A 60,948-nucleotide genomic window follows, 5' to 3' on the forward strand; every position below is an offset into this window, starting at 1 on the left:
GGACCCATAGTCCAGGGGTGAACTACTCACTCATCACTCCGGAGGCGACCATGGCGGTGTAGAGTCCTCCGGGAGATGAATCCCCTCTCCGGCAGGGTGCCGGAGGAGATCTCCAGAATCCCCCGAGATGGGATCGGCGGCGGCGGCGTCTCTGGAAGGTTTTCCGTATCGTGGTTTTTCGCCTCGGGGGTTCGCGACGGAGGCTTTATGTAGGCGGAAGGGCGAGTCGGGGGACTAACGAGGGGCCCACACCACGGGCGTCGCGGGCCCCCCTTGGCCGCGCCGCCATGTGGTGTCGCCACCTCGTGGCCCCACTTCGTATGCTCTTCGGTCTTCCGGAAGGTTCGTGGCAAAATAGGCCCCTGGGTCTTCGTTTCGTCCAATTCCGAGAATATTTCGTTACTAGGATTTACGAAACCAAAAACAGCAGAAAACGGAAGCGGCACTTCGGCATCTTGTTAATAGGTTAGTTCCAGAAAATGCACGAATATGACATAAAGTGTGCATAAAACATGTAGGTATCATCAATAATATGGCATGGAACATAAGAAATTATCGATACGTCGGAGACGTATCAGAGACCCACACGGTGCACACACTGTCACCTTTACACACGTGGGACAAGGAGTCTCCGGAGATCACATAAGTAAAACCCACTTGACTAGCATAATGACATCTAGATTACAAGCATCATCATATGAATCTCAATCATGTAAGGCAGCTCATGAGATTATTGTATTGAAGTACATAGGAGAGAGATGAACCACATAGCTACCGGTACAGCCCCGAGCCTCGATGGAGAACTACTCCCTCCTCATGGGAGACAACAGCGTTGATGAAGATGGCGGTGGTGTCGATGGAGGAGCCTTCCGGGGGCACTTCCCCGTCCCGGCGGCGTGCCGGAACAGAGACTCCTGTCCCCCAGATCTTGGCTTCGCGATGGCGGCGGCTCTGGAAGGTTTTCCGTATCGTGGTTTTTCGTCTCGTGTTTTAGGTCTGGGACCTTTTTATAGGCGAAGAGGCGGCGTCAGAGGGTCGAAGAGGCGGCGGCACCATAGGGTGGCGCGGGCCACACCCAGGCCGCGCCGGCCTATGGTCCCGTGGGCTCGTGGCCCCCTCCGGTCCTTCCGGGTGTTCGGAAGCTTCGTGGAAAAATAGGATGCTCGGGTCTTGATTTCGTCCGATTCCGAGAATATTTCCTTACTAGGATTTCTGGAACTAAAAACAGCAGAAAACGAGAACGGCCCTTCGGCATCTCGTCAATAGGTTAGTTCCGGAAAACGCATAAATATGACATATAATGTGTACAAAACATGTAGATATCATCAATAATGTGGCATGGAACATAAGAAATTATCGATACGTCGGAGACGTATCAGCCGCCTGTACAAAGGTCTAAGGAGAAAGCTCGCATTTTGGATTTCTCGCTTTTGATTATTCTCAACTTAGACATCCATACCGGGACAACATGGACAACAGATAATGGACTCCTCTTTAATGCATAAGCATGTGGAACAATTATTATTCTCATATGAGATTGAGGATATATGTCCAAAACTGAAACTTCCACCATGAATCATGGCTTTAGTTAGCGGCCCAATGTTCTTCTCTAACAATATGTATGCTCCAACCATTAAGGTGGTAGATCTCTCTTACTTCGGACAAGACGGACATGCATAGCAACTCACATGATATTCAACAAAGAATAGTTGATGGCGTCCCCGAAGCATGGTTATCGCACAACAAGCAACTTAATAAGAGATAAAGTGCATAAGTACATATTCAATACCACAATAGTTTTTAAGCTATTTGTCCCATGAGCTATATATTGCAAAGGTGAATGATGGAATTTTAAAGGTAGCACTCAAGCAATTTACTTTGGAATGGCGGATAAATACCATGTAGTAGGTAGGTATGATGGACACAAATGGCATAGTGGTTGGCTCAAGTATTTTGGATGCATGAGAAGTATTCCCTCTCGATACAAGGTTTAGGCTAGCAAGGTTATTTGAAACAAACACAAGGATGAACGGTGCAGCAAAACTCACATAAAAGACATATTGTAAACATTATAAGACTCTACACCGTCTTCCTTGTTGTTCAAAACTCAATACTAGATATTATCTAGACTCTAGAGAAACCAAATATGCAAACCAAATTAGCAAGCTCTAAGTGTTTCTTCATTAATGGGTGCAAAGTATATGATGCAAGAGCTTAAGCATGAGCACAACAATTGCCAAGTATCAAATTATCCAAGACATTTTAGAATTATTACATGTAGCATTTTCCAATTCCAACCATATAACAATTTAACGAAGAAGAAACTTCGCCATGAATACTATGAGTAGAGCCTAAGGACATACATGTCCATATGCTACAGCGGAGCGTGTCTCTCTCCCACAAAGTGAATGCTAGGATCCATTTTATTCAAGCAAAACAAAAACAAAAACAAACCGACGCTCCAAGCAAAGTGCATAAGATGTGACACAATAAAAATATAGTTTCAGGGGAGGAACCTGATAATGTTGTCGATGAAGAAGGGGATGCCTTGGGCATCCCCAAGCTTAGACGCTTGAGTCTTCTTAGAATATGCAGGGGTGAACCACCGGGGCATCCCCAAGCTTAGAGCTTTCACTCTCCTTGATCATATTGTATCATACTCCTCTCTTGATCCTTGAAAACTTCCTCCACACCAAACTCGAAACAACTCATTAGAGGGTTAGTGCACAATAAAAATTAACATGTTCAGAGGTGACACAATCATTCTTAACACTTCTTAACATTGCATAAAGCTACTGGACATTAATGGATCAAAGAAATTCATCCAACATAGCAAAAGAGGCAATGCGAAATAAAAGGCAGAATCTGTCAAAACAGAACAGTCCGTAAAGATGGATTTTATTAGGGCACCAGACTTGCTGAAATGAAAATGCCCAAATTGAATGAAAGTTGCGTACATATCTGAGGATCACTCACGTAAATTGGCTTAATTTTCTGAGTTGCCTACAGAGAATTAGACCCAGATTCGTGACAGCAAAGAACTCTGTTTCACGCGCGGTAATCCCAATCTAGTATTTACTTTACTATCAAAGACTTTACTTGGCACAACAAAACATAAAACTAAGATAAGGAGAGGTTGCTACAGTAGTAAACAACTTCCAAGACTCAAATATAAAAAAAAAATACTGTAGTAAAAATATGGGTTGTCTCCCATAAGCGCTTTTCTTTAACGCCTTTCAGCTAGGCGTAGAAAGTGTAACTCAAGTAACATCAAGAGATGAAGCATCAACATCATAATTTGTTGTAATAACAGAATCATAAGGTAACTTCATTCTCTTTCTAGGGAAGTGTTCCATACCTTTTTTGAGAGGAAATTGATATTTAATATTACCTTCCTTCATATCAATAGTAGCACCAACGGTCCGAAGAAAAGGTCTTCCCAATATAATGGGGCAAGATGCATTGCATTCAATATCCAAGACAACAAAATCAACGGGGACAAGGTTATTGTTAACCATAGTATGAACATTATAAACTTTCCCCACAGGTTTCTTTTTAGCATTATCAGCGAGATTAACATCCAGATAACAGTTTTTCAATGGTGGCAAGTCAAGCATATCATAGACTTTTTTAGGCATAACAGAAATACTTGCACCAAGATCACATAAAGCATTACAATCAAAATCTTTGACCCTCATTTTAATGATGGGCTCCCAACCATCCTCTAGCTTTCTAGGAATAGAAGTTTCAAGTTTTAGTTTTTATCTCTAGCTTTTATGAGAGCATTTGTAATATGTTTTGTGAAAGCCAAGTTTACAGCGCTAGCATTCGGACTTTTAGCAAGTTTTTGTAAGAACTTTATAACTTCAGAGATGTGGCAATCATCAAAATCTAAATCATTACAATCTAAAGCAATGGGATTATCATCCCCAAGGTTGGAAAAAATTTCAGCAGTTTTATTACAGGCAGTTTCAGCAGTTTTAGCAGTTTCAGGTAGTTTTGCGCGCTTTGCACTAGGAGTAGAAACATTGCCAACACCAATTATTTTATTATTGATAGTAGGAGGTGCAGCAACATGTGAATCATTAGCATTGCTAGTGGTGGTAATAGTCCAAACTTTAGCTACATTTTTCTCTTTAGCTAGTTTTTCATTTTCTTCTCTATCCCACCTAGCACGCAGTTCAGCCATTAATCTTATATTCTCATTAATTCTAACTTGGATGGCATTTGCTGTAGTAACAATTTTATTTTCAATATCCCTATTAGGCATAACTTTCGATTTCAAAAGATCAACATCAGAGGCAAGACTATCAACCTTAGAAGCGAGAATATCAATTTTATTGAGCTTTTCCTCAACAGATTTGTTAAAGGCAGTTTGTGTACATAAATTCTTTAAGCATAGCTTCAAGTCCAGAGCTGGTGGATGGGACTGGAGTAGCATCTCTCCTTTGTGAGTCCCCAGAGCTGGTCCCGACGGAGAATACCGATGGCTCATGATTTCCTGGATCACGCGCAGAGCGACGCGCTCTAGAGTGTTCACCAGGCTCTCAGAGTGGCGGTGCAGCGAATGAGCCACCATGTAGTTGATCTCCTGACGCAGCGACCTGGTGCGTTCTTCTGACGGAGCGGACAGGTCTACTCCATCGAGTGCGCCTTCGGGTGAGAACCCCTTCCACCTGACGCCATGGGAGCGGGTTCTGTGGAAAGAGCCGATGAGTTCGGCTTCGAGGACTGCCTTGATCTCGTCATGCTTCTTCTTGAGCTCGTCAGTCAGATCCTCCTACTTGACCGGAGTGCTTTCCGCCATCTCGGATGTAGATGGCGATGGCGTGGATGTCGAAGATTTTTGAATTTTTTACAGCCGATTTATGTATCGGCCCCCATACTTGATACTCCTACTTCATATCCTCGTGTTTTATCCACCTAGGTGCCCCCCCGAGCCGATTCTGTCAAGAGAATTGATGGTATCGGCTCTTTAGGTATTCCCTGCTGGATCAAACGTTGAACCCAGGTAGAATGGATGGTGAGGATAATTTTGGCCGATTGCTGGAATCGGCCTCCATGTTGCTTGTTCGATGAAGGTTCTGTAATGTCCCTCCACAAATTTTTGGGGCCGATCACAAGGATCAGCCTCACCACGCTTGCTCGTTGATTTGCTCCAGCTACACGGTTAGGCCGGTGGATGAAACCGGCCCAATCTCTGACTTTATGATGTTGGTGCGCTTGCTGTCGTCCACCTCGAGTGCATCATGTAATCGTGGAGCACTAAGCTTCATCGGGAGGACGAGCACCATGTTTGTGGCAGCCGATGTTTCATCATCGGCTTTCCTTTGCTTGGGGCGCCACTCCATTTTCCGTGGACGACCGTCTTCATTCAGGGTTCGCTGAACTTTCGCAGCCAAATCAGGTCGTGCCTTCCTCAGTGTATGCAAGTATAGCCTTTCGGCTTCCTCCAGGCCGCGCAATCGCTGAACCCTGCGCTTTTGGGAACGGCTGAGCCCATCAGGGCACCACCTTGGCCGGTGGTACATGTCTTCTTCTTCCCCCTCGTCTTCTGAATCCTCGAGATCTTCTAACCGAGGGGACTCAGCACGTTTGCTCTGTGGCGGGAGAGGCCCTAGGCGCTTGAACACGGACACGTTGGCTGTCTCCTTCTTCTTCTGTTGCATTACGGGCAATTGCCGATTGTGGGCAATCGGCTCATTCCTGAATCCCAGCGAGTGTACCGAAGAAGGGACAGTCCCAGTGCCTGTCCTCGTCGTCTCGCTCCCCTGACTTCTCCTTGGCACAGCGCTCGTGCTCCTCCTCATCGCGATCGTGCCGGCGATGTCTTCTGGCTTCTCTAGCCAGACGATTTCTTTCCTCATCATCGCCGTATCGCCGGCGTTGGTCATACTGACTCACATACTTGTTGAGGAGGTGATCAGAGAGAGGTCGCTGATATCTTATGTTCTTTACTTCTCCCTCTGTGACGTAGCGCTTGCCGTCTTGGCGGAGCCGATCGCGTGGAGCGGCTTCCTCTCGTGTCTTTGCTATGAGAGCAGCTCGCCCTCATCTCCGTCCTTACCGTAGTGGTGCCCAAGCCCTACCATGTTGATATTGCACGAGAGATCTGGTTGGCACCCTCCATGGTACGTATACTCCACCATGTTTACGGCGGGGAAGGGGTGTGTGTCGACCTTCATGGCGTACTGGTTGAAAATTAACCGTCCATTTTCTATCGCCATTTGGATCTGCTGCCGCCACACCCTGCAGTCGTTGGTGGTGTGGGTGAACGTGTTGTGCCACTTGCAGTATGGCTTTCCGTTCAGCTCTTGCACCGTGGGGATTTTGTGTCCTTCGGGTACCTTTATATGCTTCTCCGTGAGTAAGAGATCGAAAATCTGCTCAGTTTTGGTCACGTCGAAGTCGAACCCTTTTGGAGGGCCTTGTGGCTTCACCCATTTGCAGGACACGGGGCCTGCCGCTCGAGTCCATTCAGCCACTGCTACCTCTCGATCTCCCGCAGCACCTTCATCCTTGTCTGCCTCAACCAGGGCCACCGCACGCTTGAATTTGTCCTGGTAAATATCTGGGTGGCGCTGTTCATATGCTGACAGCTTCTGCACCATGTGTGCCAATGAAGGGTAGTCTGCTTGGGAGGCCACGTCCTTAATCGATGATGAGAGACCCACCACCGCCAACTCTACTGCTTCTTTTTTGCTTACATGAACCGAAAAGCATCGGTTCCTAATGGTCCTGAAGCGCTGGATGTATTCCGACACCTGTCTCCCCGCGCTTCGTCGTACTTGTGCTAGATCGGCAATGCCGGCCTCGGAAGCCTCACGAGTGATACCGCTCATGGAACCGCTCTTCCAACTGCTTCCAAGTCCGGATGGAGTTCGGTGGCGGCGATGTGTACCACCCGAAAGCCGATCCCGTGAGGGACCGTGCGAAGAACCTCACACGCAACTCGTCCGATGCTTGAGATCGTGCCCAGCTGTGCCAAATATCGGCTCACATGCTCGATGGAGCTGGAACCATCCGATCCACTAAACTTTGTGAAGTCCGGGAGACGATATTTGGGTGGTAGCGGGATCAGTTCGTAGTCGTTGGGGTACGGCTTGGTATAGCCGAACGTCTTCCTTTTCGGCATCATGCCGAACTGATCTTTCAGAATTGTACAAATCTGATCCGCGGTGATGGCTGAAGGTGTCGAACCCTGAAGATTCGCCGGGGTGGCATACTTGACCAGCCATGCTTGCTTTTCCGGTTCTAAGCCAACTGCGGGAGCTGGGCTCTGGAGGTTTGTCGGAGTGGCGTACTTAGCTAACCACGTTTGCTTCTCGAGATCGGCTCCCGACGTTCCTCCTGCTGTTCCGAAGGCCCCTGCCGTCGCAGCCTCGGTTTGAGAGTGCCCGGGTGTTGCGGTCGGCACATATGCGCACGCGTATCCGTGCGGGATCTCCTTGGGCGCCTCGGGTAGGAATTGGTAGTCACTAGGATCACCACCAATTTTGTAGACGACGTATGCCGATGAGTTCGGCACTTCCGGTGCTGCCCATGCGAACGGCGGCGGTGGATGGGGCTGGAGTAGCATCTCTCCTTTGTGAGTCCCCGAGCTGGTCCCGACGGAGAATACCGATGGCTCATGATTTCTCGGATCACGCGCGAGCGACGCGCTCTAGAGTGTTCACCGGGCTCTCGGAGTGGCGGTGCGGCGAATGAGCCACCATGTAGTTGATCTCCCGACGCAGCGACCTGGTGCGTTCTTCTGACGGAGCGGACAGGTCTACTCCATCGAGTGCGCCTTCGGGTGAGAACCCCTTCCACCTGACGCCATGGGAGCGGGTTCTGTGGAAAGAGCCGATGAGTTCGGCTTCGAGGACTGCCTTGATCTCGTCATGCTTCTTCTTGAGCTCGTCAGTCAGATCCTCGTACTTGACCGGAGTGCTTTCCGCCATCTCGGATGTAGATGGCGATGGCGTGGATGTCGAAGATTGTCCCACCGGGCGTGCCGAGAATGTGTTGCGGTCGAGAAACCCACCGGCGGGCAGCGGCCGGCAACACCGTAGAGCCGGGAACAACTAGGGCTGCGGCTGGCCCCGATCCCTCGGAGCGACGGCCCGCAAAGCCTCCCGGTCGCACGTCCGATGCTATCGCAAGGCGTGCCACCTGACCTATACCTGGTCGGGGAAGGTGTTGGATGATGCCTCGCTTAGTTTCTCGCATGGCATACACGTAAACGTTAAATACGAGCCTCGATCGGCTCTTCAGGTTGTCCTGTGAATCGGCTCAAAGAGCCGATCCACCCATGATTCGTACAAGGTGTCCGAATATATGGTGGTCCTGCTTGATCAAGATAAAGCTAATATGATCTACGACGATTTAGGGTTTTCACCACATAATCGGATCATCCTACTCACGATTGGGCCTCGCGCTCGCGCACGGTGATTGTAAGCCGATCCTAGACAAGGCCTAAAAACCAACACGAGGTTGATCTCCGGAACATCCTGTCTAGGGCTAGCGAATTACACCCTACACGCCGCCGGATCCTCCAACCCTTTGTAAGGCCTAACTATTGCGGATGTTAAACTAATCCTTGTAGAGCAAGGAGCAACCGTAACGGATCAGATCTACTAAACGATGATCAAGCGGGGTGCCGCCTACACCTAAGATAGGTGTAAGGGCGGCTAGATGTATAAGGGTTGCACTACGACGACATATGATACGAAGAACAATGCTAACCCTAACACATCTAAGATAACTACGTTGCTCTCCATCAAAAAGGCTTCGGCACGAGCAACACATGAACAACGTGGGTAGGCTTGTCTTGCCTAGATCGCAAGATGCGATCTAGGCGACATGGTGCTTACGGGGAAACCCTCGAGACGAAGGAGTTGGCGATGCGCCGAGATTTGTTTGTGTTGAACGTTGGTTGTTGTTTATTTCATAAACCCTAGATACATATTTATAGTCCAAGGGACTTTCTAATTCAGGCGTGCACCTAACCGTGCACGGGTAAAACTCTAACTCCTAACCGACACGTAATCTAATATGTTACAGATACAAGGGCTAATTAGCCCAAACTTTGCATGTAAGGCCGATTCACGTATTCCTTCCGTATATAATCTTTAAGCCCATCTTGACCGCGGCCCACCTCTGACTTGGTCAAATTCTGGTGATAACACATGCCCCCCTGGTTTTGGAAATGTCATTTCCAAAATCATTACGCTTTTCTCTCGTCGGGTCATGTCGTGGCAGAGCAGAACTGCTACAGAATCTTCCATCATTTCGCCGCGCCCCCTTGGCTACTCTGCAAAATCTTGACAGCCTCAGCATCACTCCCTGGAAACTGCAATAGCATTAAATTTCCACTAGGCTCCTCCTTTATTTAACCTTGCCGACTGATTAGCCCTCTTCATCCTCTTCCTCTGTTCTAGCTATCGGCACCAAAAAACCCTCTTCCTTGCAGCAATGTCTTCCTCTTCCTCATCCCCCTCAGGCCTCCCCCTCCAATCGTCGCCGAAGAACAAGAACGATGACGACCTCCACTCCGGGCGAACCCCATCTCCTCCGACAAGGAGAAGAAAGAAGGAGAAGTGGAGAAGACCAAGGCCTCCCCCTCCGCCGAGGCTCCCACCGAAGAAGCGCTCCCGCATGTGGGCGGACAGCGAGGACGAAGATGATGACGAGGAAGGAGAAGAGGAGGAGGAGGAAGATGATTCTTCCTCTTCGGCTCGGGTACCCGCCGACGAAGCGCTTCCGCACTTGGGCGGACAGCGAGGATGATGATGATGACGAGGAAGAAGAGGCTCCGGCCGAAGGCTGGGGCAGCAGCGACGAGGAAGCCTCCGGAGGTAGCGCCGACGACATCGACGTTAGCGATGATGAGGACAGCGACGACTAGTAGAGTAGGACTAGTAGTAGCAGTGCACTAGGCACCAGATCCCTCTTTTGAGAGCCATCGGCTCTTCCTTGTAAAGTTGCTCCTTTGAACTAATGAAAATTGTTCTCCCGATTTATCTTTCAATTAGCTCAATTTCAATCCTCCGACTCGTCTCACCAAGGCCGATAGCAACGTATCGGTCCCCTCCTCTTTTTAGAGCCGGGCTCGGATATCGATTAGACCGTCAGTCAAGCACTTCTCAAATTCAGACTGTGATTTGATACTCCGCAAATTATAGCCGATGACTGCTCATCGGCCATTTTTGAGAATCCAGTCTTCCTCCCTTTCTTGTAGCAACAGGACGGTCCAAACCCTGTAAAAGACGACAGCCTCCCTCTCCAGCCTTAGCAGTCTTCCTCTGCAAGCAGCTCAGCGTTTTTCAGAGAAGGCCGCGATACAGGGTCAGCCGATGCAACTCCGATCGGCTCCCGAAGCATAGAGCATCCACCAAATTAGCTGCCCCCCGAGCCTTAATCAAGGCGAGCACGGTAATGGATCAGCCCAAATGTGCCGCCATTGGCCTCAGAGCCAGCCGATTTCAATAAAATCGGCTTCCCAGAGCAGAGAACCTTCAGGGTGGTCAGATCGGCTCCTTTCCTTCGGTGGATCTGATGCAACCCACCCTTAACCTGATCTGCACACCCATGCTGCTCTTGGCATTGTTCTTGAAGAGAGGATCTGAGCCACTAAACCACTCCCTTGAGGAGTTCTTCCATTAGAGTCTCTCTTCGTAGCCCACTTCCTGCTCCATCGAGTCACCCCTTGAGTTGATGGCCATGCATCGGCATTATATCCTTAAGGCGATGTTTGCTGCATCGGCTGTGCTTAAAAAAATTTGAATTTTTTACAGCCGATTTATGTATCGGCCCCCATACTTGATACTCCTACTTCATATCCTCGTGTTTTATCCACCTAGGTGCCCCCCCGAGCCGATTCTGTCAAGAGAATTGATGGTACCGGCTCTTTAGGTATTCCCTGTCTGGATCAAACGTTGAACCCGAGTAGAATGGATGGTGAGGATAATTTTGGCCGATTGCTGGAATCGGCCTCCACGTTGCTTGTTCGATGAAGGTTCTGTAATGTCCCTCCACAAATTTTTGGGGCCGATCACAAGGATCAGCCTCACCACGCTTGCTCGTTGATTTGCTCCAGCTACACGGTTAGGTCGGTGGATGAAACCAGCCCAATCTCTGACTTTATCATGTTGGTGCGCTTGCTGTCGTCCACCTCGAGTGCATCATGTAATCGTGGAGCACTAAGCTTCGTCGGGAGGACGAGCACCATGTTTGTGGCAGCCGATGTTTCATCATCGGCTTTCCTTTGCTTGGGGCGCCACTCCATTTTCCGTGGACGACCCTCTTCATTCAGGGTTCGCTGAACTTTCGCAGCCAAATCAGGTCGTGCCTTCCTCAGTGTATGCAAGTATAGCCTTTCGGCTCCTCCAGGCCGCGCAATCGCTGAACCCTGCGCTTTTGGGAACGGCTGAGCCCATCAGGGCACCACCTTGGCCGGTGGTACCTGTCTTCTTCTTCCCCCTCGTCTTCTGAATCCTCGAGATCTTCTAACCGAGGGGACTCAGCACGTTTGCTCTGTGGCGGGAGAGGCCCTAGGCGCTTGAACACGGACACGTTGGCTGTCTCCTTCTTCTTCTGGTTGCATTACGGGCAATTGCCGATTGTGGGCAATCGGCTCATTCCTGAATCCCAGCAGTGTCTGAAGAAGGGACAGTCCCAGTGCCTGTCCTCGTCGTCTCGCTCCCCTGACTTCTCCTTGGCACAGCGCTCGTGCTCCTCCTCATCGCGATCGTGCCGGCGATGTCTTCTGTCTTCTCTAGCCAGACGATTTCTTTCCTCATCATCGCCGTATCGCCGGCGTTGGTCATACTGACTCACATACTTGTTGAGGAGGTGATCAGAGAGAGGTCGCTGATATCTTATGTTCTTTACTTCTCCCTGCGTGACGTAGCGCTTGCCGTCTTGGCGGAGCCGATCGCGTGGAGCGGCTTCCTCTGTGTCTTTGCTATGAGAGCAGCTGCCCTCATCTCCGTCCTTACCAGAGTGGTGCCCAAGCCCTACCATGTTGATATTGCACGAGAGATCTGGTTGGCACCCTCCATGGTACGTATACTCCACCATGTTTACGGCGGGGAAGGGGTGTGTGTCGACCTTCATGGCGTACTGGTTGAAAATTAACCGTCCATTTTCTATCGCCATTTGGATCTGCTGCCGCCACACCCTGCGGTCGTTGGTGGTGTGGGTGAACGTGTTGTGCCACTTGCAGTATGGCTTTCCGTTCAGCTCTTGCACCGTGGGGATTTTGTGGCCTTCGGGTACCTTTATATGCTTCTCCGTGAGTAAGAGATCAAAAATCTGCTCGGTTTTGGTCACGTCGAAGTCGAACCCTTTTGGAGGGCCTTGTGGCTTCACCCATTTGCGGGACACGGGGCACGCCGCTCGAGTCCATTCAGCCACTTGCTACCTCTCGATCTCCCGCGGCACCTTCATCCTTGTACGCACTCAACCGGGGCCACCGCACGCTTGAATTTGTCCTGGTAAATATACGGGTGGCGCTCGTTCATATGCTGAAAGCTACGCACCATGTGTGCCAATGAAGGGTAGTACGCTGGGAGGCCACGTCCTTAATCGATGATGAGAGACCCACCACCGCCAACTCTCTTGCTTCTTTTTTGCTTACATGAACCGAAAAGCATCGGTTCCTAATGGTCTGAAGCGCTGGATGTATTCGACACTTGTCTCCCCGCGCTTCGTCGTACTTGTGCTAGATCGGCAATGCCAGCCTCGGAAGCCTACGAGTGATACTGCTCATGGAGCTGCTCTTCCAAGCTGCTTCCAAGTCCGGATGGAGTTCGGTGGCGGCGATGTGTACCACCCGAAAGCCGATCCTGTGAGGGATCGTGCGAAGAACCTCACACGCAACTCGTCCGATGCTGAGATCGTGCCCAGCTGTGCCAAATATCGGCTCACATGCTCGATGGAGCTGGAACCATCCGATCCACTAAACTTTGTGAAGTCCGGGAGCCGATATTTGGGTGGTAGCGGGATCGGTTCGTAGTCGTTGGGGTACGGCTTGGTATAGCGAACGTCTTCCTTTTCGGCATCATGCCGAGCCGATCTTTCAGAATTGTACAAATCTGATCCGCGGTGATGGCTGAAGGTGTCGAACCACGAAGATTCGCCGGGGTGGCATACTTGACCAGCCATGCTTGCTTTTCCGGTTCTAAGCCAAGCTGCGGGAGCTGGGCTCTGGAGGTTTGTCGGAGTGGCGTACTTAGCTAACCACGTTTTCTTCTCAAGATCGGCTCCCGACGTTCCTCCTGCTGTTCCAGAGGCCCCTGCCGTCGCAGCCTGGTTTGAGAGTGCCCAGGTGTTGCAGTCTGGCACATATGCGCACGCGTATCCGTGCGGGATCTCCTTGGGCGCCTCAGGTAGGAATTGGTAGTCACTAGGATCACCACCAATTTTGTAGACGACGTATGCCGATGAGTTCGGCACTTCTGGTGCTGCCCATGCGAACGGCGGCGGTGGATGGGGCCGGAGTAGCATCTCTCCTTTGTGAGTCCCCGAGCTGGTCCCGACGGAGAATACCGATGGCTCATGATTTCCTGGATCACGCGCGGAGCGACGCGCTCTAGAGTGTTCACCGAGGCTCTCGAGTGGCGGTGCGGCGAATGAGCCACCATGTAGTTGATCTCCTGACGCAGCGACACTGGTGCGTTCTTCGACGGAGCGGACAGGTCTACTCCATCGAGTGCGCCTTCGGGTGAGAACCCCTTCCACCGACGCCATGGGAGCGGGTTACGTGGAAAGAGCCGATGAGTTCGGCTTCGAGGACTGCCTTGATCTCGTCATGCTTCTTCTTGAGCTCGTCGGTCGGATCCTCGTACTTGGCCGGAGTGCTTTCCGCCATCTCGGATGTAGATGGCGATGGCGTGGATGTCGAAGATTGTCCCACCGGGCGTGCCGAGAATGTGTTGCGGTCGAGAAACCCACCGGCGGGCAGCGGCCAGCAGCACCGTAGAGCCGGGAACAACTAGGGCTGCGGCTGGCCCCGATCCCTCGGAGCGACGGCCCGCAAAGCCTCCTGGTCGCACGTCCGATGCTATCGCAAGGGCGTGCCACTGACCTATACACTGGTCGGGGAAGGTGTTGGATGATGCCTCGCTTAGTTTCTGCATGGCATACACGTAAACGTTAAATACGAGCCTCGATCGGCTCTTCAGGTTGTCCTGTGAATCGGCTCAAAGAGCCGATCCACCCATGATTCGTACAAGGTGTCCGAATATAGGGTGGTCCTGCTTGATCAAGATAAAGCTAATATGATCTACGACGATTTAGGGTTTTCACCGCATAATCGGATCATCCTACTCACGATTGGGCCTCGCGCTCGCGCACGGTGATTGTAAGCCGATCCTAGACAAGGCCTAAAAACCAACACGAGGTTGATCTCCGGAACATCCTGTCTAGGGCTAGCGAATTACACCCTACACGCCGCTGGATCCTCCAACCCTTTGTAAGGCCTAACTATTGCGGATGTTAAACTAATCCTTGTAGAGCAAGGAGCAACCGTAACGGATCGGATCTACTAAACGATGATCAAGCGGGGTGTCGCCCCTACACCTAAGATAGGTGTAAGGGCGGCTAGATGTATAAGGGTTGCACTACGACGAGCATATGATATGAAGAACAATGCTAACCCTAACACATCTAAGATAACTACGTTGCTCGCCATCAAAAAGGCTTCGGCACGAGCAACGCATGAACAACGTGGGTAGGCTTGTGCTGCCTAGATCGCAAGATGCGATCTAGGCAGCATGGTGCTATCGGGGAAACCCTCGAGACGAAGGAGTTGGCGATGCGCCGAGATTTGTTTGTGTTGAACGTTGGTTGTTGTTTATTTCATAAACCCTAGATACATATTTATAGTCCAAGGGACTTTCTAATTCAGGCGTGCACCTAACCGTGCACGGGTAAAACTCTAACTCCTAACCGACACGTAATCTAATATGTTACAAATACAAGGGAAAATTAGCCCAAACTTTGCATGTAAGGCCGATTCACGTATTCCTTCCGTATATAATCTTTAAGCCCATCTTGACCGCGGCCCACCTCTGACTTGGTCAAATTCTGGTGATAACAAGTAGAAGGTGGAGCAATAGGTGTGCATAAGAAATCATTATTATTTGTGGTTGTGAAATCACACAACTTAGTATTTTCAGGGGTGGCCATTTTAGCAGTAGTAAATAAAGCAAACTAGATAAAGTAAATGCAAGTAACTAATTTTTTTGTGTTTTTGATATAGCAAACAAGACAGTAAATAAAATAAAACTAGCAACTAATTTTTTTTTGTTTTGATATAATGCAGCAAACAAAGTAGTAAATAAAATAAAGCAAGACAAAAACAAAGTAAAGAGATTGGGAAGTGGAGACTCCCCTTGCAGCGTGTCTTGATCTCCCCGGCAACGGCGCCAGAAATTTGCTTCTGGCGCGGAGTTGACGTGGGAGGTAGAAATCTCTGTGGTGTAGCTTTTCTTTGTTCCCCGGCAACGGCGCCAGAGATTTGCTTGATGCGTGTAATTGACACGTCCGTTGGGAACCCCAAGAGGAAGGTGTGATGCGCACAGCGGCAAGTTTCCCTCAGTTAGAAACCAAGGTTTAATCGAACCAGTAGGAGTCAAGAAGCACGTTGAAGGTTGATGGCGGCGGGATGTAGTGCGGCGCAACACCGGAGATTCCGGCGCCAACGTGGAACCTGCACAACACAACCAAAGTACTTTTCCCCAACGAAACGAGTGAGGTTGTCAATCTCACCGGCTTGCTTGTAACAAAGGATTAACCGTATTGTGTGGAAGATGATTGTTTGCAAGAAAACGAGTAAAGAACAAGTATTGCAGCAGATTTGTATTTCAGTATAAAAGAATGGACCGGGGTCCACAGTTCACTAGAGGTGTCTCTCCCATAAGATAAAAGCATGTTGGGTGAACAAATTACGGTCGGGCAATTGACAAATAGAGAGGGCATAACAATGCACATACATGTCATGATAAGTACAGTGAGATTTAATTGGGCATTACGACAAAGTACATAGACCGCCATCCAACTGCATCTATGCCTAAAAAGTCCACCTTCGAGGTTATCATCCGAACCCCTTCCGGTATTAAGTTGCAAAGCAACGGACAATTGCATTAAGTATGGTGCGTAATGTAATCAACAACTACATCCTTAGACATAGCATCAATGTTTTATCCCTAGTGGCAACAACACAACACAACCTTAGGGGTTTCTGTCACTCCCCCAGATATCAATGCGGGCATGAACCCACTATCGAGCATAAATACTCCCTCTTGGAGTTACTAGCATCAACTTGGCCAGAGCCTCTACTAATAACGGAGAGCATGCAAGATCATAAACAACACATAGGTAATAACTTGATAATTAACATAACATGGTATTCTCTATCCATCGGATCCCGACAAACACAACATATAGCATTACAGATAGATGATCTTGATCATGTTAGGAAGCTCACAAGATCCAACAATGAAGCACAATGAGGAGAAGACAACCATCTAGCTACTACTATGGACCCATAGTCCAGGGGTGAACTACTCACTCATCACTCCGGAGGCGACCATGGCGGTGAAGAGTCCTCCGGGAGATGAATCCCCTCTCCGGCGGGGTGCCGGAGGAGATCTCCGAATCCCCGAGATGGGATTGGCGGCGGCGGCGTCTCTGGAAGGTTTTCCGTATCGTGGTTCTTCGTATCGGGGGTTTCGCGACGGAGGCTATAAGTAGGCGGAAGGGCAGAGTCGGAGGGCTGACGAGGGGCCCACACCATAGGGCGGCGCGGGCCCCCCTCTGGCCGCGCGGCCCTATGGTGGCGGCGCCTCGTCGCCCCACTTCGTATCCCTTTCGGTCTTCTGGAAGCTTCGTGACAAAATAGGACCCTGGCGTTGATTTCGTCCAATTCCGAGAATATTTCGTTACTAGGATTTCTGAAACCAAAAACAGCAGAAAACAGCAACTGGCTCTTCGGCATCTTGTTAATAGGTTAGTTCCAGAAAATGCACGAATATGACATAAAGTGTGCATAAAACATGTAGATATCATCAATAATGTGGCATGGAACATAAGAAATTATCGATACGTCGGAGACGTATCGGTCCACAGTTCACTAGAGGTGTCTCTCCCATAAGATAAAAGCATGTTGGGTGAACAAATTACGGTCGGGCAATTGACAAATAGAGAGGGCATAACAATGCACATACATGTCATGATAAATATAGTGAGATTTAATTGGGCATTACGACAAAGTACATAGACCGCTATCCAGCATGCATCTATGCCTAAAAAGTCCACCTTCGAGGTTATCATCCGAACCCCTTCCGAGTATTAAGTTGCAAAACAACGAGACAATTGCATTAAGTATGGTGCGTAATGTAATCAACAACTACATCCTTAGACATAGCATCAATGTTTTATCCCTAGTGGCAACAGCACATCCACAACCTTAGAACTTTTCGTCACTCGTCCCGAATTCAATGGAGGCATGAACCCACTATCGAGCATAAATACTCCCTCTTGGAGTTAAGAGCAAAAACTTGGCCGAGCCTCTACTAATAACGGAGAGCATGCAAGATCATAAACAACACATAGGTAATAACTTTATAATTAACATAACATAGTATTCTCTATCCATCAGATCCCGACAAACACAACATATAGTATTACAGATAGATGATCTTGATCATGTTAGGCAGCTCACAAGATCCAACAATGAAGCACAATGAGGAGAAGACAACCATCTAGCTACTTCTATGGACCCATAGTCCAGGGGTGAACTACTCACTCATCACTCCGGAGGCGACCATGGCGGTGAAGAGTCCTCCGGGAGATGAATCCCCTCTCCGGCGAGGGTGCCGGAGGAGATCTCCGAATCCCCCGAGATGGGATTGGCGGCGGCGGCGTCTCCGGAAGGTTTTCCGTATCGTGGCTCTCGGTGCTCGGGGGTTTCGCGACGGAGGCTATTTTTAGGCGGAAGGGCAGGTAAAGAGGTGGCACGAGGGGCCCACACCACGGGCCGGCGCGGCCAGGGCCTGGGCCGCGCCGCCCTGGTGTGTCGCCACCTCGTGGCCCCACTTCGACTCTCCTTCGGTCTTCTGGAAGCTTCGTGGCAAAATAGGACCCTGGGCGTTGATTTCGTCCAATTCCGAGAATATTTCGTTACTAGGATTTCTGAAACCAAAAACAGCAGAAAACAGCAACTGGCTTTTCGGCATCTTGTTAATAGGTTATTTCCAGAAAATGCATGAATAAGAATAAAGTGTGCATAAAACATGTAGATATCATCAATAATGTGACATGGAACATAAGAAATTATCGATACGTCGGAGACGTATCACCCCACATGTGCAACCACGTGCACAATGTGAGGCATGTTGCACCTTCTGGAGCATGGCCTGATGATAATGACCGGTTTGGCATATTCCTCCAAGGTCTAGATCAGAGGATCTTTAAGCATTGTGCCATATAGGCCCAACTACTAGTCCATACAACCAATCATTTGTTGGTATTCATGCATGGAATTTTTTTTGCCTACACGTACCACCCAGGATCTATCTACGAATATGAAATAAAAAGTTCTATCTATATTCGACTCACGCAGTAGTTTGCAGAAGGCTTGGTGAAAATTCTGAATGGTGTGATCCCCACATATAGCTAAGTGTATCCCTCCTAGCCGTGAGGACATATCTCCTCCTTGCTCCTTAGGATCGAAAGGATGATCCCTCTCCCGGTATCCATGCATATGGCAATCCAATCCGTCAGCAGCCTGCCATCCAGAGCGTCGCACCAACGGGTAAAGTAGTGCATCTTGAGGGAAACTACATGGGCCCCAGACTAGGAGGGTTGGACATTTTCCAACTCCTCCGATCCTCCGGCACTCCCCCGACTTTTTATATCAAAGCCCAAAACTTTATATTTATCTCATAAAAATTCTCGGAATAATTCCATAAAATTCCTCAAACTATTACAATCAGGCCTGAACATTTCCTATATTGTCTCTCACTAATATTTAGTGTCGGATCAATTCCAGAGTACCTCTAGAACTATTCTAATGACAACAAAATGACTCTGATACTTCACCGCAATAGTTTCAATGTCTCTGCAACTATTATAGACGTTTCTATCAACCACATTCCACAATAGAAATACTCCCACAAAAAACTGAATCACTTTTAAGAATGTGACCCAACAGGTTTGGCAATACGTACATATGGTTCTAAAACCCTTTTGGACCAATAACCAACAGCGGAACTTGAACGGCCATGATGGCTTCTACATACACACAAATGATTTTGAGCAAACCTTGTGTTTTTTGATATGTTAATCCCTATCACTTCATGATAATTATGATGACCCGATGCGAGACTTTGGTACCCTCATCATGTAAATCTTTTGATCACTATATATGGAATCCTTATTCCGATATCATACTCTTTACTCGTATTTGTATTTCGGTAATCAGTATCGCGAAGTGTCACACTGACAATATGTTAATAACGTAATACCGAGTGTCCTAGTGTATCTCTATCATCAGGTGGAGTAGTTTCTGGATCTCAATCAATGAAAGTATCCATGCACACTTTCATATACACTCGAACAAGACTTTATTACACCAAGTTATGATTAGCGTATGACAACGATGATCAAAGCACATCCTTCCATATGAGGATGCTTGATATTCTCGTGGCCGAAAGACTTATACATAAGTTAACACGGTATGATATACTAACAACTTGTGATGATACTATCTTTTAGTATAACTAAAGTTTTATAATTATTTATAATAGGTGATATCTAAATTTCCTCAAAAGATAATTATTTATAATTTTGATCAAATATAGAGAAGAGAATATCAACAAATGCAATATTGAATTAAATATGTTATGATGATGGTGGACCTATTTATCTTGATTTAGTGTTATTTTTTTTGCATACTTTTGCATATGTACTTGGTCAAACTTTGAGAAATTGGCTTTTAAACTCAATTTATGGGTTACCTATTTGTGGACGGAGGGAGTAGCTACTATTGCTCTATCTACTGTCACGACCTTGTTGCCTTATACTAAAATATCGATGACTTTGCCTCCATCCATGTGGTGACCCTGCATACCACTGCATGTTGTAGTATGCCAGTCGTTGATATAACATTCGCGAAGTACCATTCCGCAAATATCACATCCCTCAGAGTAGTACAACAGAACATAGCAAGGTCCATAACTCATTCACATATTATTACAATACATATACACAAGTCGTCTCGGAGCTCCTCTTGGGTCCTAAGAGGATATCTCCTGGGTTCGAGGTGAACCCAACTTAACTTACAATACCATTGTTTCATTAAACAAACATTTATTTAATCGAGCAGCTACATGGTAAGAGTTTGTGCTGCTTGGCTACTACTACTCCTCAGATATCTCTAGGCTTGTTCTCCTCCGGAAGCCTCCCGGATCCGTAGACGATGATGTAGTCTACGCCTTCAACTCCTCCTGAGAGGTCAGGTGCATCATAGCCGATAACCTCGGCTCCTTCATTGTTGTCGTAGTCCTCCTCCAGACGGTTCAGACAATCTAAGCATGGGATTTAAGAGTGGTATGAGTACGAGCGTACTCAACAAGTTCATTATAGAGAAGAGGTGTTTAATGCACTAGCTACGATATTAGACCAGAAAGTCTAATACCAATGCAAGTTTTGATAAACATTTCTTCAAGAGATTGCTTTTATTTCAAAGAGCTATGTCCGTCAGCCTTCACCGGTTTACTAGAACTTCATGGAGCTCCTTTCCGGCCGCGTTCGCAGTTCCTCAATCCCGGAACAGGGAGTGACAGGTCACAGTTCTTTACACTCTGCAGAGGTGTGTTGCTTTACCCATAAGAGATCTTAACCTTGGTGCCAACCGAGCCGCGAGCTCGTCCCCACTTCCTATGGTGTGAGGCCCGGTATAAGGTCTAGCCAATCATGTTCCTCCGCTACCTCGAACACCCACCCTTTTGTAAGAATGTCCTCCCCTATATCCATGATGAGACCGTTCCGGGCATTCGTATGCCTTCCCCTATCATCATGGATAGACCGTTCCGGACACCTTACAATCCCTCATAGACCGCAATACCGTGGGGACTTAAGGCTTCCCCAGCCTACCGCTTGTTCTTCGAACGACAAGTGTCTACGGACCGTGCCGTGGGGACTTAAGGCTTCCCTAGCCTACCGCTTGCCGCCGACGAGATACAAGTGTCTACGGTAAAGCGCATCCGTTGATGAACGAGAGGTGGAAACACTTTTGACTACTCCGTCCCACTCCGGATCTTATGGTTAACACGGGTATTACGGCACAAGAATCATCGGCGACATTTGTTGTTTAATCCTAGATGGATATAAACCCGTGCAATGGAACCTCCACCATATCAACACAATCCATGGTTCCATTGCCCACCACATAGTCATATTCATAGTTATGAAAGTAGTGGTTTTGATTTTTGTGCAATAGTGATAACCATAATACTTTGCAAGTAATTTGATAAAAATACTTCAAATGACATGAGCAAGTGATGAACTTGCCCGAACACTGCAAAGTTCTGCAGTTGGAAGGTATGGACTGACCCTTGTCCTCTTGTTCTGAAAAATAGCATCATTGTCCGATAAGGGCAATGGTTAAAGAAGCAATAATGCATGATTCCAGTTTTTAGGGTTTGTTTTCCCCCCCTTCCGATGTCGTTGTTATTTTATGAGAGGTTATATACTAAGAACATCTTAGGGATACTTGATTTAGGGTAAATCCAACCTTGAAATTTTGTCAAGGTGTTTTGAAGTCCAAAGGCATTAATGGACTTATTTTTTATTATTGAAAAATATATGTGTGATTTAAATGATTATTTAAATCCTCAAATTAAGACTCATTCTTAATTGTCTTCAAAAATTCTCTTTGATATTTTATTTAGGTAGAGAATTTTATGCTGATACATTTTCATATTTTTATTTATTTTTTTGGAGTTATATTTTATTTTATAAAATTCTTGGAAATTCTTGTTTAAATGGGTATTTTGGAAAATGCCCAAAATACCCCTCGGCCCCACTTGTCAGGAGACCGAGCTGGTTAGGTTGGACCAGCCCAGTGGGCTCGGTCCAACCGACCCAGTCATTTCGTCGTCCTCTACCCCGTAACCCTAATCCCCTTTCGGGCTCCCGCGACACCTGAATCGCCTCCGCCGTCGCCGCCCTGCTCCGGCCGCCTCCGGCCATCATCGGCGACGATCCGATGTGGATCTGAACCGCCTCTCGACGGCGGTCATCTTCATCCGCTTCGATCTGGAACGGGCGCTGCTCCAGCTCGTCTTCGTCCTCCCTCACTGCGGCTAGGGTTACGGGATCGTGGTGATCCCGCTGCTCCCTGAGCTCCAGGCGCGGTGGCGCCGTCGTGGCCTCGCCACGGTGGTGTGAGGCGATATGGCGCTTGTCGGCGCATGGCCTGGCCTGGCCAGGTGCTACCGAGCATTCGGCACGCGCCGCCTTGGCCGCCATGGCCGCATCTGCCCGTTTGCTAGCCCCGGTATGTGCGCCACCTCCTGTTCTCTCTCTCCTTTGCCTGTTCTACTCCTCCTCTCCCTCTTTCAGTAGCTCTAGCCGATGCTTGCCTCCCGATGGAGGGCCTGCCGTGCTGTTGCTGCTGCTCTGTTGCGCCTGGCTTGCTGTGTTGCGTGTGCTGCTGCAGCTACAGCCATTGCTAGCTTGTGCTCATGCTGCTGTGCTGTGTGGCTGTGCTATTGCGCTGCTACTGCTATGCATTCCTTACTTGAATCTCTCCCTGTGCTTCTGTTCTTGTTACTGCTCTTGTTAGGCTCTCAAGTGTATTCAATTTGACTGGCCTCGGCTTGATTACCAAGTGTAAACCTTGCAAATTTGCAAGTTCCAGGGCACTGAGATGCTGTCCCTTGTGCTCAATTTCCTTGATCTAGAGGTTCATGCTGCCTTGGGTGTGCTTTTGGATATATTCACTTAATTATCTATTTGGTTGCCTGTGAAGTACTTATCTGTGATGCAGTTGTTCAGTCACTTAATTATCTGTTCATGTGCTAATTACTTGGAATGAGTTCTAGCATGCAGTAGCATGCTCTAGCAATCTTTAATGATCTTGTGAGCATCAATAGCTGATCATTATATTGGATACCTGTTGCCTGTGTGTTACTGTTACTTTTCTCTGTGTATAAATGTGACACAGATCATTGCTGGTGCTTGCTCAAGCATCAGCTGATGCTTGCATGGATCCTCTGGATCATGTGCATGATTTTGGTGACTTGGTTACTTATATAATTCATTTATCTGTATTACCTTACTTTGTTTGATGGATAAATGAGATGAACTGCTTGCAGTGATGATTCTTGTGATTAACTTAATGGAGCTAGAGGGATGCCAACAGTGGTTGGGGACCCTAGCTCATTTTTGAACCCAAATCTGGGTTATGATATTTGTGCTTAGCTTGGTGGTTTGGCTGTTTCAGTGGTTAAGGTAACCTTGACAGCAATTCATTGCTGTTTAGGTAGCTCCCACCCTGGTGGGCTTGCTATGGCTTAGTGAATGCATCACTGGTTATTTCTTTGTTGGATTTCCAGTGATCTTTGGTGTTGACAAACAAGAATAGACACATATTGTCTATCTGTCTGATGGTGTAGTGGCTATAGGTGCTGAGTGAAATTGATTAGCTAGATAGGATCATCCCTTGTTGGATTTCTTTGATTATGTCACTAGTTTGGCATAGCCAATGTTCCCAGGGTGCTTTCCTATTTGTTTCTCTCTTGTTCACTTGCACCAATTTGGCCAGTAGCCATATGATGACTCACATATAGGGTTTCTACCCTTGTGGTGTGATTGAGATCATGCCTGTGCAATTTATGAGCAAAACCATCCGGTTTGCTCATGATAAATTGTATACCTCACTCCAGCTCCTAGATTAAAGTGTTGTTGTAGAGGTTTTGCTTCTGGTGATTTGCTTGGCTTGCCCTGCTCCTCCTTGTGGCTTGTGATTCTTGATCTGGTTCAGTGGTGAGTTTGGACAGGTTGAACAGCACTGACTGTTCTTCTTGTTCTAGCTGTTCTTGGTGTTCTTACCCTTTGGAGATCCTGTCGATGAGCTGCTAGGGTTTCTGGCTGTGAAAAGGTTTTATATGATCCCTTGTTGGCTCCTCTGGTCGACAGCTTGGCCTGGTCATCTTGGTGACTCTCCCCTGGTCTGTGTGTGCTGTTGAGCATGCACACTGCCTGGCAAGCAGTGTGGCTGTGTGTGTGTGCACCTGATGCTCTGAACTTGGTTTGGAGATGATCAGCTCGGCAGAGCTGATCCATATCTGCTCAATTTCATTATTCTTCTAACCTGCCAAGTGGTTTTACCACTTGGCATAACTTCTCTTTGGTTGTGTTTATGTGCAGGGATCAAGAATGGCTCAAAATGGACTTGGAATTCATCATATACAAGATCAAGTGAAGATGATCTTGTAGAATTTAGTCTAGGCTTATTAAATTGTAATTTTTCTTTATTTTCCTTTCTTCTATTCTGCCCATTTATGTAATGTGTTGTATTATTCTTTTATTTCACTTATGGATATTGTAATGACATTGTAATTTGTGTGATGATCAATAAAGCTCAAAGTTTTCTCTAATGAGCTTTACTTTATTATAATTGTTCATCTTGTTTATTATTGATTATTTACTTAATGAATTTCCTCAATTGAATTATTTAAAGTAATTATTTAATGTTTGAATTTGAAATTCAAATTCAACCTTGGTTTGAATTCAACCATGTTATAACATTTGGAATTCAATCATGTGAACTCTCCCCTCTCTTCTCAAAACCCTAAACTAGTGAAGTGAGAAGCAAGTTTGTCGCACTCTCGAAACCCTAACCCTGTAAGGTGTCGAGAGAGAAACTTGTCCCCCTTCGATGCATTTTTGTTTAAAAGCGCGAAATTTCCCCAGAATTTACTATGCAATGCACATCCCTTTCTAAAATCTACCCCTCGATTGTCTCTAAACCTGGGACATTACAATCCATCTCCTCTAAAATTGGCCTACCATCATTTTCCGCACAGTGCACTCCCCTAGCACACCGTCTTCATCAATCATGGTTTGATCGTCATGCCAAGTTTCTTCTCAAATGTAACATGTGATACTTCTCGACAACATGAAAACTAACTCGCCAGTAGCGACGAGCTACATGTGCTAGAGGAATTATAAAAGTCATAATCAAGAATAGAACAATGTAAAACTTGTTTGAACTGAAAATGAGTTCCTTAATGATAGGAAACATGCAATGGGAGCAAAATCAAAGACTCCTTTGGTAAGGAAACATGACAATGAAAAATCCATTTAAATTGACTAATATTATCCGAAATGATGGCAAGGATGAATGAGAGCACACTGGATCACTTGATACATACCAATCTTAGTCATCAAAGAAAAGAAAAAAAGAGGAGCTGAAATGAACGTAACAAGACCGGAATTAAAATATGTGGAAAATTCTCTGGATGATAGCAAAGTGAATAAAAATCTATTGATCATTTCAGGCACGTCCTAGTGGCCACTCACACAACTCGGTAGGAGGGAGCAAAATCCAAGATTGTGTGATGGCACATGTCCTATCTATAGTACCAATCATGTGCTAGTGGAGACCGGAGAGTGGCGACTCCTGAGTTGAAGATGAGACAAATCCAACACTGTGATGGTGCATGTCCAACATATAAACATGTCACTTGCAATTTGCAAAGCCTTTTGTACCTGGCTGACCCTTGATTGTGAAGCTAGAAGCCTAGAATACTCAAGCTTACTTTTGCTTCTTTTTTTGCGGAGAATCCTACTTCTGCTTAACACGCAGCCACGCGCACGCGGTTACTGATCCCATGTAATAGCAGCTGATATAGTGATATGTACACAGGGTTAACAACAGAGAGAGCACATCTCATCCGGTCAAATGCTGCTTCGATCTGTAGCAAAACAAACGTTAATAAGATTATGGCACAAACCTTTAATTCTGTGAAGCCAGGCACAACAACAAAACTTCATTTTTCCAATAATACAGCCACAACAAAGGCCCATTACCTGTATCAATCGATCCGTCCCTTTCTAGGGCCAGTAGTAGGGTACTTGCACCTCTAGCTCCACTTGGGGTCTTGGACTTGGACGTGATAGCCTGATAGGTCACAGTTCACTTGACTTTCTGTTGACTTGTACCGAAACAAGCTTTCAATATAATTGGACCAGAGAAAATCCATCGCTCTCAATTGTACTTGTCATTTACGCGCACATCCGCAATTCGACACTGCAGTATAGTAGTATATGTAAGTAACTCCCTCTCTTTTCTTTTACTGATCAGTAGTGAGATGAGAAGAGCATCCATAAGTAGATCCTCCATGCCTCGAGCAAAATTCGTAACCACATAATACTTCCTCCATTTCGTATAATTTATATTGTTATTTTAGTTTAAATTTAGATGAAAAACACGGAAAAATTATGGGATGGTATTTTATCCATCATTTCCACCCTTCACTATGCACCATCACACATACACTATTGATGCCTGATCAAGCATCCTCCACGTCAGCCAGATAGCTGAAAACATGTTTCTCCATTCCATGGCAATCATCTCCATCTTTCGCAATCCCAAGCTAGTTGGGCGAACAATTCCCTCCAAAGTGTTTCCCTCTCGAAAATGACCCAGGCAAAACAAATGGGATATCTTTTATGTACTTCCTCGAGCTATAAATAAATGTGCTTCTACTTTTTTTACTAACTTAACGCCTTTTTTATATATTTGATCAATTTCGTAGAAAAGAGTAGCAGCATACATGACATGAAATCGGTATATCACGGAACTACAATTCAAAACATTCTAGCGATACTAATTTACTATAGTAAATACTGCTTAGTTTTTTTATAAAAAAAAACTGATGAAATATAGAAAAGTTTGACTTGAAACAAAAGTAGAAGTACACCTTCCAGTTATTACTGATCAGCAGTGAGGCCATCTCCAGCGGCGCGACGCATTTCGGACGTCCGAAATGTTCGTTTGCGTCGGCCCGCAGACGCGTTGTGGCCCAGGGCGACCGTTTGCGTCGGGGGTAGCTCCAGCGGTGCGGACGCATATTTTATCCGGGGACAGCGTCAAGGTCGCTAATGGCGTTTTACGTCCCGTCGAGGACTGCCGCCGGCGATTAACTGTTCCCGCGCGACGACGATCGTTCCCACGCGCGCCCAATACATTCGCAAGTTTCGCCGGCGTTTCGAGCGCGCGGGAAACGCCCTGCGCGCCAACGCCGTTTTCCCGCCCCGCCGTGGCTATATACGGTGGACACCGCCGGGTGCGACGGGCACACCTCACACTACCATCCATCCATGGCAGACCACATGAGTTGGGAGCAAGTTGTTGACATTTGCCGCCAGCTCCACCCGGAGGAGGAGGAGGACGAGGTAGCTGCCGCCGGCGTTGAGGCCCAGCAGCTGGACCTGGAGGTCGCGGAGGCGGAGGCGGAGGTCGCGGAGGTGGAGGCGGAGGCGGCGGAGCGCGCGGAAGGGCGCCTCGCGGCGACCGGGCGGAGATCGCCAACGCCGGGGCCGAGCTCGCGGAGGCGCGGGCGGCCCTCGCGGCCCCTCCGGCCGACGCCGTCATCCACGACATCGCGGACGACGACCCCCGTGCCCGGGCGCTTCGAGTGCGCCGGTGACCGGCGGGTTCCGCTCGCTTCCTTCGAGTCCTCGCGGCGGACGCCCGGCGCCGCCGGGCTTTGGTGGCAGAGGAGGAAGCCGCCGCCTATGCGACGGCCATGGCTAGGGGTTAATGTGCTCCGACTCGGACTCGCTCCGGCGTAGGGGCCGTTCTCCCGCGCGGGTCGAGCAGGAGAACCGGGAGCCGGAGGTCGCCATCGCCGCCGGGGACGAAGCCGTGGCGGGGCGGCTAGGGACAGGGCCCGCTTCGTCGCCGACGTGGCGGCCATCCGTGCGGCGGTCCGGGCGGAGGAGGACGCGGCGGCGGCGGAGGAGGAGGCCCGGCGGCGGCGGCGGTCCGAGCGGCGGCGAGAGGAGGAGGCCCGGCGACGGCGGAGGCGGCGGCTAGGAAGGTTGCCTTTGCGACGGTGACGGCGCTGTGGCAGGACGAGATGTCCGTTCGCCGCCGTGCGCGGCGCGCGGAGTGCAAGAACCGCTCCCGCTTCGACGACGCCCCATCCGGCAGCCAGTAGTAGGGCGCGCGACTGCGAGTAACCGAGGCCGGTGTAGGCCGCGCGACAGCGAGTAGGTACGGCCGTTGTAGTTTTAGGTTAACTCGACTAACCATTTTGGCCAATCAATAGTAATGAAAAAATATTTTGCTTATCTAGTCACTGCCGACCGGGCCCGGATGTACGCAACGCGGACATTTTCCGCGACCGCCGAGCGTCCGCGGAGACGCAAACCTGGCGCATATTTGGACCAGATTTGCGTCTCCGCGAACGGGCCGGTCACTTTGCGTCGCCCCGCTGGAGCAGGACCCAGACGCATTTCCGGTCATGGCGGACAAAAACGATCGCTCAGCGACCATTTGCATCGCACCGCTGGAGATGCCCTGAAGCATGTGGGTGACAGGCCGGATAGAAAACCAGTGCGGCTGCAATGGTGGTATGTTGTGGATCGTGGCAGCAGAAGCGTACACAAAACCGTGCAACTAGTGTGGGCGCGGCATGTTGCCTTATTGAGCCGGGACGTGTGGTCCGGGGCCAGCAGCTTCAACTACAAAGGTCTCTCTCGCGCCGTACCGTCCAGAGAGAAAAAATTATAAAGGTCCCTCGAGGACGTGGGCCGACGGCTACGTGATCTGACACACCACAGTGCGCGGCAACTTGCCACAATTTCTTTCTATCTTCTAGCTCGCGAGCCCCAACACCGCACCCAAACCACACCCAGCGCTCCCATTGGCCGGAGGCACATGTGCGGGGCCCAGCCGGCAGCGAAGATGCTCTAGAGGTACGCGCAGCGGGTAAGCGATGGCGGGCGGTGGCAAAGGGTTTCCCAGAGATTTTATTCGATATATCACGTCACTGTGTGGCCCGCTGCTGACGCAGGACCATCCTGTAATCGCGTGCCACGTCGTGAATGCAATCCGCCGTGGGACCTGTACCGTGGTCTTGTCAGTTGTTTGCGATTTCCCCATTAATACTTCCTCGAGGACAGCGCGCTTCTCCCGCTGCCTCCACCTTAAAGGCTACGTCCACGCGTGCACGCAATAGTAGCTACTGCTCCATTCAAAGTAATTTAACAACGTATGCTCCTTTCTTTTTGTCTTGACATAGTAAAACAGCATGTGCTCTGATTTGAAATTTTGAACTACTACTACAGTACGTCATGAACAGTTTGTCTAACAAGACGGAAATGAACAAGTTTTAATTGCAAACACCAGCAGGATTAATAAAAAAAGAATTATATAGAAAAGTTTTCTAGGACTAGGATAAAAGAGTGATAAATCTACGGAGTACCGTTGCCAAATTTATAATGGGATTTGAACTGCAACATCAAAAGTTTATTTTTGAGTGTCTACATTAGGTTTCCTCGCAAAACATGGATATGGACTAGTATTTCTAGAGAAGCATATATGCTTGTTATCTCAATAAATTTTGGATGTGGGGTTGTTATGCAACTAGCTAGACCTTTCTCACTGTGCTATACAGTACACACAAACTAATTGGCATGCATGGCATCTCACCTATTGAGGCAATGTTCTTTCTTGCTAATTAAGCCATATATGCATTACTATGACATTTCCTTCAAATACCATGTCAAACTAGCACATTATTATATAACTTGATTACTCGTCCAATTTCAGCAATGTCTCATATCCTAATAACTTGACCATTCTATTTGTGCATCCATTTCTAGTAGAAATTGTCAAGTATAAAAAGGTATGGATTCATACTCTTCAAGGCACCAACACAATCTTGACCTTACAAGCAGTGTCAAGAGGCCATGGAACTGTTCTCTAGCAATTCTCTGAATAAACAACATGGATTTTGTCAACCATGGAAAGTGACAATTTAAAAAAACCTAGCCTTGTTTTTTCATTGCTAACTTTGTATTCCTCTTCTTTTTGCAAAATGATTTGACTATACATACAACATGCTTAACGGAACTTACATTAGTATTCCTTTACGCACAATGTGGGTATATTTATTAATTTTCATGTTACGTATTCATAAAGAGGCACCCGGTTCTTTCATAATCTACAAGATTTGTTTTATGTAAAATCACTATTTCCTAAATTACGCTAAATATTATTTTTCTAGTCATTGTAAGTTGGCACCTTTTGCGTGTGAAGATATATTTTATTAAATGATAGAACACGTCCAACTTGTTCTCTCCTAAAGTGTAAAGCAACCAGTCCTATAGTATCTCCTTTGGTGTTTCTCAACTTTTAAAAGGAATCAAATTTTGTTTGTTCTATTCAAGTTGCCATATCAAATAGCTCTTAACCCATCGTTTTTTTATTCGCGACAAGTTGCTGCATTTCACAGCATGAGGGCCTCCTTAAACTAAATTACAAAAATTCCTTATGCATTTGGCATTTCTCAGCTTGAAAAGGATTCAAATGTTTTCATAGACCAAAACAACATGGGAGAATTGTTGGTGGCCATAGCTTATATCCCCCGCTGTCTCTAGGTCGCATGCCTAACCGGTAATCCAGCCGTCCTGTAATCCCCCAATTGCGAGCGCTCGTCCCCGTCCGGTCTCCCCGTTGTCCCTGTCCTCCCGTCCGTCCATCCATCCGAGCAACTAGCAAGCTCCTCCCCCGAGTTATTGCTCCTCTCTCTCTCTCTCTCCAGGACGCCTTCTCTCCTACTCCCATCCACGACCACGACCACCGTGCGTAAAAATCCCCAACAATGCCAGTAGCCTTTGTCCTTACATGGCCAGGACCAGGCGCAGCAGAAGCCCTCGCTCTCCCTGCTACCACTTCCTGCTGAGACAAGAACCAGATCGCCGCTCCTCCTCCGGGCCCACCCACTAGCCAGCCAATTCATGGATCACCGGAAGCAGCAGCGGAGCGGCGGCAGCGCGGCCAAGAACGGCGGCGGCAAGGGGAGCGGCAAGGCGGGGGGCGGGGGCAAGAAGCCGATCAAGGTGGTGTACATCTCCAACCCCATGAGGGTCAAGACCAACGCCGCGGGCTTCCGCGCCCTCGTCCAGCAGCTCACCGGCCGCCACGCCGACCCCTCCAAGTACAGCGCCGACGACGAGTACGCTGCCGCGCAGGCGCAGAAGGAGCTCAGCCCCGAGGGGAGCGCGGCTGCCTCCACGCTGGACGCGGTTGCCCCCGGCCCCGCCGCCGCGCCGGAATTCGCCGCGGGGCCGTACGGCGACGGCGACGGCGACGAGGAGGGGGAGGACGACGACATCTTCGGCTCGCAGCTGCTGGACACGGACTACGCCATCCTCTCGCCGCCGCCACTGCTCTTCGACTACCCGCACGGCAGCATCAGCAAGGTGTAGTGACCAGTCACCCGACCCTCCCAGCACGCTTGCATGTTAGTTTGACGCGTGCGCCGCCTTCTTATTTGCATGTCACATGATGATCTCGCTGTATTGCATGTGTGTGTCACCATAATTTGTGCGTGAGAATATTAGCTAGCTCCAATTTAATCCCTCCATCCATCAGCCCTCCATGATCAGCCTCTGAATTCCCCCCCGCGCGCGCATGCCATTATACATATATATGTATATGTATGTATCTCGGGTCCCCGTCTTCTTCTAGCTTTCCCCTTCAGTTCTCTTTGTGTGGAGGAGGAGGTTACTGATCGACTCTAGTGATGCAATGTACGTCATGTACATGTGTGAATATGCCTAGATGTTAATTTGAACAACTTTTCTCAATCCTGTCTTCGATCATTTCAAACTGTTTCTCTGATTTTATGGACATTTTTTCATCCACTGCCTTCTTATTTGGCATGCTCACCTGCCAATTTCTGCGATCACCCCCACTTGTGGGTGTACTCTCGGTATGGAGACCTACCGTGTTCGTCACCTCTCGATCGTGCAGCTGTACCCAACACGCTTGCCCTTAGCGATCGATCAGCTAGCGATATTAATTGTACACCACGCGCCATCTGATAATCGATCGATCAGTACAAACGTGTTTCCGAGATTCTCGCAAACTGCGATCGATCAGGGGCCAGACTGAAACGATCGACCGTGAAAACGTCAGCTTTCCATTATTAGATCACGTTCTTTTCTTTCCCCTTCAGCAATTCTTGGGCGATCGTGATAGGAACCGAGTCCACAACCAATTCGATGCCTTCCTGTTTTGGTTCTTGTTCAATATTGTTCCGGTTTTTTACTTTCTTTATTTTCTTCTTCCAATCGTATTTGCCTTATTTGGGTGTGCTGCTTACTTTAGTTTGTTCCATGCACGATTCTTTTACATTGGTTTGTCGTTCCATAACTTGCTTTTCTGCTCTTTTATTCCTCTCTGATTTTGTTTATTCAACAAACAATAAATGATTGATTGATGCTATTTTTATTTGTTGAACTTTTCTGCTTACATCTGCTGCATATATATTGGGGTTGATTTGTTCTGTTAGACGCTATCTGTTTGACATTGGTTGCTGCACCATTTCGCTATATTTCTTGACATCTGTTCAATAACTGTTAGGTCTCGTAATTTACCACAGACCCACGGAGTAGTCGCCGTTGTTTAATTGATCTATATATAGCCATAGTACCGATTAAACTCGACGACATAATATCATGGCATGCGTAGTTATTTCGGTCATTGGTAGTTTACATATTTAATTGTTCTTTGTCTATTAGAGCCCTCTTTGGTCTAATGCAATTTCATAGGAATTTGAGGATTTTATTCCTTAGCATTTTTCTATACGACTAGGCTAGCTAGTAGGATTGAAAACAATAGGAATATTTCCTATATATGGCCACTTACATGTAATTTTGAACTAAAATTTGCATCGAGTCCGACCTCATGGTAGTATTTCATCTTTCTATGACAACTATAGACCTAATCCTTTAGGAAAATCGTAGCATTTTTCTTGTAGTTCAGCCAAACAACTTCTACAAGGGATTCCTATGTTATCAATTCATGTAGAATTTAGTGTGTCATGACAAAAAAATCATTTGTTTTTTCTACTCCCGCGTTCTTAGAATGAGAAATCCTACGAACCAAAGAGGCCCTTAGGAGCGTATTACTCCTCTCCTTACCTGAACGAAAAATACACTTTCCATGCTAAAATTTTCTCCCCTTTCTGGGATGCCACATATATATTACATGTTGGTAGTAAGTCTTAGAAACACTTGTTTGACGTATAATTATCGCTCTGTATTAAATTTTTCAAATGAAATCTTCTCTCATATGGAATTTCCTCTTTAATTTCTCACATGGAGTATTCCGTTTTATTTTGAAATGTAGATCTCCACATGTAACTATATCGGTAGGGCATATCTTCACAATGCATGTGTGTGGTTTTATTATATCATGATTATGATTGCAATATATGTTGATTACTACCATGATTTAAAAATACCAATTAAGCTCAATATATTTATTTATAGCCTCTCTAGTGCTATTTCAAACCTAAATTTATCTGCGTGTATCATTCTCTTAATGCCGATTTATCGATCGGTACAAATGACACGAGTCCCTTGTTTGTGCCAAATATGGTCCTTATGTATAATTAAATGGAACTTGACTTATCTTTATTGCCTCATACTTTTGACTAGTACGAGCAAGTCAATTTTCCACTTTGTAGCAATCATCAATATTGTATTGCTTTCTCATCAAATTCTATGAATTATGATCAATAATATCATAATTTTACATAATTCAAAAATAGTCATGGTTAGAGGATATCGCCGATGTCGAGGGTGCTGCCAACCTAAGGATTATGTTACCTGTCCACCAATATCTTCGCAACATTTTTTTCCCTCAACTTCGGAGACACGCCAACAAACATCCTCCATTGAGCTACATTCTCGGCATGTCATTCCTCATCTATGTGGACTACGCATGCATCTCTCTACTCCAAGGTGATAATATGATAGTCCTTCACACTGATGAGGCGGGCAACAGTTGAGGAGATTATTCTAGGTTCAATCCTTCTTGGTCGACGGTACAAACGCGGTGGCAACAAAGGAGGTCATGTCGGGATTTGTTGTACCTCAACGGTGAAGATGAAACCTTCTTCTTGAAATCCGACCATAGTTGCATCCTCAACTCCAGCGACAACCACCTCAGTTCTCCACCCCAGGTAAGTCTTCGACTCTTCGTGTCTCAAATTTTGGGATTCCAAAAGCACGACAGCTAGACAACAATTAGAAACGAATTTTATAATTCGATTTGCGGTCTCACTTGCCATCTACACTCTATCACTTGCCATCTACACACTAGCCCACTTAGTTAGAAAAGTGGATATACAACCTAGCCACCAGGTTTAAGTCCTCACATATGCAGATTTGGGTTCTTATTATTTAAACAATATCTCTATAAGGGCTTCCCTATGGTAATCCTTAAAGAAATATTAATTCGGACATTAGGTCAAATTAAATTCATGGACACCAATATTGACATCCCAACACTCTCAAGTAAAAAGTGAGCCAAACGTCCATTAGACCATATAATCTATTGGCCTACTTAGTGTCGTACCAGTCCATTAGACTATTGATCTATTGTCCTGCTCATTTTCCTACGAACACAAAGGCCCCCTAGGTTATGATATGTTAGAGCATCTCCAGTCGTCCCCACCATAGCCCCCCCCCCCCAAAAAAAAACGGCTTTGGGGGGCGTCAGACGGAAAAAGTCGCCTAGCCGGCATCCCAATTTCAGCAGGCAAAGGCTGTTTTCCCATCCAGCGCCGGTCCTGAGCCGCAATCAACCCACAGGGGGGAAGCGGGGGCACCGACGGAAGCTAAAAATGGTGTGGGCCAGTGTTGTCGGTGAGAGAGGGAAAATATTCCCACCATTTCCCTCTCTTTTCCACCATTTCACCGCCCCGTCGTGGCAACTCCCGCCATTTCCCTCACCGCCACGTGTAGTTGCCTCCTCACCGCATCTCTTGTGATGTCGTCGAGGAAATTCAATGGCCCACGTCCCGCTGATGAAGGTGAAAAAACCGCGACAGTAGGAGGAACGTCCGCCAACCTAGACAAACGCCTAGTGGTCGGTGACGGAGGAGTCGTCTTCCACCGCGGCGGGTCCCACGGCTGGCATTTGATTCAACGTAATATGCCGCCGAACTTGCTTTTCTTTTGTATTGGCAAGACTATGGACTAGCGGCGATTTGGGCGAGGAGAGTGATTGCCTCGCCGCGTTTTTTGATAGACTAGTTACGCCATTGTTGGGCGAGAACGTGTTTATTCAAAAGCGTGGGCCAAAAGGCCGGGTTTCGGAGGCCATTTTGGGGGGCGCGGCTGGACCCCCCCCCCCACATAGAAATCTTCTCACTGGCGCCCCCCATTCGATCAGCAAATGGCCTCCACCGGAAGCCGAATGGGGGGACGACTGAAGATGCTCTTGGTGCTTACCAGGGCATTTCTCAACTATACTAGTCACGCTACATCGGCTTACCATCTTTGGCTTGGAGTTTACTCAGCCTTGAATGCCTTTAGCTTGCGCCGACTATCAAATTTTATGATCGAGTCCAATATCTCTGATGGGATTCACAACATAAAAAGAAAAAAATCTACGAGATGCGAACAAAAGTCAAGATCCAAACTATGAGATGCTAGTAAGGAGAGAGAGAGAGAGAGAGATCTTCATACCCTTGAAGAATACGAGGGGGGACATTTTAACAACGTGGTTGATGTATTCGTTCCCTCCGCGATCCAATCCAATCAACACCGTAACGAGCATCGACTTTGAGATGTGCACACGTACGACTTGATGACGACTCCTTCTCCTCGATCCAGCAAGAGAGAGGGAGTAGTAGAGGAAGAAGGAAGGGCCAGCACGGATATGATGGCTAGGGTTGGGGTGCCCCTGCGCCTCCCCTCTATATAGGGGCTGGGAGTGTAGCTAGCTTGCACCCTTCCAAGTTGTGGCTGGCGGCCAATTGGGGGGCAACTTGCCCCCCAAGTTTGGTTGCCCCTAGAATTTCCCCTTTCGGTGGCCGTGTGGGCCAAGCATGGGCCAAGAGGGGTTGGCGTGCCTGGCCCTTGTAGGGTATGCTGCCACCCCTTGTGACCATATGGGCCCTCTAGGGAAGGTGGGCCCCATCGCGGGACCCTTCAGACACTTCTAGAACCTTCATGTACAATACCGAAAAATCCTGAACTTTTTAGCAAACCCTACATATTTTTTCCTACATATGAAACTTAATCTTTGGTCCATTATCAAGCTCTTCGCGTTGTCCTGGATCCCATCAGAGATTCCGAACAATCTTTGATCTCATAATTATGAATATCTCATTACTACCCTAGTGGCATTGAACGTTAAGTGTGTGACCATCTGGGTTTGAGAACATGTGGACACATAACCAAGACATCTCTTCGATCAATAATCAATAAGGACCTAGATGTCCATAATGACTCCCACATATTCAATGGAGATCTTTATCAGTTCAACCATGATGTCGAGGATTCAAATATTCTTGTATTCCATTCCCTTCGTCTCGAGATTTGATTATCGGTATCATCATGCTTAGTTCAATCTCGTTCCTTACAAGTAATATTTACTTGTATCGTTATACAACATTCTATGTGACTAATTCATTAGTCACGTGCTTGCGAGCCATACCGAGTGATCGTTACCGAGTAGGCCCAGGGTGTATCTCTCCGTCGGACAAATTGCACTCTTGACTCAACAAGAACTTTTTGAGATACCTAAAAGATACCTTTATGATCACCCAGTTATGAAGTGACGGTTGATACCCCCAAAGTATTCTTCCGGAACTAGGGAATAACATAATCTCATGGTCCAAGGATTCGGATACTTGACATTGGGAAAGCTACATCAATTAAAACAAAGTGATACAATCTAATTACTTTGCTTAGTTGGGTCTATCCATCACATCATTCCCCTTATTAATTGACAACATATATATATGGTTAGGAAATCTTAAACATCATTAATCAACAGGCTAGTCTAATAGAGGCTTACTAGAGACACGGTGTTGTTTATGAAACCACACAAGTATTATGCTTCTTGTTAGTACAATTCTAGCATGGATTATCAACATTTGTCATGAACAAGAAATATGAAAATAACAATCTTTATTATTTCCTCTGGGAAATATTCCAACAATATTGGTCTGATAGCCGATTAACCGGCCGGTATATCCCGAATTTCGTCGACTATGGATATCATAGCCCGATATATCGGTCGGTAGTCTTGTAGGACTGTACATTATATCAAAAAAATCATTTTCGTTGATACAAGGGCAAGGGATCAAGGCAACACTTTTGTCCAATACTCCAATGTTGATTCTTGCACAATATATTTTACACTATTTAGTGCCATAACTTGGGATTTGCAAAAAAAAAAAACTAGCTGATAAATAATCGCAAATAAAATCGATTAATTCGGTAGATAAACGATTAACCTAATTTGAGGCTGATCGAGTAGTAAGCAACATACAATATATTAAACATTCCTCTTTTGTTTGCTCCATCTGAGCTTTCTATGAATTTGTGGAGAAAGAACACATATAAAAATTACATGAGGTATAACTTTTTTCTAGAAATCCCATGTAGAAACACAAACAAAGAATCCTTGATGGTCTCATTCCTTTTATAACACGGGATAAAGGAAAAATATTCGCGAGCATTGCAGTTCTACAAATTTGTGTTGGAAATCCTTCAATCCAAAGATGCACTATGGCTAGTTGTTAGGACAACATTTTCTTCCAACCAACAAGAACCTGATCAAGAATGGTAAGAACAAATGTTGTGTGTCCATTACCTAGAAGATCAAGACGTCTTCTCTTTCAGGCCCTTTTCCTATGCGTACTAAGCCCACCTGACGTGAAATACTAGATCACCAACAAAGATCATCAATTGGGCATACTAGGACCAATGTGCATAGTTCTTCAGCCTAAAGGACATAGCTAGGTACTAGGCCCTTGATCATTTGCTTGAAGTCTACACCCCGGTTTGCATGTACAATCGACGTGGTTTTATGTCACGAGTGAAGTGGACGGTCCTAGGAGGCTAGCATTTTTCTCCCTCTCGTCGATGTCACCTACCTGCCCAATACCCCCGTCTCTTGGCCCCATGATTCACTGGAAGGGAATGTTAAAAATCAATTTCTCGATCAAGATTAGTATTTCTATTTCCTTCACTCTTCAACATTGTACGCTCCTACATGAATATTAATAATGTAAGTTGTAGACATCATACCTAAATCCCATAATAAAATGCAAGTCGCAAACATCATACAAAACATACCTAACATATAAAAAACCCTCAATTCAAACCGAAATGTAGCATCATTAGGCTAACATCCGCGGCCGCGTAGACGTGTAATGCTTGCAACAAAACCTTTTCATACGCGGTGAACGCAAGAACAAGACGAGGAGATAGGCCACAATGATTACCACTAGACGCGCATACACGGAACTTGATATAACATGTTGTGTAGTCCTCATTCCGCTTGATCCCACGAACAAATCCAGCTTCCACAAACTTCTTCGTGCTCACGTTGATCACACAACATCTCTACCGATATCCACATGTACATGAGGGAGTGTCGGCGTTGGACTGCTCGGTCCATTACGACAACAAGGACTATAGTGGACGTGCTAGGGTTCCCAACACATGGAAGTGTGTGCCATAACTTTCCCATGCATCCTCCTTCTATATATGGGAGTAAATGTGGACATACATTACTTGTGGCCCAATTATTGAAACCCTAACATAGTTTTCACAAGTCCAACCCATTACCTTAGTCCATGACCAGTTCAGGTCCAACCCAACCAGTTCAATGTCAACCGGATCACATCCATTAGGCTCCATCGCTTAAGTGTGTGACCTCACAGGCTCATAGAAACCCGAACATTGTTGGAGTTCAACTTGCAATAGATTAGTCAGCAACGACTCCTAGCATAACATTCCAACTCCCAATAACTGCTAAGCATAAGATGAACCTTTTCGGATGTGACTTATGTCTAAGTCCCTTTGCCTCGCAATATACCTTGTCAAGCTATATGCGAGTTAGTATCATCTCTTTAATAGCTCAACTCTCTTCTCGGTCAGTAGTATATGATTCCATTCCACTAACTCTTAATCGACCGCCTCGGTGAACACTTAACCGACGCGTGCATGGCCATGCTTCTGAATCATATCTCCGAGAGGCCCGGAGGATATCTCTCTAACTGGAGGGGCAAAATCCCATCTTGGTTCAGCGCTTGGCAGAACCTAAGCCGGCCGATCCATAACTCGGATCGTGCGATTAGCTTAGGTCTAAGGATTCCATTGGTTCAGACCGATAAATTACAACTTGCTCAATGACTATTTGTATGGGTCAGTCTGACTCGCTAAACACTTTAGCCAAGTCAGTGTAAGTCGGATTTGCATCACCATACTCATGAGCGGTGGAACTGGGTCATCAGCTGACTTACACATTAGTCTAGGTTTATGTGTTTGGAACAACCTTTCCAACCAAGGATAATCTAGTATGAATAATATGAATACATAGTTCCATACCGAATCACATATTCAATGATACATATAAATGTTTATGCAAGGACAACTTAACTTTTTGAATACATTAAGAAATAAATCATCCATGATTTCCTATAGGACATATTCCGAACAACAACTTTCCCCTTCCTAAATATAGAATTATCGGACCAACTATCCCGAATGTAAGGATGGTTGACTTAGAAATCATAACCCCATCTCCATCCACCTAGCATACTTGCATGTAAATTAGGATGAAAACCATAACCTGAATCCCCATTGTGTACAAGCCCCGAACCTCAACCCCAAATCCTTGTTCGCCACATTCGTATTAAGATGTGCAGGAGTGGATGACTTCAACTATCATAACACAAGGTTTTGCAAAGGAAACATTGCCATCTTGTCGAGCGAAAGTCTGTCGCGGTCATATGCTACAAATGGAAGGGGGTGCCAATTTGGCCATTGCTCGACGGGGGCGCTCGAGGGAGGGCAGTGGTTCAACAGTGTGAAATGTGGAGTGAGGGGGTAAGATCTATCGTATGGTAATTAGAGCATGGGTGATTATCGCACGTGTTCCCTTGGGGACGTTTTTGTCCCGCGTGTATCGTCTCCTCCACCCTTGTGTCACCTTATTCCTAAGTGATCTTAGACTAGTGTAAAGAGCTGAATATATCATTCCTCTGGAATGTGGCCCAAGGGTGCTTATAAGAAACTTGTGAGCATGTAGTTTTTTTTCGAAAATGGGCACTTTATTACTTAAAGCAATAGACTCGGCCTCTGCATAGCTAAGATGCACACAGCCGCACAATTATCTATTACAAAACCACACTGATATTTGCAGACAAAACAAAGTTCACGGAAGATAAAAAAGACTAGCTAGGTGGATCCAGCCGTAGGTCACGCTCCGCTGCCACTCATGTTGGGAGAAAATATCCATCGTCGTATCCTCCAACCGTGAAGATACCTCCGTAAAGAGGTCTCGATGCTCCACCCACTGCAGTGGCACCCAAGAGCGGAGCGTAGTTGTGCACCAGTATATGACCTGCAAAAAGGAGGAAGAAATATTATTGAATATCTTGTCATTTCTACATAGCCACAGCGACCAAATAATTGCAATCGCTCCCATCCTAATAAGACGCTTAAACCTAGCATCCAAACCATTGAGCCAGTTGCCAAATATATTGAGAACACTACGTGGTGGGTATAAGGTAGACCCTATTTGGACGGCTGACCATATAGACCGAGCAAACTTACATTGAAAGAATAAGTGTTTGATTGTCTCATCATGATGACAGAAGACACATTTTTTACTTCCATGTCAATTGCGTTTGGCAAGATTATCTTTAGTACGAATGACCCCACGATGAAGATACCATGCAAAGACTTTTGTTTTAAGCGGTATCTTCATCTTCCAAAATTTTGAATTATTATCGACTAGAATATCAGGCTGGATAAGAGCATTGTACATGGAAGCTACTGAGGATGAGCCATTCCCGGTAAGATTCCAACGAAACACATCCGCTCCCCGCGTCAATTAAACTAACTCAAGACTGTAACAATTCCTGCCAAGAGGTTTGTCTGGGACCGATGAGACTTCTTCTAAATGCCACATTTGGTGGAAAGTTTCCATCACCTTAGAAATCATATCGCTTTTGTGGCGCACTATATTGTATAATGCCGGATATTATTCTCGGAGCTTGGTATTACCTAACCATTTATCCTCCCAGAAATGAATTTCCGACCCATCTTTAATAGAGAAAGATCCATATGGAAAGAAATACTTCTTTGTGTCCATAAGACCAGCCCAAAAATGTGAATCTCCTGGTTTCCAAAGAACCTGAGATATAGCCTTTGAGCCAATATATTTTCTCTTGAGGAGTGTTTGCCATATATACCCTCTTCGGTAAGTAACTTGGATAACCATTTACCGAGAAGTGCTCTATTCTTGATCTAGAGGTCTTGGATGCCAAGTCCTCCATGATCTTTGGGTTGACAAATCACACTTCACTTAGCTAGTCGATATTTACGCTTCTCATTATCCCCTTGCTAGAAGAATCTTGATCGGAAATAATCCAATCTTTTTAAGACTCTAGGAAGTTGGAAGAAAGATATCATATATAGTACCGTGTTACTTAGTACCGCATTTATGAGAACTAATCTTCCTCCCATGGACAGTAATTTACATTTCCAACTACTTAATCTAATATGTAGTCTTTTCCTCGACCATTTTCCATTCAGCATTGGTGAGTCTCCGATAATGGTTCGGAATACCCAAGTACCTAATTGAAAATTGGCCTTGGCCGCAGCCGAAAAGCTCAGCATAATCTGCAACATGGTCTTGGGCCTCATCAAAACAAAACAACTTGCTTTTATGGAAGTTAATTTTTAGACCCGACAAATGCTCAAATGCTGAAAGAATTAACTTTAGATTTCGAGCCTTTTCGATGCCATGATCCATAAAAAGAATTGTATCGTCGGCATATTGAAGAATGGACAATCCTCCATCAACAACATGAGAATGACCCCTTCAATCTCACCCTCTGACTTTGCGCGTTCAATCAAAATAACAAGCATATCGGCCACTATATTAAATAGCACTGGCGATAACGGATCTTCATGTCTTAGTCCCTTCTTGGTTTGAAATTATTTTCCCACGTCATCATTGACTTTAATGGCAACACTACCCCCCCCCCCTCGAGACGAAACTATTGATCAACACACGCCACTCATCAGAGAAACCTTTCATTCTGAGAGTTTGTTGCAAAAAAGACCACTTAACCTTAGGCTTTTCAAAGTCAATCTTTAAAATCACACCATTCAACTTCTTTCTATGCAACTCATGAACAGTTTCATGGAGGACTACAATCCCATCAAGGATATTTCGTCCTTGCATAAAAGAAGTTTGTGAAGGCCTAATCACATGATCAGCCACCGTGTTGAGTTGGATCGTGGCAACCTTAGTGAATATTTTAAAGCTCACGTTAAGAAGACAAATAGGCCGGTATTGTTGGATCATTTCTGCTTCATTAACCTTCGGCAATAAAATAACTTCACCAAAGTTTAGCCTAAAAAGTTCCAACGATCTGCGAAAAGAGCCAGCAGGTCAAACTTGATGACATCCCAGAAGGACTGATAAAATTCAGCTAGAAAACCATCAGGACCAGGGGCTTTATTATGCTCCATTTGGAAAGCAGCTTTTCTTACTTACTCCTCAGTGTAAGGCGAAGTGAGAAAATTATTCTCCGCTTGAGAGACTTGAGGGATATCCTCCGTTCTTGTCTCATCTAACGAGAAATTACTTTCCTCTGGAGCACCAAAAAAGCCCTTTATAATAGCTCGTAATATACGACTTTAGCTGTTCATGACCCTCAATCGTACCCTCATCCTGCACAAGAGTACGAATAAGCTTCTTCCTATGTCTGCCATTGGCAACACAATGGAAATACCTTGTATTGGAATCTCCCTCCAGAATAAATTAGGCCTTAGATTGTTGGTACCATTTCAGCTCCTCGCGCAAATATTTTGCGATTTCCGCATTTGATTGGCTTTTTTGCTCAATCTCTTCTGCGGAAAGCGGTCGAACTTCTGCTTTAGCTTCGAGGTCATCTATGATAGATGAAAGCCGCTGCTTTTCTTTCTTAAGAACCCCAGTTGTATGACGTGTCCATCCACAGAGGTGTTTGCGTACAACACGCATTTTGTTATTCCACTTCTGTATCGGAGACATACCCACAACCGGTCTTTCCCATATCCTTTTAACCACGGTCTGAAAGCCTTCCCGATTCAACCAGCCGAGTTCAAACTTAAATCAGCGGTTAGAAGGAGGTCTAGGTAAACTAGTGGATAATGAGATGGGAGCATGATCCGAAAGCCCAACAATACGTTTTAGCACACGCACCGTCACCATTGGAAATTTCAATTCCCAGTTGGTATCCATGAGTACGTGATCTAGTTTTTCTTATGTTGGCTCCGGAAGATTGTTAGCCCAGGTGAATTGTCTGCCAATCATTGACACCTCCCTCAAGTCCAAGCTATCAATGACCGGATTGAATAAGAAATGTCAATGATTGTCAAAACTCCCCCTGTGAGAATAGGATGAGGGTTTTCCTTTGCTAGATTCACCAATTCGTGAATAAAGGCGGCCTTAGAAGCTTCCTGAGCAGCACCATACACGGCGACTAGACTCCAGATGAAATTGTCTGCTCTATCACGGATGTGGAATTTGATATGAAAATCCCCAACCGAATGTGCTAACACTTCCATTGAGTCCATTCTGACACCGAGTAAGAAACCCCCAGATCTCCCACGGGGTGGACAGGATATCCAAGTAAAGTCTATACTACCGGATATACGATTTAGAAGACTTTGGGAGAAATCCCGTCTCCCCATCTTAGAAATAGCCAAAAAAAAATCCAAATTAAGACCTCTGCTATTCGCAAACATGCCATTCATTGGGAAACAATTGGAGATTTGAAAAAATTTGACAGTTTCCGCGGTTTCTTGTTAGAGGAGGATTTGGATTTTTGGCGAGATGCCTTTAGCTCATATAAAGAGTAAAGGTCGTCCTCATCCAAACCCACCTCCGACACTTCACCAACTAGGTGAGAAAGAAGCTGACCATCTGATGTGGCAATCGCTTCCTCCTCATCTAAATAGGTGGAATCCAACATGGTCGAAGCTTTTGGAATAACCGTAAGACGATCAAATTCCATGTGCTTCAAGACTCTAGTTGAAATAGATATCTCTTTTTTGGTACTACCTAGACTCGCCCCTAAACTATTAAGCTTACAAGAAATAATAGGCGATGAAAACCAAAGAAAAGATTTAGATTTATGAGAAGACATCATACCAGCGTAATCAAGGTTTTGCGCCGCTTTACGGCTCATCGCCTTCTGCATGGAGTCCTCGTCCGTGACTGTCCCGCCATCTGCATCCACGCCAATCTCCCACTCCGCCTGACCAGTGTGAGCATGTAGTAGACCTCATGTAGGGAACCAAACAGAAGAAATCCCGATTTGGGGTCCTGGTTGAACTAAATGCAGGCAAACAAACATGCCAAAAGAAAATGATCACTCAAGTAAGGTTTGCGGTATCAAAAGAACAAGGAGGTATATAAATATAAATATTGTGATGTTGATTAGGCACGGAGTGAACAGGTCTTTGCGAATAATTACAGCTTTGGCTTTATCATTATGCCTAATTAGACTAGTTGAAATGCACAAATCATAAATATGCTAGGCACAACTAAGTGCACCAATACCTTTGTCTAAATTAGGCAGTCGCAGTCGCGTGACAAGCAAGCAATTTTGAACTCTACATAATATTATAGATAGAGAACAAGAATGAAATGCACTAAAGTGAACAAGACAAGTTAAGCACATTGTTTATTCCTAAGTTTGGACACTATTAGCCTAAATCTAGTCTCACCTTACACTTTGTTACTCACACAACAACGATTTTTTGTGTGGACCATAGTGGAGGATTAACAAATGACTTGTGGTAGAGGCAGCCTCCCCAAGCTAGAGATGTGAACTATAAAGGCTCAAGGTCTAAAACCGTTGGAGGTTTAGAAGGTTCATCGACTTAAACCAAGCAGAAGCATATTTTAAAATCATCCTTCCTCGAATGGTCGTGGAGAAGTGTTTCTTTGACACTATACCCATAGAGTCCACAAAGCCTCAATACTCTTGGGCCATGTCGAGATCCAACAAAGAGTTGAAACAAATAGTATCCCATTTTAGACGTACATGTTCGATACTATGTAAGACATGCACATAATTCTACCGAGGGTGCTCGGGACAACATATCGCCCTCTCAGGGGAGTCCCTGGTGTCATAGATCTCGACGATCATCATTGCCACCCTTGACCCTGAAGATTAGGATGTCTCTCTTGTTTAAGCCATTTTCATGTGCATACTAAGGCCACCCGACTTGAAACATGAGCTTAATGGGAAAGATAGTCGATTGGACATATTAGGAGCACCGTTCATGGATCTTCGATCTGGCAGACCTGACATTCAGTCCCTTGATTAGCGGCTTGAAGGATTTCCTGATGATTACCATCATGTAGATGTCATCCAAGTCGATCGTCACGTAGAACTACCATAGTTGTATCTAATCAGTGAAGAGGTTGATCCAAGAAGGTTTGGATGTCCCTTTACCTCTTGCCACCAACACCTGCCCACCCAATACCCTCAACTGTCTGCCTAACAACTCATTGGAAGGACATTCTCTAGACAAGGTGAACCAAGAAAATGGTTGGCATCATTTTCTCCGTCGGTATAAATATGTCCTTCACTCTTCACCTACGGGTTCTCCTATATGAACATCAAGAATGTACCTAAATCCCACATCAATTGTGCAACTCCTAAACACTACCACCAAAAACAATCTAACATTTTAATCCTAAAGGGAAGAGATAAGACTATATAACTTCCCCAAAAGATAGCAATGATGGACCAACTTTCCCCCAAATGTAAGCACCGTCTACTTAAAGTTCATAAACGCAACATACATGCAAGTTGACTAGGAAGGAAATGGTTACGACAATCCCCATTGTGCACAAACCTCAAACGCAAATCCCAACCACTTGCCTACCACGTTCGTTGTAAAGAGTATAGGAGGTGTGGAGCCAACGATGTAGAATGCGCCACCCCTTATGATCTGAAAGGAGACAATGATATTTTTTGGAGTCAGAATGTACCTCTGTCATACGCCAGAAATGTAAGGGGAGATTACTCACGAGGAGTGCTCGAGTGTTGAAAATAGTTTAGTTGAGTGGACTGTGGAGTGAGGGTGTGAGAGAACACGCGGGATGAGGGGGAGTCGGGAATAATGGCGCATGTTCCCTATGGAATGACCGTCCTTTATGCGTATTGCATCTGCCACCTTTGGGATACCTTGCGCCTTAGCGAGCCTTACATATTGCAAATACACAAATGAATGTTCCTTTAGAGCACAACCTAAGGGTGCTTTAAATAGCGTGCAATCTTGTCATGCCTCATGCAGCCAACCAAATACACGAGTTTCACATCTAGCAAGAAAACATATCCGCCTAAAGGAAATGATGACTCATGCATGGTAGAGTTTTGGTAATCAAAATAATAAGTGGATTACGAAAATCCCAATAGATCTAAATATTGACTACACACACGATTTAATATGCATTTAAAGTACTAATTAGAGATTTGAATTCATCATAGTATGTAGTTAAACTAGTTAGACTTTTCAATCATAAATCATATATGCTAGGCACAACTAAGTTCAAAAATATTGTACATCTAAATCATGTTTTCCTTAGGTGATAAGTAAACAATTAATATCTAAATAATATATATTACAACTTGAAGTCTATGTTCTCAAAGCTTTCTACAAAATAACAAGAAGAATCACCATGCAACCAACTCAAAAAAGGTGTAAAGTAAAGAACATGATATGCAAGAGAATATTAGATGTATGCCACAGTTCAGAGACACGATCTTACATCTTCAATAGAGAGAAGAAATCATGGAGTCCCACGATCAGTAATACCAAACTTAGTTATTCATGATCTAAGTTCATCAAGATATTTTCCAACTTCTGGTGTATCTTGAGGTGATATCCAAACCTTCCCAAACTTGTTGAGGCCGGTATACACACCTTGAATGTTGCAACTGATTCGTATCCGTCAAGGAGAAACCAACATCCAAGGAAATAGATTTTGATCATGTGGCTTGGGACACTTGATTTATGTCCAGTTAAGGCTAAACTGCTCCTCTTCAAAATGATACCTCTATAAAGATGAACTCTAGTCCATGGGGAAGGAATCAAACAAGCTTGAAGAAAAATCACCAGCAACTTAGAGGTCAAATTTCTTACCTAGGAAACATTGGGAAATCTAGTGAGTTGGTTCAAATTACATAACTTTGTACCAACAAGGCCGAGTAATGATGATATTCAAACTAGCAACACTATTGGCTTGATCAAGGTTGCGGATTTCGACAACAGAACACATCAATGAAACATAATATCCTAGTCCCGACTTCAAACATCGTCATATTAATTTTTAAGTGCTCCAAAGAACCACTTACCACTATTGATGACAAGTGAGACTCTCTAAGGCCTATATTTCAAGCAGGATTTCCAAGGAACATAGCCACTTCTTGACTAACAAGCACCTGTATAAGGACACAAATACGAGGATATGGATATGGGGACACATGCTAAAATAGTTTCTACAAAATAAACTTACAAAGCTCCGTCTTAGAGATGAAACAAAGCCATTGCTTGTATAACAAGTCAACCTTCCGATTGAATAACTTGCTCTGGTGAAAGGAACATTGTACTCAAGTTTATCCTAAGAAGGATCGTTGATATCAAGCTCCTTCTCCAGTGATTCCTTGATCAAAAGAAGTCTATTCGGCGTGATTAAGAAAATCATGTTTCTACATTTTGAAGTATGTTAAATCGTTGAAAATAGATAACCTCATGCTATGATTTAGGATGCAATTCCTAATAAATGTGGCATCATTTGTAGCCTCTTTGGTAAATCAAAGATTCCAATTGTCGCAATAGTTGTTCTTTCGAATCACACATTATTGAATGCAAGGTTTAGAGTGTGCACTTTCGCTCGAGGGTATAGAAAATATTCTTGTATGTTGCTAGATCATCAATTCAGAGTTTAAAATTTGTTGCATTATCTATGACCACTTGGACCAACATTCACAACTCTAATTTCCTCAATTACTTCCTTCAACTTCTCGAAGACAAATTTCCTTAGATTTAGGGTTTGCACAATGCAAGGAGTCTAGAAAATATTCTTGTATTTTCTCTTATCATTAACTTAGGGTTCAAAATTTTCTGCAAAATTGTCCACTTGGACCACATTGCCAGCCCTAAGTTCGTCGATCACTTCCTTGGACCTCTTAAAGATGAATTCCCTTAGATTCTAGTTATTAAACAAAACAAGACACAAATTAGCAAGCACTATACAAAAAATTAAAATTCAAAGAAGAGGTAAATTAGTTAGCTACTAAGATATAATTCCTTCAGTGCTTTTAGGAACATTGAGATACCCTCTTAACTAGTTATGAAGTTCAAAAGTGTTTGAATAGTCATTCCATTTGTTAGTCCATGTAGATTTGATAGATTCTAGCATCCTCTTAACACATGCTTCCTCTCTTTGCCAAGGATAGTTGTCATGCGTCTGCTATATCCCTGAGGCCCATACCCACCCACGTTATTATTTGTATCAAAACTATAGGATACTAAATATTCTCTCTTTTTCATGAGAGATTGAAACAAGCCCATCCAACAGACATGAATAACAAGTCAACAATTTAATAGCATGCTTACAAAAATGTTGTGCAGAGTTAATATTATACACCTGGAGGGTCCCACCCAAGCCTACATGGACAAAAGTCAATCCAAGTCTAACCAACAAAAGTCTACAGCGATGGCATGGTCAACAAGGTCAAATATGAAACTCTTGAAGAAAGAATCACATTAGGTGGAGGGACAAATGGCTAATTCAAAATGAACCTTGTACTACTCTTTCCTCAAAATCCCCCTAGAACTAGTGGATCAAGTTTAGCTATGCACCCTTCCCACCTACCACCTAGGGTGGATTCGGTAATTTTTCGAGAACCCCTAGCCTATATAAACCCCCAGGGGGCGAGACTCTTTCACATCCAATTCAATACAAGAGGGGAGAAGGCTAGAGCATCAGACCTCGTTCGGGAGCTCTAGTTTCATATATGAGTAGCCTTGTTCGACTTAGATCGATGTCGCGTAGGATATTGACTTCATCCACGGGAAGTCTCGTTCGGACTAGGGTCCATTTTCAAACCAATTACTCTCTCCTAAAATAAGAGTGGTTGCGCTCCCACGAGGTAACCGAACCTATTTAAAGAACATCGTTGTGTTAACTCTTCCAAAGTGTACAACAACCTTCGGTATAAGGCTGAAGTACACCTCCCTATTAATCACTACTTACTCAAGAACCACATTGCTCAAGACACCATCTAATTTTAGCTTGATCTTTTTAAACTCAACGGTCATCCGGAGTTGAAATTATCATCTGATGGGCTAATATATAATCATTTTTCCTATGCAAACTCATGATGACACCTAAACCCAATACCAAACCATAGTAGCCAAGATCTCTTGAGAGTTACAATGAATTATTCTCTTGAACTCCCTTCTACGAGACTTTTCTTTGACAAAGGACCTTCATCATATTAATTAGGTGGGGTTTTAACCCCACAAAGAGAAAAAATTACATCCAAAAACCAAAATGAAAGGGTACAATAATTTTTCAGAAAGTACTTACCTTTACAAGCAATTAGACTTGACACGTCGAAGTGCTTTTTCTGGGAAAGACACACCACTTTGCAATGAGCAAGAGCAGTTGAAAAAAATCTATCGTCACTGACCAACATCGACGATGCCAAACACTGGACACCACAAGCTCTAGGGCCTCCTATGTGCTCGCCAACCATAGATCCAACAGCTTTCTCGACAACTGTGCATGAAAAATACCGAGATATAGATCTTAATGGAGCATCACTGATTTAGATCAAAGTCTTCTACGCTAAACCTCAGGTGCACCAGCGGCCCGTTTTTAGCGCATCAACTCGAATGACAAGACATATGCAACAAGCATGTACATGAAGTAACCAACAACAACAAACGAACGCTACCAAGAGCACCCGATCTTCAGAATTTTTTTGAAGTGAAACCAACGGCATAAACTCTCTAGAAGTTCACAAACTAGATTCTGGAAATCAATGGCTTCTCTCTAGTGCAAAATAAACATAATAACCATAAGTAGAGGAAAATTGGGGGAGCCATATCGGATGAGATTAACACATGCTCCTTCCCCAAATAATTTCTCCCATAACATGAGGGGAAAAACAAAGTGATAGGCAAAACATTGGAGTAGGACTGTTTCCGGATTAAATCTAGCGCTAGGTCAAACCAGATGCAGGTATCGAGAAGAAGAAAAGGTGCACAAGATAAGACCTAGCACGGATCCAAAAATACCCTTACCAACATACACATGGATGTTATTAGGTGATGGGCCTCCAAATCGTACCTTGATGTAACCGGTGACAAGGACGCCATTGGGAGCAAGAAGGAAATGACCAGCGAAAGCATGGTACCTCCTTCAAGTTGACATAGAACCCACAAGAAACTCAGTAAGAAACCTAACAATAGAGACATCGTCGGTATACAATGGATTTACATAGGAGAAGAGAAGGGCACCGAGCCCCCTATCCGCCACCGCTCCCACCGGCAATGTCGACGAAGAAGAGGGAGTTTGTAGACGGTCAAAAAGAGAAAGGGAAACAAGACCATAATGTACTCTTGTAAAGTTGTAAGAAAGCCCTTCTAGAGACTTTAACATCCATGTCTCAACTCATGAGCCCACCCATGCATGGCCATCTCTTCAAAGCATAGCTTGAACCATTTACCTCGACATCAGTGTCTCCCTCGGCTTAAATCATCTCACGCATGGAAATATCTTTAAGCCATGGCTTGAACTCCTTGACTCAATATCATGCTGCCTCGTGGTTAATTCCTTTGAGTTCCACCATGGAACTCATCTTGATCATTTCATGATCTTCTATTAAGTTTATCCTTAATAATGTTTGCTTCAATCGATGAACTCAATTTTGACACTCGAAGTTATTTTTTCGTTTCTTGATCTTATATTCATCTCATTAAATGAATTTATATTGACGCATATGTTTTTTTGGATGTTATATGACTTCAAATATAACCAATATCGAACCTTCATATACAACGCAATGAGGAAGTGCCATTAGTTACCAAAACCATATTTAGGTGTTTGATGCATTTTCAAATTAAATCCCAACAAGTTACCACAAGAGGTCAGTAGGTCACCACATCTGGAAACGGTGTTAGGTTGACAAAGACCAGAATTTAGATGTACATCGTGCAATCGCGGTAACCCTACTAACAAGAGTATCCATGTGTGATATTATTTCCAAGGGAAATTTGTGGAAGGAATTTTGCAATAGTAAACCGAGTTGGTGAGGGTAATAAAGAGATGAACAAATGGGTTCATGTGATTTGGATTCAATAGGTCAAATCTAGATAATCCTAAATGCTCATTTAATTTTTGAATCATCCATGTAGATAAGCAAGGTTCTAGTCTCATGTCCGACTAGAAGATAAGATATAAAGATGAAGAAATTAAGTGGAGCAAACTATAGTTGGCAATCATCAAGTCACAAAAAATTCTGATTGAAATAGATTATCAGAGCATGACCAATATGATAGTAAATTTGGTTTTGGTGAGTCCTAGCTAAAGAAACATTATGGAATTATACACGTTAAAGGCTTCCAATTACACTAAACTTTCAAGTATGTGCATAAATGAGATACCCAACCTAAGAATTAATGAGTAAAATTTTGAAACACAATGTTGGCATTATTAAGACAGGTCTAAGTGAGTGTTTAGTGTAAAAAAGGAGATGTGAGCACAAAGGGAGTTGTGTAACTTTTTTTCTTTGATTTTGGAGGTTCCACAACCCCACACTCCATCTTGGAGCATATTCGAAAGAAATTCGCAAAAGGGAAGTTCTTAAACTCAAGGCAATCCTCACGTCCACATAGATAGACTACGAACCATTGCAATCTTTTAGATATCTCCACAAGCACCTACACGATCAACTACACTCTAACATCATTGTTTCTAACAAACCAAGAATACTATTTCTCTGGCTTTTGATCGAGCCAAGAGGGTCAAAATAAATGTGATGCATTACTAAGAAGAATCGCTTATTGATAAATCTATAATATATCAAGGATTGGTCCTCACAAATGAGATAACTCATTAACTTTCCGAATGATGGCTAAGTCGGTCAACGATGACATCTAAGCTTCCAAAGAAGGTTAATCAAGAGACTAGATGATAAACATCTTCTCAGCTTGTACGTTAGTACTAGGATAAACCGGGCTTGGTTATTGATGAAATCATGAAATTAATGAATGTTGCAACAAATTAGTACTAGTTTAGAAGTTATTTTGCATCATTCACGTTTATAGAGAATTTGAGAATGTTATTGCATTTAGAAGGAAAAGGGGAAACTTTGTGCATTGATTGAAGGATACCAATTTATTTCTCCCCACATCGTAAATTCTTGTGTTCAACTTTTAAAACACATGTCATGGAAACCAAATATCTTCATTTTCCAACCATTGATACATTTGTGGGTTTTTAGAAATATACAAGGGAGTGTCTTATTTTGTTAGGTGCGGAGATTCTGGGGTTATATGGCAACTCCGTGAGAAGCGCTTGAATTCATTTATCGTTTGACAACTAGTGACCTATTGTGTGTATTTATAATACTCTTAAAGGGCCATGCTTATAGTATGTATTGATATTTCTCATTTGGTTGAATACTTCAGCTTTTCCCACAGGTTGACATTACAAGCTTATATATTTATGCATTTTCCAACCATTGATGCATGGTACTTTTGAGCTCTCTATGCTTGGTTGTACTCTTAAATTCCACACTAATGAAAATCCACTCAGTTTCATTATGACTAACACTTAAATGTATCAAGGCTCCACAGTTTGCAAAATTCGAACTGATCTCTATATCTTGCTGGTACCTTCTATATTCATAAGGAGTGCACTTCTACTCTTTTTTGCAAAACATAAACTGTAAAAATCCATCTGCAGTCAATAACATAGTACAAAATAAGTATAAGTTCAGAATACAGTGTAAAATGCATTCAACTAACCATTACATGGAACCTACTGAATAGTAAGCAAACAAGTGCAGGCTAAAAAAATAAAGTAAAGTACTCAAGTAGTTTAATTATATTAGTTAGTTTAATCTTGCATGTAGTTCTGCCAATGATATCATGAAAGATAGCTGTGGATAAACACATTAAAAATAATCAAGGTAAAAAGAGCAGCGTCTAAAATTTATTTTCTCTGAAGTGGAATGAGTTCTTGAGCTATTTAACTGAACCACCCATCCATATTGCTACCATATCATATGTTCATCCTTTTGGGGGGTTCTTAAGAAAATAGGTCACTTTCTACCAACATTTCAGTACGGGCTCTGAATGGATATATGACTGACTGCATTTTCAATGTTTTTCGGTAGATAGTCTTTTCAATTTTGTATGTCGTTCTGATGCTCATCAAATGTTATTTGACTGAATCAATAATCTAGTTTCCTCCAAAACTCATGACATGCATTCTATATTGTGTATTAACTATTATAGCATGTAGTCTTGTGCTGTGTTCTTGTTTACTGTACAAACATGAAGATTAGTGTTTACTGTTGATGAATTCGCTTTTTATTTAAAAGGTGTTAGTTTCAGCAATTCAGTTAGTTCAATGATACCAGGTATAATTATATTTTACCATGCAAATAAAATTAAATCAAAAACTACCAAAAAAATCTGAACTTGTGTAAAAACCAACATTAATCTTTTATTGTGAGAAAAAGCAACATCCTTTTTTTTGTGTACATTCCTTAATTGTGAATCCATAGTTTACCAAACTTTCAGTCTAAAGTAAATTAGCACTGTGCCTTCTACTTTGGTTGGCAGCCACCAGGATACCCAGCTTCTACCTTGGTCGGCACCAGGTTAACAGATTCTAGAGCTCACTAGGATATCTCAAAACTAGTAGTGATTACTGGCTTGTTAATTACTTTCTCTCCTGATCGTCACAAGCACTGAGCTTCTCAGAATCCTTTGGATGTACTTGTTGAAACGAAAACTGCTCTTATGGTTATCTCGGATTTTACTCTTTTTCAGTTTTACCACACAGTTCATCTGACTGCAGAGCAATTGAGGTATTGGTGAATTGAATTCTTACTAACCATAACCTTTCCTTTTTGGCATCCGTAGAGATTTTCATTGGGCTAAGGGTAGAGCAGTTACGCTGTAGCGAGTACAATTTCCAAACTGTCCCCCTAAACTGAAAGTCTGAACCCATAAAATGAAGCCCTCAAAGAATTTGTAAGCTGGAGTCAGCAGATGAATTAGGATGTGCACGCATGAGATAATAGATATACAGAGGCCGGAAATAGTACTGCAACTTCATATTTTTTAGAACAATAGAACTGGGTGAAGGATAACAATCAGAGATCATCAAGCTTGCCAGTAGCCACTATTCTGAATCTTTGCAAAGAACATGCTTGTTGTCTGCTTGCTCACCCTGCCTCTCCTGTCTTACTTGGTAACGCGTGAGATTTTGTCTGCTTGCATAGTGTTTGGTGGTAAAGCTGGTTGATTGCTCGGCTGGAGATTTTGAATATAGTAGTAGTCTTTTTCATGGTCTTTGGTTGAACTAGCTAGAGCATGAAATTTCACATGGTATCTGACCTACAAGGTCCTAGATTCGAATATCTGCCAACACAGTAATAAAAATAAAAAACAAATATTTGTAGTCTCCCTAAAAAACTATGAAGATCTACTAATTATCCTATAATATATGATTATGTTTTGGATAAGGTCTGTTTATACTTACAACCGACCTTGTAGTCAACAACTGATTTGGCCAAAATAGCATTTTAGCACGAGTTAACTTTACATTTTTTTCCGAAATGGGGAAAAGCCCTAGCCTCTGCATCGATCGATGCATACAACTTTTTATTGCATTATTAAAGATGGACAAGTCGTTTTGGCTTTGGTCATTTCACGTGTCTGAATTCATGCAGTCCAACACAGTTCTCACCATACCATCAAGGGTGCCTAGTTGCCACTCGTATATACTCTATTTAGAAATTCAATTCTTTTTGGTCGAGCATATCCTTTTGGTCAACGGATCTAGCAAGATCAGTTTATTTCATTATTTCAAAATCATAATTTTAGATAAATCTTCAAAAAAATCTTGCCTTTTAGTGTGAGGCTGAAATACAGTCCTAAATATTTGTAAAAAAATGAGACAGCTTATGACCATTGGGAAAATCATAAAATGACTTGTGCTGCAGACAGTCATGCTCTAGTTTTAGCAAATGTCTTGGGTGGCCATATTTTGTAAAAATAAATGCTATAGTGCTAAATTTGAATCCCCCGACCACCTGGTTTTTTTTATAATCATCAAATATTCAAGCCTTCCGACATAAAACTTTTAAGGAGCCGACAATGTTGGCTAAACCACAACTTGTGGAGCTAAGGGCATTTCCGTCACATTTTGGACACCAAAAGTATTCGTTTTGGTCCGTTTGGGGCATCCCGTGGAAAGGCTAGAGGCCCACGTCCGCCTATGGTCCGTTTGGCGGGGTGTGCACCCAACAGGGCACCCCATTTGGTCCACACTTGCCATATTTTGGGCATTTTGCACATAATAAAATGATACTCCCTCCGCTCCTTTCTATAGTGCCTATAGATTTTTGGCATTTGTTTCACAATATAACACTGTAGCTTGGCTTTTTTCAATTACCCCCTCCACCGGTCAACTCCCACACGACATGCATGAAAAAAAATCCATACAAAATAGAAACAATTAATTCAGATTCCTAATGCATGGTCCCAAGGATTGCTTAGATTTAGGAAGTAATGTTTTTCTTTCCTTAATTAAACCTGGCTGCACATATATGGAGAGTTAACCAGACAGATTTGTGGGATTTATTACGGTAAGTTAGGAAGTTATCGATTTCCCTAATTTTATTCTGATCTCAAATCGTTCAGGCAGGGGTTCTCGTGTAAAAAATACTCTTGCGCTAATTTCCGTGCCAAAAATCTATAGGCACTATAGAAAGGAACGAAGGGAGTACAATTTATGATCAACAACAACAACAAAACCTTTTTGGCAAGCAATTTGGGGCTGGATAGATATGAAACCCAACACAAACAAAGGAGAATTTCTATTGGGTTTCATACCCATAGGAATGGCTGGTTTTTACGTTGGCTCGCCAAGCCTATCACAACCCTCCTCCTTTACCATGGGTCAAATGGGCCCAGAAGCCCAGGTTCAACAGTATGTAATCAATTAAACAACATAGTTCACAACTAAATAAAAGTATATGAATCAAATAAACTAAGAGAAGATGACTAGTTGTTTCCTACGTGAGCTCACGTATGCTCAACCAAATCCTCTTGAAGTTGATTGTGAGTTGCCCGATCATGGATCTCATGGTGCATATAAAGAAACTGTTGAAACGTTGCCGGTCTAGGTATGGGCTCAATCAATTGACCCTGAAATTCCCACCCTTGGTCATAGAGGCTATCCTCACACTCCTCAACTATCGCGTTGTGCATGATCACACAAGCAATCCTAACCTCCCACATTGTTTGAAGCATTAACACATCTAGACTGGTTCACAAAATGCCCGCTCCACATCCTTCCCACAATCCTCTTATTCTTTCGCAAACCTTCGATAATTCTCTTCTTCAGGGTTGCGGATTCTCTTCACAAATGTAGACCACGTAGGATATATACCATCAGCTAGATGGTACCACTTGTTGTATGGATGGCCATTGATCTCATAGTGAACCTCTAGAGCATTGCCTTTCGCAACCCTAGAGAACATTGGAGAGCGCTAGAGCAAGTATGCGAATTGTTGTAGAGCATTTTTTGGTAAGAAGATAAGCCAATCTTACCGGTTGCATTATTCTTGCGTTGGGAGTATGGATCCATGAACAATTTTCTTGACATCCAAAAGCAACGCGAGAAAACATACATAGGGTATAGTGCATTGGTAGGATGGAAGTAGTTGTTGAAGACATGGCCGGCCATCTTCTCGATTACGATGCAAATTGGCCCCACTTCCCTTCACCGATACCTTGAACCTTGGCAGCTGCTTCTCATTATGGTCATGGATGAGGGTTGCCGCCACCATCAAAACATCAGTATCATCGTCGGACTATCAATGAACTGGTTGTAGGAAAAACCCAATCAAGTTTCTATCCATCTTTGTATAAAAATGACAATGGTCATATAAATGGTCACTAGATCATTGTTGGCAAATTGGCAACAAAATAGAGGCGGGAGGCTGCCGGGCCCAAGCTCCTCCGGTGGTGGCACATGCGTAGAAACAACGCCGGTAAGAGGACCGGCCTCCGACAAGCAGCGGTTGAAGCGGGTCGCTCCGACAAAGATGAGGAACGGCACAGGCGGCGGCACGGTGGAGAGGGAGTGGATTCGGGGGTAGCCTAGTTTATCTTCCACTAGTGGTAGAGCACGGGGATGACAAATGGAGGACGCACGGTGATGTGGATGTTGTCCGCGTTATCGCATTTCCAACCCAAATTTGGGCGGGGCCTCACGGATCTAGATCCGTGATGCTTGGTCTGTTTGGGGCATGTTCGGACGGCCTCGGTCTATTTGCGGTGGTCCGCTGGAGATGCCCTAAGTACTTGACCACACTTGGCCATCTTTTCCACTAATCATCAAATCCCACATATGGGGAACTAGATGCACTTTTACCTATTCCTTGAGCATTATGACTTGCCCCAAGATATAATCGCTCGATCCCCGTCATTAGGTGAAGTCTCTCAAAATTGAAGCATTATAACTCAATTTTAGAAGCATTCGCTTCAACTTATCTTTACGTGTTCATAATCACCAAAGAAACCACAAGCTTCAAGAAAATCTTCTCGACGTGATTATCTTTAGCTTGTTATCTCAACCTTGATGGCCATCTCCACTAGATGTCATCATCACATGGGCTATATCTAGTCATATTTGCAATTCAAGCTCATGGTGACACATAAACCACATATCAAACACAAGGTATATGGTTAGGGAAAAATCACCCAAACCCTTGAGCTACATCCATTCTTCTCAGTGTGATGACCATCCTGAGTACAATCCTTGAACTTCATCTTTGTCAAGTTCTATATTTTTAATTCTCCATCTTGATCTTTTGAACGTCACGACGAATTGTTCTCTTGAGTTCCCTTTAGCAATACTCTATCATCCATGTCTCAACTAATGAGTTCACCCAAGACCATCTCTTGAAGCCATAGCTTGTGTTCCTTTCCTCGTCATTTTGGCCCCTAACAAGTTAATTCATGAGCTCACCCATGACCTATTGTTGAAGCCATATCTTGAACTCCCTGACTCAAGATTGTGGACCCCCGTGGTTTAAGTGATATGCTCTAGTCATGACCACCTTTGACTTTTATCATGGTCTTCATCTTGACCACTTCTTGGTCTTCCCTCTGACTTTGCATTGATCATGTTTGGTTCACTCACTAACCTCAATTTTGATCCTTCGAAATTTACTTCTTCTTTGTCACAATATATTTATCTTGAAAAAACAACTATGTTGATACATGTTTAATTAATGGCATACAACCTTGGCATAATTGAGGGCATACAAGCATGAAGACATCCAATATCCTTGATTTGTCACCTATGGAACATGCCTTCATACATTACTTAACGGAACCATTAGTTGAGGAATTTTCATTAATTACCAAAAAGATTTTAGGGCTAGATGCATTTTCAAAATAATCAAGGGAAAGGCTGCCCAAAAAGTCCCTTCCCGAACTCCACAACTGTGGGAGCTTTCGGCACTGGGTATACCCCTTTTATGCACTTTGAAAATAAAGCATCACAAGATTCCCAAAGAGGTGCCTCATCTAGACTTGGAGAGTAGGGTGGCATGACAAAGACAAGAAAAGTGTCACACCAAGGCTAGTCTTGTGACACTTTTTCCAAGGGAAATTGGTGGAAGCAATTCCATTTGGTCACTAGAGTTGGCAAGGGTTCTAAATATATGAACAATTGGGCTCAAGTGATCTGGATCCAATAGATCAATTCTAAGAAGCCTAAACGCATCCATGAAGAATACCTAAGGTTCTAGTCTCATGCCTAGCTAGAAGATAATATCTAGAAGATAGATCCACAAAGAGAGGACGGTCAGCTTGAATCATCAATTCATTAAAACTCTAACTAAGAAAAATTATGCGGGAATGCCCAATATGGCGTTAAATTCAGTTTTAGTAATTTATATGTAGAGAAATAATGTTGAATTATACATGTGAAAGGTTTTACAAAACCATAATGCATGGGGTTGGTAATTTGTTTGCAAAAAAGAGATACGCAAATTAATAACCGGTAGAAAGTCTGAATTAACATAGAAGGACGGGGAATTCACATATGCTTCAACGCCCCTCTCACGTGTGGCTTGGCAAGCCCTAAACATGATAAAAAGAGGGAAAGCAATTTTTTATCCAAATTGCAAAAGCTAGATTGTACCCAAAACCTAGCTTTGATATCATATTAAGTTTCATGCACTAACCAGTAGAACCAAAAGCCTAAACTGATAGAGAAAGTAGGCCAATCCTGATATACTTCAACACCCTCGAGAAGGCCTAAACATGGACATAAAGAGGGCAAGCATTTTTTTTTTGTAAATTGAGAAAGTTGAGACATGAACCCCAAGGCCTATGCTCTGATACCGTATTAAGTCTCATGCACCAACTAGGAGAACCAAAAGTTGAACTGATGGAGAAGGTTGGGCAATCCACATATACTTCAACAATGAGCACCAAGGGAGCCGTGATAGTTTTCCTGTGGACTCTAGAGACTCCACAGCTCGAAAGAGTTTTGCCACCACTTGGACTCTTGCAAGACGGAATCACTCTAACTCAAAGCAATGAGTTGGCCTTTAAGGTCAGTGCTTCCAAAACACCAAAAATTATATACCTTCATCTTCTGATCAAGCCAAGAGGGTAAAAACATTAAATGTGATACATTACTAGGTATAATATCTTCATAGTAAATCTCTAAGAGCCTTTAATCCTTTCCAACTCTTCTCAAAATATCCATCTTTTGCACTTCTAATGCATTCATACTCATTTTGTTCCTATTTACCCATTCATTAATTTCATCAAGAACTGAGCCTTCTTAATCCTAGATGCAACAGATTAATTGTAGTTGGCAATTATTGTTTATTGTTCAACATCTCTAGAAAACGTGAGGTGTTAATGCATTTGGGAGGAAAACAAATAAGTTTGTAGAATTCATCGAAGAATAATAATGGCATTTCTCCACACCCCCTTAATTCTCTTAATCAACTTGTAAAAAGGTATTGTGCACAACGGAAGTATTCAACAAAAGAATGACATTATGAGTTTTTACATTCAACAAGATATTATTATGGGTACTAAGTCAAATGAGTTAGTCGAGCTATTTAGCTGAACCATCCATCCATGTTGCTGTCATATCATATGTTCATCCTTTTGTGGGATTGTTAAGAAAGTAGGTCATATTCTGCCAACATTTTAGTGTGGGCTAGTGCACGCAGTGAATGTCTGCATCTTGAGTGCTTTTCGGCTGGCAACGCCTTTCATTTTGTTTGCATTGATCTGATGCCCATGAAATGTTATTTG

At 44.4% G+C, this 60,948-nt stretch overlaps 1 protein-coding gene across 1 annotated transcript; it reads left to right on the forward strand.

Moving 5' to 3' along the window:
- The first annotated feature begins 30,756 nt into the window (after positions 1 to 30,756).
- LOC124662921 lies at positions 30,757 to 54,270 on the forward strand. Its single transcript, XM_047200702.1, has 2 exons — positions 30,757 to 31,494; positions 54,208 to 54,270. The coding sequence occupies exons 1-2, from the start codon at positions 31,030 to 31,032 to the stop codon at positions 54,268 to 54,270; spliced, it is 528 nt and encodes a 175-aa protein (XP_047056658.1). The 5' UTR covers positions 30,757 to 31,029.
- Positions 54,271 to 60,948: the final 6,678 nt, after the last annotated feature.

The sequence above is a fragment of the Lolium rigidum genome, chromosome 6 (genome assembly GCF_022539505.1).
Source record: "Lolium rigidum isolate FL_2022 chromosome 6, APGP_CSIRO_Lrig_0.1, whole genome shotgun sequence".
Taxonomy (NCBI): domain Eukaryota; kingdom Viridiplantae; phylum Streptophyta; class Magnoliopsida; order Poales; family Poaceae; genus Lolium; species Lolium rigidum.

What these genes read in the sequence shown, in the direction of transcription:
- LOC124662921 (XM_047200702.1), top strand. Translation starts at nt 31,030, where the DNA reads ATGGATCACCGGAAGCAGCAGCGGAGCGGCGGCAGCGCGGCCAAGAAC. An exon ending in CGCACGGCAGCATCAGCAAG is followed by an intron (nt 31,495 to 54,207) that starts GTGTAGTGACCA and finishes TTTGGTTGGCAG; the next exon opens with CCACCAGGATACCCAGCTTC.